At 42.4% G+C, this 72,089-nt stretch overlaps 3 protein-coding genes across 3 annotated transcripts in view; 2 read left to right on the top strand and 1 right to left on the bottom strand.

The window, feature by feature from the left end:
* The window catches only part of LOC122562484 (immunoglobulin lambda-1 light chain-like), a 13,225-nt gene extending 10,911 nt beyond the window's left edge, over positions 1-2,314 (top strand). The window contains exon 4 of the mRNA XM_088000282.1: positions 1,958-2,314. Within this exon, the coding sequence (XP_087856408.1) occupies positions 1,958-2,286 (329 nt within the window). The 3' untranslated portion in view covers positions 2,287-2,314. The remainder of the gene's footprint in view (positions 1-1,957) is intronic.
* Positions 2,315-37,264: 34,950 nt separating this feature from the next.
* Positions 37,265-43,289, top strand: LOC122562483 (immunoglobulin lambda-1 light chain-like). Its single transcript, XM_043715321.2, has 3 exons — positions 37,265-37,364; positions 37,530-37,874; positions 42,722-43,289. Exons 1-3 carry the CDS (start codon positions 37,319-37,321, stop codon positions 43,048-43,050), a joined length of 720 nt encoding a protein of 239 aa, XP_043571256.2. The 5' UTR covers positions 37,265-37,318; the 3' UTR covers positions 43,051-43,289.
* Positions 43,290-71,880: 28,591 nt separating this feature from the next.
* The window catches only part of LOC148145443 (uncharacterized), a 7,974-nt gene continuing 7,765 nt past the window's right edge, over positions 71,881-72,089 (bottom strand). Inside the window, exon 5 of the mRNA XM_088000324.1 lies at positions 71,881-72,089. This exon is cut by the window's right edge and continues 1,103 nt beyond it. The gene's annotated coding sequence lies outside the window, so the exon portion shown is untranslated.

Raw genomic sequence — 72,089 nt, 5'->3', positions numbered from 1 at the left:
AATAATTGGCCGATTGGGCTGGATACAGTGATCCCGGTGACGTGTTTTATTGGTAAGGAAACGATAAATTGGAAAATGTAGCTTGGGATTTGCAGATCAAAGACCTTGCGCTAGGGAATATTAATAATGGAAAACCCATATTCTGTTTAGAGTTAACACAAATAATTTAGAAAATGGTTCTGTTACAGTCACAGGCGTATCTATGTAAATGAGTTCGGTAATTTTCGCGTGAGCCTCTCAGAGAAAGGAATAACCATGCACAACTGATGATCCCCTCCAGATAATTCTGCCTAACTTTGTTTTGGCATTGCTAGTGGTCAGTAGTCTTCATAGGAGTGAATAAAATTCAGCCGAGTGATACTGGGACAATCAATATAAAATATAACTAACGCAATTTAGAAGTCGTCGTGAAGGACGATTCAATATTGATAATATTTGGTGGTATTGGTTCAAAAATCGAATTGGTGTAATCGTTGCAGATACTTTTTGTTTCGAAGTGTGTTTATACACCCCTGAAATAGATAGGAGGTCGGAACACTGCATCACAGAGCTCTAACGCAACTTGCTATACTTCACCTTATTTAATTGCCGACATGTCTGAATATCCATAAGTCTCCTGTAATTGGAAGTTCACTTGTGGTTATATCACGTCCTGAAGCATAATGGTTCAATTTTCTTCAAAAATGATTAATGGTTTCAGATATCAGCGCACATCACCAGGAAGTACATTTTTGAAGTACTTGAATTAAATCATGTAAATTGCAGTTGAAATAAATGTCACAATTTTTTAGTTTCACATCAGTTCAGACGGGCCGGACTAAGGGTGTGTCAAATGTACAATTTGGAGAAAGTTGTCTTTGCTTGATGTTCGTGGAAGTCTGTACACATTGCTACGCAATTTGAAATGGAAGCCAGTCTCTGTCACAAGGCAGAAAGTGAAGACTGCAGATGCTGGAGATCAGAGTCAAAGAGGGTTTTTTTCCTGATGCACAGCTTATGCTCGAAACGTCGATTCTCCTGCTTCTCGTGGTGCCTGGCCGGCTGTGCTTTTCCAGCATCACATTCTTCGATTCTGTCACAAAGCAGTCGGGTTTAAAATAACATGCCTGTAGTTTAGACGTATTTTATGCTTGAAATTGTCCACGCAAATACATTAAGGGTGTTCATCATGAAATGTTTAGCTAGTGAGTACTGGGGACTGCGAACGTGGAGCGTCTTTGGAAAGAATGTTCAAAGTTCCAGTGACCCTTCTTCAGTTTTTCTAGATCTGCTGAGTTTTCCGAGCAAGTTCTGTGTTTGTGAATACAAAAGACTTTGTGCCAGTTTTTATTTCCCTGATTGCCAGCAAGCAGAGTGTCTGTTTATTACACACTACCCGAATGAATGGGACTTAAAACTGGACCCCTAGCCTCAAAAGGTAGGGATGCTGCCACTGCACGACAGCAACCCCAAACAAGAGTAGCATTGATGATTTTGGCCTGATTTTGAACTGGGGTCCTTTCACCTCTTAGTCGAATGTCATGACCACCATCTTACTGAAACACAGCATTTGATGCTGCAGTGCTCTCAAAATGCAGCCCCCCAGTGTCAAATGCTGTACTATTTTACAAAGAACCACTCCTCCTTGCCAATATGTACATCGATTTTTGAGAGCTAGTCGTCAAAATAATCAGATACTTTTTTTAGCCCATTGTAAATATGTCTGCGTAATAACAGCAATTTTCAGACTCTTCGGCAAGACTGAGTGACAGAACGCTTCGTTTGTACATGTTTGTTGAACTTACTAATGAGTATATATGTATCCAAGTAAAATTTCTCAGAAATATAAACCCATGGCAAGTGCAGGTCTCTACAGCTCAGGATCAGATATATTCGGTGTTTAAATACGGGTTTGACACAGTTTATAATTCATATGTGTAAGTGAACTCACAAGGAGTGTTTGGCCTTTTGCTTCTCGGTCGTCAGCCAAGCAAGCCCACAGTGTTGCTCCTCCTCCCGTCAGAACAGCAAATTGCAGGAGCCAACGAGGTGACGCTGGTGTGTATGGTCAGTCATTTCTATCCGGAGTCGGTGACGCTGGTGTGGAGTGTGGACGGCAAAGTCAGGCAGACCGGCGTCCAGACGAGCTCAACCCTACAGGACTCTGACCAGACATACAGTGTAAGCAGTTACCTCACTCTGTCAGCTTCTGAATGGACCTCACACGAGCTTTACTCCTGTGGAGTGCAACACCAGACCCTCAGCTCCACACTTGAGCAAAGCATCAGGAAATCAAGCTGCATTTGATGAAGATGTTAAAATGCTTTATTGTTACAAATGTTGTATTTTCTGTATTACTGTTAAAAATAACTTTCCATTTCATAATTTGTTTCTTAATTTGAATCCCATCCAATTTTACAATGTTGATTACTTCAAGGTTTTGACCTTCCTATCTTTAAGCAAAATAACGCCATTTAATTTCCGTGCACTGTATCAATGTCTTACAATTCGACCTGATTAAATAACAAAATATCTTGAGTACGCAAAATGTTGTATAGCTCACAACATGAGGGGCAAATGCACCAGAAGGATTTCACAGGGAGAGTCAGAAAGGGATCAGACAGGCAGACATCGACTGACTCCAGTGTGTGTACCTCCAATAGTTGATACTTTATTATTAGCTTATGGATTTGCAAGAGCTGCTGGATTTGTGATATTTTCCTGCGCATTCTTCTCCCCTTCCTGCGAGGGGACCCGTATGCTAAACAGTTGCGAAAAATACAGAGAAATATTCAAATATTTAAACATTGGCGTCTAGATTATTTTTTTAAAAGTCGGTCAGGAAGGAGTTCAGGCAAAACAATAAGAAAAGTTAACAGAAGTGGTGAGATGTTATTTTGAGGTGGACCTGAAGAAGGAGACAGAGTGTAAAAATAAGAGGTCATCTACTTAAGCCGAAAATGAGGGCTTGTTTTTCTCTCAGATCCTTTGGAATTTCCCTTCTCCAGAGAGCACTGTTGGGCTGGATCACTGGATGCTTTAAGGCTGAACAAGATAGATCAACGGTAGGTGACAATATGGAGTTGAGACCACAGTTAGAAAGTATTTTATAGGCGGTGAAACCTGGTCACGATCCAAAGCTGTGAACTGCGCTATATAAAGTTGGTCATTTCTTTACACTCTCCAATCCCAAAATGGCAATTCCTTTTTGATTGCCTTGCTAATTAAACAGAATGACAGAGAAGAAAAAAAAATCTTTCAAATGCATCACGGTTTCTAGTTAGAGACCAAGTGAGTTTTCCAAGTGTGTTGAATTTTCCACCAGTGTCAGCAAACCAACATCATGTATGGGCGGCATTGTGGCACAGGGGTTAGCACTGCTGCCTCGTAGCGTCCTGAGACCCGGGTTCAATTCCCACCTCAGGCGACTGACTGCATGGAGTTTGCACGTTCTTCCCGTGTCTGCGTGGGTGTGTTCCGGTTTCCACCCACAGTCCAAAAATGTGCAGGTTAGGTGAATTGTCTATGCTAAATTGCCCGTGCTGTTAGGTAGGTCTGGGTAGGTTGCGCTTCAGCAGGTTGGTGGGGACTTGTTGGGCCGAAAGGCTTATTTCCACACTGTAAGTAATCATCACAGCTGACCCCAAGCAGTTCATTATCAGGCCCACTGGCATGATCTTGCCTCTTTTTGAAACCAGTATTGATTAATACATAAAGTAACATTTTACCCAATGCAGAGCCCGTACACAGGCTTTCTTAAAGGGATGAGATTCAACTGCAAGGAGGTTCTGTTCAACTTGTTTAGAATCATGGTTAGATTGCACTGACAGAAATGTCAACATTTGTGATCTCTGTGTTGATAAATGATATAAAAATATAAAAGAAAGTGCAACAAAAGCTGCCAGTCAAATGGCCCATTTGAAAGAGGCATTTCATGTTATTGTGTCAAAAACAAAACTTTAAACGGAACATATCAAATTGAAATCAAATTTCCAGTGATGAACATGTGTTGTATCCAGAAGGCCACTGGAAGATCAGGAATTTTTTTTAGTCATTGGACGTGTGCATCACTAGCTAGGTCAGGATTTATTGCCCATCCTTAATTAGCTAGTTAAAAGTCAGTCACATTGCTGTGGGTCTGGAGTCACTGGAAAAGCACAGCTGCGTAGGCAGCATGTGAGGAGCAGGAGAATCGACATTTCGAGCATAAGCCTTTCAGCAGAATTCTTGATAAACGGCTTATGCTCGAAACGTTGATTCTCCTGCATCTCGGATGCTGCCTGACTGGCTGTGCTTTTCCAGCACCACACTCTTCGAAACTGCAGTCTGCCTCAATTTTAACGCCTGGATGGGGCAATAAGGAACTTTGGCCTAGCTGATCGGATAAAATATAAATGGAAAGCAAAATAAGAAAAAGTGAAGAAGGAGTCAGAGAGTGAAAATAAGAGGGTGTGGCCAGCAGTTTATACGACAACTCAACAGCCTCGTGCTAACTTTTCCGGACTAGCCTTCCAACATTAATGTTATGGGCAAGTGCAGGCGACAGCTTGAGAAATTCAATTCAATTCAATTACACCATGTAGAATACGGAGCTAGTCTCAGTAATGGTGACCAGAACAACTGCTACCAAATGTTTTCAAATCCCTCTGGTTTACTAATAGCCCTTATAGAAAAAAAAGGATCCTTTCTCTGGTTTGGTCTGCTCGTGACTCCAGAACAACAGCGAAGCGACTGACTCTTACTGACCTCTGAAATGACCCAGAAAGCCTTTCACTTCATGGGCCATTAGAGATGGGCAACAAATATTGACTTTGTCAGCAGCACCGAGGCATAGACATGAAAACATGACAAGAAATAAAAACACTTGAGGCATCAATCTGCGGGGATAATACCTCCATATGACTGTATTTGCTTCTCATGTGCTGCCTTAGAACTTTCCCCTGCTTTTAACATAACCCTGTATAGGTCCAGATAATTGCAGTCGGGTCTCCCTGCTGACAGGAAAATGCTGCTTAATTAACTCCTCGGTGCCTCAATTAGCATCCTACCACTGCCAGGTGGATTGACATTTGTGTACTCAGCGCACCTATGGGGAGAAATACAGCTGGGGGTGACAATATGTCGGGTTGGCTCCACGACATAGCTTTCAGAATTTTTGCAAAGCATCCCCTTCCTTCCTCTCGTCCAAAAAGGCACCTCCACAAGGCTAGGGTCTTGCAGATGATGAATCCCCTCCCAACAAATCATCCACAACCAAGAAGTCAAAAATGCTGTGGTTCTTTTTTCTGCAACTTTGCTATTCAATGGTCACTGGTAGAAGCTTTAGAGGGGAAGGGTGAACTTTGCTCACTACATCAGATGGAGAGACTGTAGCGTTTTATACAAATTCTCCTGATACTCCACCATGGCTTCACAACAGATCTACAGATACTTCAGAGACAGGGCCTCTGCTGTTCTTGAGCTAAGCTTGCACTTGTGTCCACGTGGGAAATTGGAAGAAAACATAGGGAATTTACTTTCGGTACTCAGGCTGATTATGTTTCTTCCCAAATACATGCTGTATATCGTGCTGTCAAGACATTGCCATCAGAATTTCAGATGTAAATCACACAGACTCAAGATCTTCAAACAGATTTCCAAAACGTATCGACAGTGCATTCAGTTACATCCTTACTTCGACATAGTGATTTAGCCTCTACACTAAAGCATGTCTTTTTAGTGCCTGGTGAGAAGTCCAACAGGTTTATTTGGAAGTACTAGCTTTCGGAGCGCTGCTCCTTCATCAGGTGGTTGTGACCTGATGAAGGAGCAGCGCTCAGAAAGCTAGTGCTTCCAAAAAAAACCTGTTGGAGTATAATCTGGTGTTGTGTGATTTTTAACTTTGTACACCCCAGTCCAACATCGGCATCTCCAAATCATTTCTAGTATCTGATCTCCTCAATTTGTAACCCATTCAGTACTCAGTATCTATTGTTATAGGGGCATTTGCTGTAATATATTTGTTACTCAAAATCAATGTTTCTACTGTTTAGATTGGTAAATGTAATTAAGGAATGAACAATCAAAGCATACTGAGGAGTCACCAGAGAGCTGAATAAGTATTATTAATAAATTTCAGCAAATGCAAAAATAATTTTCTGATGTAATGTTAGAACATACTTCTATTCATGAAGTTTGGTTTAGCACCATCAGAGGACGCCAAAGCTCATTGTCAGTCTAAGCCAAAGGTCCAACATACTGAGGCACTGCCAAAAATAAAGCAGCATCACCCATGAACGTTATGGTTTTGTGGCGAAGTTATAGTGTCCGTTTGTCTGGGTTTAAGTCCCATATGTGGTGCAGATGTGTTATGACAAATATACTTGTCTAAACACATCGATGTTGGCTCAACCAGGTATGAACAGCAGATCTCCAAATGGTGGAGATCTGCTGTTCATACCTGGTTGAGCCAACATATGATTCCAGGCCCACAGCAATGTGGTTGACTGTTAAATGCACTTTGGAAAGGCCAAAACAGCCATTGACCGCAAGGGCAATGTTGGGGGCGGGGGGGGGGGGGGGGGTGGGGTGGGGGGGGGGAGCGGTGGATAACAAAGGCTGGTCTTGCCATTGATATCCACATCCTATTAAAGAATTGTAAAATTTCAAAGCGAGAAGAGCAATATGAGCAGTGTTAGCCTGTGATAATCTTTTTTTTCCAGCTGATTGCAATACATTTGAAAATCATTTAAATCTGTTGCAAAAATATGAAGTTTTGTATTCTTGAAAATTGCAATTGCAATCACAGATTGTAAAAATATGATCACTGGTTCTGTGAGTTGATGAGTCGGCAGTTGACTGCTTGTCGAGGAGTTACTGCTGAAGACTGTTTCGACTGCAGTAACTTCGGAAAGCATAAAATTCTAAACTTCCAACAGAGCCTTTCACAGGATCCCACACAGGATCCAGGTGGACTTGGCAAGATGTGATGACCTTAACGCGAAGAAGTGGTGGGTGGTGATAGAAGGCTTTTTTTAAAAAAAAATCATTCACAAGATGTGAGTGTCACTGGCTAGTGTTTTTTTTAACTCTTTTTTTACCCTCACTCTACCGCTTAACTGCGGTAGTGCTTATTTTTTTCCCAGCACCCATGTTGTGCGTGTGCAGGTGTGAGACACAGTCAAAGATTCAAGGTGCACGAATCTTTATTCAAATTTCCACCACCAGGAGGAAAGGAAACACCCGAGTGGCTAGTGACAAGCAGTGCCCTTCACATCAAAGGACAATGCTGTGTGATCAAACAGTGAAGGGGAGGACAGGGATTAAATCGAAATAGAATTGGACGGGGAAATAATACACTCCACTCCCTGCGGCGCCCACCTCTCTCTTAACAACTACAGGGTGTTGTTGGACACCACGTATTTCCCTTGTTTATTTTTCCCCCAGCATCCATGTTGTGTGTGTGCAGGTGTGAGATACAGTGAAAGACACAAGGTGCATGAATCTTTATTCAGTTTCCACGACCAGGAAGAAAGGAAACACCCAAGTGGCCAGTGAACTGGTCAGTGTTTATAGTTAAGAATGAACTACATTGTTCTGAGTCTGCAGTCACATGCAGACCAGACTGGGTATGGACATCAGTGTCCTCCCCTAAAAGGTCTCAGTGAACCCAATGGATAATTACCTTGACAAGAGCTACCATGAGAATCTTAATTCTAGATCTACATTGAAATTCAAATTTACCATGGCAGGATTTGAAATGCAGTCCCCAGAGCACTACTTTGATCTCTGCATTAATAGTCAAGTGAGAACATCACTATCTATTCCCTTCATGATTTGATATGTTTCTATAAGGTTCCCCACTCATTCTTCTGAATTCCAATGAATATAATCCCTGTCTACTCGGTCTGTCCTCATAAACCAACCCCCTCAACTCTGGATTCAACCTAAGTGGACCTCCTCTGCACCCCCTCTCATGTCAGTATATCTTTTCTCAAGTAAGGAGACCAAAACTGCGCACAATACTCCAAGTGTGGCCTCATCATCACTTATACAGCTGCAACATAAACTTTCTGCTTTTGGTCTCAATCCTTGAGCAATGAAGAACAAAATTCCATTTGCCTTCTTAATTACTTGTGTCTGCAGACCAATCCTCTGTGATTTCTGCTCAATGGCATCTAGGTCCCTCTACATAACAGCATGTTGCAACTTTTTACTCTTACTCCTGCCAAAATGGATTACTTCACATTTATTAACATGGGATTCAATTTGTCAGACCCATGGCCACTCACTTACAGTATCTATGTTCCTCTGCAAAGTTTCACTGTCCTCTGCACACTTTACTCTGCCGCTCATCTTAATGTCATCTGCAAACTTTGACACACTGCTCTCCAAATCATCTTTATAAATTGTGAATATTTGCGGTCCCAATACTGACCCCAGGGATGCATTCCATCAGGGCCAGGAGACTTGTCTATCCTTAGCTCCATTAGCTTGCCCAGCACTACACCTTCCATAATAATGATTATTTCAAGATTCTCACCTACCTTCATCTCTTTGTCAATTACTGGCATGTTATTAGTGTATTCCATGATGAAGACTGATACAAAATACCTGTTCAATGCCTTAGCTATTTCATTCAAATCCCAGAACTAAATGCCCCCTTCTCATCCTCTAAGATAGCAATATTGACTTTAGCCATTCTTTTACGTTTTACATATTTATAGAAACTTATCTATCTGCCTTTATATTCTGTGCTAGTTTTTTTTTCTCTCACATTCTATCTTACTTTCTTTGCAGCTCTTTTTGTGGCTTTCCTTTGACATTTAAATTGACCAAATTTTCAAACTTCCTGCTGCTCTTGGCCACTTTGTATGCCTTCTCTTTCAATGTGAGAACCTCCCTTATTTCCTTAGACACCCATGGGAGGTTACCCTTTTTCTGACAGTCCTTCCTGTTCATTGGAATATACGCTTGCTGAGCACATATGGGCAGTAACCCATTTATTCTTTGGGAGACTGCTAAGGCTGATGACGGGGATCATTATTTCTTATTCTGCCAGTCAGAAATGACAGAAGCAGGGGCAGTGACGCCTGCTTGAGGCATGGCTAAGGACAGCCAAGAAGGCATATTTTGATAGGCCATTGCTGGCTAAGCTGCAGTGGGTTACAGCTCGTCGGTCCACCTTGAATACCATGATCACTCAAATAGCAAGGAAGGAACTTTCTTTTGAAAAACAAAGACTGTTTGAGAATGGTGACAAGCCGGGCAAGGAACTAGCATATCTTGGCAGGAAAAAGAATGCTCCCCAATCCATTACCTCAGTTAGGGACAGGACAGGAATTGTCACTTGCAATTTTAAAGATATTAATGCTCCATTTCAGAAATTTTATTTGGAACTATACCAGACTGAACATTGTGAGGATGGATGGGCTAATAGCAAGGAAGGAACTTTCTTTTGAAAAACAAAGACTTTTGAGAATGGTGACAAGCCGGGCAAGGAACTAGCATATCTTGGCAGGAAAAAGAATGCTCCCCAATCCATTACTTCAGTTAGGGACAGGACAGGAATTGTCACTTGCAATTTTAAAGATATTAATGCTCCATTTCAGAAATTTTATTTGGAACTATACCAGACTGAACATTGTGAGGATGGATGGGCTAAGATGGAATCTTTCTTTAAGAACCTGGATCTTCCAGATGCTACCCCTGAACAGGTGTATTTCCTTAATGCCCTTTAACAGTGCAAGAGGTACAGGAGGTTGTGAAGCAGATGCAGAGTGGGAAGGTGCCTGGCCCTGACAGTCTTCTTAGTGAGTTTGACAAAGAATTTATAAATGTATTGTCGGGGCCGATGTTAGACATGTATAATACAGCCACAATCGCTTCCCACCATTGTTAAGAGAGTTTAATATTTCTCTTATCTTTGAGAAAGGGAAGACCATGAAATAATGTGCCTCCTATAGACCCATTTCACTTTTAATTTCTGATTTTAAAATCTTGTCCAAGGTTCTTGCGTTAAGATTGGAAACTGTGCTGCTTTCCATTGTTAAAGACGACCAGACAAGGGATCCAAGATGGCGGTGATCTAGGAAGTTCATGTTGCCCTGCTATGCCCTGCATCGCCAGTAGGACGAAGCCGTCACCCACTGTACCTAGACCACTGTGAGCCCTGGGAAACGATCAGTGAGCAACCTACCTTGGTTTTTGCAGTCGAGGGATTCCAAAGAAAGGAGGAAGTATGTCCAATGCCGGCCCGTGGCCCAGGCTGCAGGACCCTTGGACTCAATTTCTTATGAGGTCCTGATGAAGGAGCTCATGGAATCTCTCGAGATATTGAGCAAGCAGATAGAGGAGAAGCTGGCCCCGATCTCTATCATACTGCAGAAGCATGAACAGCAGCTGGGAAACCTGGAGAATAGGACGGAGGGGGTAGACTACAGAGTCGCAGTGATGGAAGTTGATACCAGTTCCTTCAAGGATGTGATCCAGGCCCTGGAGACGCAGGTCTGTAGGTTGCTTGACCATGTTCATGACCTCGAGAACAGGGGCAGAAGAAAAAATAATCAGATTGTCGGTCTGCCAGCGGACAAGAAAGGTGAGCAGCTGATGGATTTTTGTTGAGGATGGTTGCCGAAATTTCATAACTTGGAGGCTGGAATGTGAGGCTTGAAGATTGAGAGGGTTCACTGGGTCATGGCATGGAAGTCAGGTCTGGACCAATGTCCTCTTGCTATCTTGGTGCAGTTTCATCACTATACAGATAACGAGAGAATTGTGGAAGCTTCCAGATCGAGGGGAAGAATCCAAAAGCCCGAGTTTACGAGGACTGTAAGATTATGTTCTTCCAGGACTTCTCAATGGCAGTGATCCAAAAATCCCATGACAGTGTCAAGAGAAGACAGAGAGATATCTGGCAGTGGTTTGGATCACCTTAAATGAATCTGTACATCTCTTTGACACGTTCGAGAAGGCAAGAGACTTTCTGGACCAATTAACTTAATTTGAAAAATTTCGTATGTACAAATAGTAGTGTTGTTTTTCTTCAAAAAAAAGAGGAGGTCTGGTCAGGGCTTTCTTTGCCTGTTCTTCTTATTGGTAATAATCTGGTCTAAACTATGTTCGGGCGCATTTGGGATGTGTACATGCAATTTCTATGTTAAGTTATACCAAAGGATGGGTGGGTAACTTACCCTTTCTCGTCTAAATGTCTTTGTTCATATTGTTATTTCATAGTGTATTTTCCTTCTTTTCTGCTTGTGTTTGTGGTGCAACTCTAGCTAGGAGGAGTGATAACGGTTGGGATGGCTGGATGCTTATTTATGGGCAGTTTATGCCTGGTTCAGGTATTTAAGTGATCTGGCTGCAGTATTGGCAGCAGGATGGGAAGTTGGCTTCTGGGATGCATAGGTGCTCCCTTTGGGCAGGGGATGAGTTCCCCTATTCAGCGCCACTGACGCTTCATATGTTGGTTTGTTTTTTATTTTTATTGTACATAATCTTTGATAGCTGTGTAGGTTTCTTAACTGTAGTGGGTTTAGTTTATGTAGTTTTTATGTTCAATGAATCTTGCGATACTAAGGCTCGGCAATTTGTAATTCAAGTTCCTCCTCTCTGGACTCTAAATGTTACTGCAGAAGATTATGTCTAATGACTTGATTAACTGGTGTACTTGCCCCTCTCGCCATTGTTATTTACGCTAATAATTGAACCACTAGCAGAAGCTATACGAGCTGATCCTAATATAACGGCCCCGAGGATTGGTACAGGTAAACATAAAATTACCCTTTATGCAGATGATGTTCTTCTATTCCTCAGTAATCCTCTGATGTCCGTACCTCGCCTAATCCAAGTTATTAATATATTTAGCGCATTCTCAGGCTATAAAATTAATTTTTCAAAATCGGAGGCTATGCCAATGGGTGGCCTTGCTATGACACCCCACTTAGTGGACGGATCCCTTTTTCCCTTTCGTTGGTCCCTGGAGGGCTTCTTATATTTCGGCATTTTTATTACTCCAGTATTTGGTCAGTTGAATAAGGCTAATTTTGTGCATTTACTGGAAAGGATAAGACAGGACCTCCTGCGATGGGGAGACCTTCCAATTTCCTGGTTGGGTAGAATAGCACTAATCAAAATGAATGTCCTGGCCTGTCTCCTATGTCCTATGAGAATGTTTCCGGTGATACTGCCGAGGACGGCTCTACGTAAATTATATGGCTGGCTGGGTTCCTTTATCTGGAATCATGGACGGCCCCTCATTAAGCTGAAGAAGCTACAGCTTCCAAAGACAAGGGGAGGATTGGACTTCCCAGACTTTAGGAAATATCAGTTAAGTTCTCTATTAAGTTACATAGCTGATTGGGTCTTGTCTGATCCACAATCAATCTGGTTGGACATCGAGGCCTCTCAAGTAAAATACCCACTTATTAACCTTTTATTTTCAGACAAGAGGAAAATCATTACAGATCACTGTAAAAACCCTATAATACTAAACACAATTAAGGCTTGGAATATAATGCGGCAAAATGAGGGCAATTCACATAAAATATCCCCCTATGCACTGATAGTGGGAGCATGGGGATTCCAACCGGGGTTTACAGATGCCACTTTTAAACTCTGGAGATCCAGGGGTATCTCATGCCTAGGGGACCTATTTAAGGATGGGGTCCTTATGTCTTTTGAACAGCTGCATCAGAAATTCGGATTACCTAATGGAGACCTCTTTCGATACTTCCAAATTCGAGATTATATACGTTATTAGATAGTTTTTATAAATCAGATAGAGAATGTAGTGTCCTACGACCAGTGGGGGTAACTTCCGTCAGTACTATTTATAATTTACTACATGATGAAGTATCGGGAGATATGGATAATCTGCTTAAAACATGGGATCAGGATTTGGGACTAGAAATCTCTATAGAAACGTGGAATGATATTTGGGAAAACGCTAGAAGAATTACTATCTGTAACAGAACCAGGCTATCCAGCTGAAGATACTTCATAGGGCCGATATAGCACCGGTTCGATTGGAAACAATTTAAGGCAGGAGCATCTCCAATGTGTCCCAAATGCAAAATGGAGGTGGGCACTCTTGTACATTGCCTATGGACCTGTCATAAGATCAGTAGATATTGGACTAAAGTAGCAAGTACCCTGACAGAAATTTCAGGAATGGAAATTAAAGTGGACTCTATATCTCTCCTTTTGGGCTTTTCGAACTTTCCCTCCCTGGACATGTACGGGAAGAGACTATTTTCTATTCTTTCTTTCTGTGCAAGGAAAAATATTTTGGTGAACTGGGTGGCTGAGGGCCCCCCTGGACTTTCAAATTGGCACAGATTAATTATGGAATGTATTCCCCTTGACTTCCTTACAAATATGGTGCACCGAAAGACCGAATTATTTTATAAAATATGGCAGCCCTTTTTGAATTATATAAATACAGATATCTCGGCTATCCTAACAAGGGCTTTTATTTAATTGAGATTACAAACCTGGCTGGTCCGGGGCCCCTTAGGAGAGGAATCCCGCACGAATACGGGTTTTATTACATCTGATGTTAACACATTCCGAGCATGTAAGAGACTTAAATATACACTCTGATTAGTTGTAGGTTAGATTAGTAGATAGTTGAGTTTTGTTTTTTTTTCGGTTTTTTTTATTCTTTTGTTAAATTTTGGTTATTGTATATTTGATTTAATTGTATATCAATGTTTATATTTGAGAGTTTTGTTTATTTTGTAAACTTATAAAAATGTTAAATTTCTAATAAAAATATCTATAAAATAAAAACTGGTATACCTGGAACATTAAGCAGAGTCACTCACCAATTAAGTGGAAGAAGGTACTTTCAAGTCTTAGAAAGGAATGGGTGGATGTTGCTTTATTACAAAAGACACACTTGGATGATAGGGATCATTTGAAACTACAGCAGAATGGCTTTGATCGGGTTTACTTTTCATTTTTTAATACCAGAAGTATGGGAATGGCTATATTGGTTCAGAGGATGCTCCCATTTATGTTATGAAAGTGTGTTAAGGACACACACATGACGTTTGCAATCCTCAAAGCCCTAATAAACGGGGAAGAATATGGTGTTTTAAATGTCAATTGCCCTTCGGCCCATCCCCTCAAATTTCTGGTTGATGCGTTCTCTAAATTGATCAGTCTCGAGTCCTGACATATCATTATAGGGGGCGATTTTAATTGTTTTATGGATCCCGATGTAGACAGGTTGCCCAAAGACCTTGATGTTGTCTATACAAACAAAACAATTAGTGGATCTGTGTGTGAAGTTAGGGTTGGTGGACGTCTGGAGTCATCTCCACTCTCCAGGCAGCGATTATATGTTTGTTTTCCAATCTGCACAGATGTCACACCAGGATTGACTTTTTTTCTGACCGCCGTGACAAGGCCAGACTTGGTGGCATCTTGTATGATTAGTAAAATAACCACCTCCAATCACGCTCACTGTACCTATTGGTTAAGATTAAGGATGCTATAGTGGGCCCGAGGCACGAGCGAATGGATCCCTTTAACCTTAATGATAACAAGTTTGTGGAGTAAGGAATTTAGAGCATTCCTAGACATTAACTCAGGCTCAGTTAGTTGCCTGTCGGTCCTTTGGTAAACTGCCAAAGCCTATGCCAGGAGGTTAGTTATCTCCTACTCTGCCAGTAGGAAGCAGCAGGAGGGTGAGCACCAAAGTCTCCTGGAAGCGCAGGTGAAGGCAGCCAAGAAGGCTTACAATGACAGGCCCTCGTTGGCCAAGCTACAGAGGAGTACGGTGCTGCGGACTGCATTGAATTCTGTAGTCATGCAGACAGCAAAGAAGGAGTTTACTTCCTCAAACCCAAGAGTATATGAGCATGGTGACAAGCCGGGCAAGTACCTAGCATATCGCACCAGGAAAAGGAGTGCCCCTCAAGCCATTACGTTGATTAGGGAATGGTCTGGGAACCTAATATGTGATTCCAAAACGATTAATGTGGCATTCCAGAGATTTTAGTCTGAGGGTTGTGAGGAGATGCGGACCAAGATGGAGTATTTTTTCAAGGATCTGGAACTCCTGGGTGTGACCCATGAACAAGAATCTTTTCTCAATGCCCCCTTATCAGAACAAGAGGTGCAGGAGGATGTGAAGCAGTTTCTAAGTGGAAAGGTGCCCGGTCCTGATGGGCTTCTCAGCAAATTCTATAAGGAATTTATAAACATATTGTCAGGCCCCAGTGTTCAGAACGTTCAATGACTTGTACATTCATGATTGTCTCCTGCCATCTCTCAGAAGGGCTAATATTTCGCTTACTCTTAAAAAAGGGAAAGTCCCGGTGGACTGTGCTTCTTACAGGCCCATTTCACTCTTAAATGTGGACTTAAAAATCCTCTCGAAGTCTCTTGCATTAAGGCTGGAGACTGTGTTACCTTCTATTGTTAAAGAGGAACAGACGGGCTTCATAAAGGGCCACAGATGCTCCAATAATGTTTGGGGGCTGCTTAATTTATTTCAAGCAAGTCAACAACAGTCAATACAGGGTTTGGTGATTTCTCTAGATGCAGAGAAGACATTTGACCGAGTTAAGTAGCTGTATCTTTATTATACTCTGGAGCAATTTGGCTTCGGCAAAGCCTTTATAATTTGGGTAAAGGTTCTGTACGTGGCCCTCTCACTGCAGTCATCACCAATGGGGTACAATCAAGCAATCATTGGTGATTGAACCATTGCCAGAGGCTATATGTGGGGAACCTAATATATCAGCTCCAGACGTGGGGTCAAAATTACATAAGATTTTGATGTACGCTGGTGATGTTCTTCTTTTTGTCAAATCCAGCAGTTTCAGTGCCTCACCTGATAGAATGCATCAACTCGTTTGGCACCTTTTTGGGTACTAGATTAATTTTGCAAAATCAGAGGCTATGTCTATGGGCGGTCTTACAAAGGTGCTAGGTCTTAAATGGGATTCGAGATTCACCCTCAAGTGGTCAGAGCGGGGTTTTATGGATTTGGGTATATTCATTTGTCCAATTCTTGATCAGTTGTTCAATTATTCGACAAAATCAAACAAGACCTTCAAAGATGGGAGGCGCTTCTGGTCTCATGGTTAGGTCAGATAGTGCTTATTAAGATAAATGTTATCCCCTGTTTGTTGTACCCTGTGTGGATGCTTCCCTTGATTTTCAATAAGCAAACGCTCAGGAGACTGAACGGCGGGTTCAGCTCTTTTGTTTGGCATCGCAAGCACCCCCTTATTAAATTAGCCAAACAGCAATTGTCTCACAGACTGGGGGGAGTGCATCTCCCAGACATTAAAACCATCAACGAAGCTTGCTATTATCTTACATGAGTAATTGGGCTTTTGGGGACCCTCTTTCAATATGGTTAGATATTGAAACCTCTCAGGCAAGATGCCCCCTGACGAGCTTGCTGTTTTTGGACAAAATGAGGACAATTAAGGAATATTGCCACAATCTGACAGTTAGCAATATTGTTACAGCATGGAGGGCAATTCGGCAGAGGGAAGGTAATATTGGCAAAACATTTTTTTTGCACCTGTAGTGGGATGCCCGGTTTTCAACCAGGGATGATGGAATCAGGATTCAAACATTGGGCAGCAGGAGATGTGTCTTGCATGGGTGATTTATTTGAGGGAGACACAATGATGTCCTTTGATCAGTTAGCACAGAAATGTGAGCTATATAACCGACACCTCTTTTGCTTTTTTCAAGTTTCATATAAAGACTAGACTTTTGACTGATCCCTACAAATCCGACAGAGTGAGGAGGGTGCTCAGTGCAAAGAGTATTGAATTGAATTGAACTGATTCGAATTTATTGTCACGTGTACGGAGGCACAGTGAGAAGCTTTGTCTCAGTATATTTTCTATCGGTACTTTATATCATCAGTTGGGGGAGGGGGGAGGAGGAGGCAGGTCCTCAGATGAGATTGATCAACTCTGCAGGTTGTGGGAGAGAGAGTTAGGTGTTGATGTCTCCTCAGAGGCATGGGAAGCTATTTGGCAAGAAAGGTATCAATTTGCAATAGAACCCATGCTTTACAGTTGAAGATTCTCCACAGGGTTCACTTGGCTCTGGATCGTTTGCCAAAATTTAAACCAGGGGTATCGTCAACATGTCCCAAGTGTAAAGTTAGTCCGGGGACTCTTATCCATTGTCTCTGGTCCTATGATAGGCTTCAAACATACTGGAGCACTGTGGCGGGTGCAATGGAGGGGATTTTAGGTGTAAGGGTGGAGAAGAATCTGATCTCTCTTCTTCGTGGCCTGCTTACCTGTGTTTCTTGTTGATGCGCATAAGTAAAACTTTTCAACATCCCCACTTTCTGTGCAAGAAAGGATATCTTGTTAGGTTGGGCATCCAAAACTTCCCCGGGCTTGTTGGATTGGCGTAAGATTGTTATGCAGCAGATCCCCTTGGATTTTCTCACAAGTGTGCCGCAAAAGGTGACCAAACAGGTGGAAGAGGGTAAAGCCGTTGATGTGGTATATGTAGATTTCAGTAAGGCATTTGAAAAGGTTCCCCATGGTAGGCTACTGCACAAACTACTGAGACATGGGATTGAAGGCGATTAGTGGTTTGGATCAGAAATTGGCTAGTTGAAAGAAAACAGAGGCTGGTGGGTGATGGGAATGTTCACCCTGAAGTTCAGTTACTAGTGGTGAACTGCAAAGATCTCTTTTGGGTCCACTGCTGTTTGTCATTTTTATAAATGACCTGGATGAGGGTGTAGAAGGATAGTTTAGTAAATTTGTGAATGACACCAAGGTCGTTGCAGTTATGGATAGAGCTGAAGGATGTTGTAGGTTACAGATGGACATACATAAGCTGCAGAACTGGGCTGAGAGGAGGCAAATGGAGTTTAATGCAGAAAAGTGTGAGGTGATTCACTTTGGAAAGAGCACCAGGAATGCAGAATACTGGGCAAATGGTAAGATTCTTGTTAGGGTAGATGGACAGAGAGATCTCAGTGTTCCATGTACATAGATCCCTCAAAGTTGCCACCCAGGTTGATAGGGCTGTTAAGAAGGCATACAGTGTGTTAGCTTTTATTAGTAAAGCGATCAAGTTCCAGAACCATGAGGTCATGCTGCAGCTGTACAAAACTCTGGTGCAGCCAGGCTTGGGGTATTGATACAGTTCTGGTCACCACATGATAGGAAGGATTTGGAAGGGTTCAGAGGAGATTTACTAGGATGTTGCCCGGAATGGAGGGAAAGTCTTATGAGGAAAGTTTGAGGGACTTGAGGTTGTCTTCGTTAGAGAGAAGAGGGTTGAGAGGTGACTTTATTGAGAAATATAAGATAATCAGAGGGTTAGAAAGAGTGGACAGTGAGAACCTTTTTCCTTGGATGGTGATGGCTAACATGAAGGGGCATAGCTTCACATTGAGGGGTGATAGATATAGGACAGATGTCAGAGATAGTTTCTTTATTCAGAGAGTAGTAGGGGTGTGGAATGCACTGCCTGCAACAGTTGTAGACTCGCAAATTTTAAGGGCATTTAAATAGTCATTGGATAGGCATATGGATGAGAATGGAATAGTCTAGGTTAGATGGGCTTCAGATTGATTCCACAGGGCAGCACAATATCGAGGGCTGAAGGGCCTGTACTGCGCTATAATGTTATATGTTGTATGAAATAAATCAGTCTGGAAAGAAAATCATATATGCTCAAGTGAAGGCACAAGAAAGCACGGCAAAGGTTCGCATTTTTTTAATGCAAGGAGACGTGTGAGTTACGCTGAGGAGATTAGGGTATTGATTAATATTTGGAGACATGATATAATTAATATAATTGAGACAGTTGATGGTGGGGCAGGACTGACAGCTCAATATCCTGGAGTAAGATTTGAGGCTGACATAGAAAAGAACAAATTGGACTGGAAATAAGGGGTCTGAATTTATTTAGGTGTCCTGTCTGATTCCAGTTGCAAAATGTGTGATCTTGTTCAGTGAAAATATTATGTACATTATGCAAATGCAACATTCCTCTGATCATACCTTGGCGTGCACTTGCATTGTAATTTAAGATCATCCCGTGGAGGGCATCTTTTGGGTTTAAAGAACATTATGTCAAGCTATTTTACCTTTTAGAATAACACATTGTTTTTAATGTGACGGAGGTAGTATAACATACATTCGAAAGATCAGTCCCCTGAATTGATGTAGCATTGTTCTCCATAGAGCAAGCGTGGTTATTTCCATTGCTGTAACCTTTTTTGCACAGGAAGACAAATTGATTGTCGCTGCTCTGACCAACAGTAAGTTCAGGCTTTGACAGGAAATTTGGTATATCGACCATATTATGATTTGTTGATCACTGTTTAAAATCGATCTTTTCACTAGAAATTGGCTTAATTGTTGCTGCTAAACCGTGTATGTTCAAAATCTACTGCCCTTGGAAACCTATGTGAGAAGAATTTCGTCCATCATTATCGCTGAATGTCAACACCTTTGAGCCAAGCTATTCATTATCTCTTCACTGTGAGCTGTTGCAGTTACTGACATCTCTCTTGACCATTATAATGCATACCCAGTTTCTGAAAATATATCATACATTACTTCTGGCTGTTAAGATTTAAATCAACTAATACAGTGTTAGAACATTTTTATCTTAGGGGTGTGATATCAGATATTGACACATCAGCTCAAATTTTCTCAAATATTATTGCATGTAAGTACGTTGCCTTTTTCAAAGAGTGCATATTTTTTCTTCAGTGTTTAGTAAGTGCCATAAAGTCAGGTAAATGATTTGTGTTTCATAGAAAAGCACCATGTAGAATGGAAAATAGTTATAAGGTCTTCACAACTTTTCAAAATTTAGGTGATGTACAACATCATGCAATCCATGCAAAGTGGTGCAGCCATGTAAATGGTGTGAAATTAGATTGAAAGCTGACTTGTTAACGCAAAACAGTAGGTATAACATTCAAAAACACACACGTCCTCATCAACTGAGTTATCTTTAATTGTACTAAAAGTGTTGTATATACCAGGAACTTGTACGTTTTTCATTGACTGCTTTTTCCCTTTTTTTCTAGCACAATTCTTTTTTTTATAACTTCAGTATGGCATCGTTAAGCATCAGCGTTTTTCTGTTCCAGTCATGGGATGAGGCTTAATCTATAGCCTTTTAACTTTGAGGTCTGAGTGCTGCAAACTGAAGCATAGCTGACATTGTAACCATTTTGTTGATCTTTGTGTCATTGAGATCATGTGTTCATATCAATGTTGTCACACTCATGGACCTTCCAGCATCTATGATTGACAGCTATCTTCCCTAATGATTCCATACTACAGCATCTCCCTGATGTCAATTCCTGCTGTCAAAAAGAGCTATCCTTACACATCCCAGAAATTGCCTGATCAATTAATCTTCTCTGTTCCATTCCCAATGCAAATGCAATCCTGGTTCTTTCTTCACAATACTTTCGTTCTCTAGAATAATGTGAGTTGAGCAATTTGCTCCTCACCCAAACATGTAGCTGCATTTTGAAGTAATACATGGGAACTTGTGTGCATTTTGATCTGTCGGCACAGTACTTCGCCAAGACTTCATGCACCGTGTGAACCATATTAATTCAAGATCATATGTTTTTGTTGCCCTTAGTTTTGGTCTGTGGACCAAAACAGGAAGTTGGTACTGTTTAGCAAGGAGACTGCACAACAAGGTCAGTCTATTTTTAAAAATTATGTTTACTGGAGCACATTGTACACAAATTCTAAAGCTGTATTTCCCTGGGATAGAAAGCAAAATCAGACTGCATGGAGCTGCTGGCTTCTTAATAAGGGACAGCTGTTTGGCTGGGCCCTGATCAGATGGCCATGGCTAGTGGGGTTAGTACAGCAGAGAATCATCTAATCGAGAAAGAGAAAATGTCAAATAATCTATCCTGTGTGGAGGTACCTGGAAGTCTCCAGTAGTAACTTATAGTTGCCTTACTCTGCAAATCCACAATTTTGAAGGATGAATAAAATATTTTAAAGACAGTGAAAGGGTGTTTCACCGCAAATAAATGCAGGAGGGCATCAGTATCCAAAAGCCTTCTGTTAACAACAGAGATTGACAAGGATTTTAAAGAAACTGAAATAACATTACTCATCAACTCCTCTGTGGCCCAGTCTCATGCTATTAAATAATTTTCCTTGAATTTTTCTTTCCTTTTCGACCATGAGTATACATGCCTTTGTTTATACGTAAAATAAGGAATTTTAAAGGGGTACAGTTTAACTTATAAAGTCATGCAGTACAGAGAGGCCCTTCAGTCCATCATGTCAGCACTGACTTAGCTTCTGTACGTTTGTAGTTCTAGATTCTAATTGCCTATGGTAAAATACTTTTTTTCATAATGAAATTATTTTTGTTGCCAGGTATAGAAACTTTGTAAGTGTTTTCGTTTAACCTGAGTTGATCAGTCAAGTAAACAGGGGGTTTTGGATTGTTTAATTAAATCATTTCAAAATTGTGATGATTCCTGGAATAGTGGATCTGATTTCAGGAGAACTGCATGTGGGGCAATCTATTTTTCTGGATTTGCCTTTTTCAAGGGTATGTTTATGGGCTGTTACCATACAGGAACAATTACTGCCTAAACTTAAATAATCTGTTATTTTAAGTTTCCCAATAGAGTTAAGTGCTGGAAATGTCATTTCATGTAAATTGTTTTCAGCGATTTCTGTGACCACTCTGGCTGCACTACTGACGCAACTGAATACTCTTGATGTACACCCGACACCCTGCCGGATCAATTCATCCAGACAGAGCTTATGACCTGATGATATACCACTAAAAGTACCTGCTTCAAAACAGGCAAAACTGATCAATTAAAGTCATTGGATAACTTTGAGAGATAATCAAACTGCAGCACCAAAAACTGCACTGCCCGTGGTCCTTGATGCCCAGAGCATTGGTATTAAGGGTTGTGTATTCCTGTGCTAAATCTGGAGAAAAGGTTGACCCCTGATTCCATAAGGATAAGATTTAACCAGGTCTAACTTGGAGATATTTTCTAAACAATCTATTCAGAGATGGTCAGGTGGAAATTAAAGCTGGGCCTTCTAACCCAGAGGTAGGAACGCTGCCACTGCATCACAAAAGATAGAGATAGGTCTGTCTTTGAAAATATGTTGAAAGTAATCAACTATGACGACTGAGAGCAATTACATAATAAAATGCGCAAAATGTTCCAAAAATTAAGCTTCACGAGTCGCCACAATTAGACATTACTGTGAATGGCATCATCTGTCGTACACAGAAAATTCTAACAACCGCTGGGACAACGAATACTCATTTGTATTAAACTGCCAGTATTTGCATGTTGATATGTTGACCCAGTCAGCATGAACACACTGTAAAATGCACACAGCTCGACTCCACTAACAAACTGCAAACTGTCGCGTTTGAAATGGTCTACTTTACAACATGGTCAATTTTAAAGAAAATTTGCAGCTCGCATAAAATAATCAAAACATGAGCTGTTTCAATCAAGCACAGTTCGACTTCATGATATCTATTCGCTTTTTGGGCTCACAGGGAACGTGTTGGCTGTCTCCTGCTGGGCAAAAGTGAGGACTGCAGATGCTGGAAATCAGAGTCTAGAGTGGTGCTGGAAATGTACAGCAGGTGAGGCAGCATCTGAGGAGCAGGAAAATCGACGTCTCGGGCAAAAGCACTTCATCAGGACTGGATTCGACTGGTCTCTACACCATTCCCCCGATACTGCCATCTACAATCTCCACTGCGCCCGAGTTAAAACAGCTCACCAAACACACCGTGTTCTTCTGTGTGATTTGAAACAATAAAGGTGGAAGAATGGAGCCCTGCGGATCTGAAAAATAGAAATCAGTCTCAGAATATCCAATTATTAATTAGTATACAGGTCGGAACCAACGTCTCACATTTTTCAAATACTGAAGCTTTTATGTCACTCGGCAAACGTCTGAGGAACTTAGTTGAGCTGAGCGACGTCTGGGTTAATAATGCGACCATTGCGGCTGACCATGCTAACAAGCCCTAACCTAAGACAGTATTCTCATTTTTAATATGGCAAGACACGCATGGATAATCTGGAGAGAAAATTCAATCAAATTGAAGTACAAGGGCGCTAAATAAACTGCATACTTAAACTAAATATAACACGCAATACATTGGAGTTTGGCATAAACTAATGCTAACAGGAAACATGCTGCAATATTTAACTCAAAAACATTCGATTCATGGAAGTGTTACAAATTGGCCCCATAGTTACATTGCTTTATAACCCATTTTGCTGCTTTGTTCGGCCCCACGAGATTCCCCACAATATTCCCAGCCCACACTTCATTGTAATCTATTCTGTTAACCTTGAGAAGACTGTTCTAGCATATTCAAAATGCACTGCTTGGGAACGGCGTTGCGACCACAGTGTCACACCTTCTAATTGAACAGAAACCCAGTACCTCTAAATAGTGGTTGTTTGAAAACCAATGCATCTCTATTATACAATAATATCACAATAGCACCCTCAAAATTCCTTTGGACAACTTAACTGATCATCTGTGTTTGAAAGGCCTTGCTGAGGGAGAAACAAAAGCTTCCATGTTTCTTCTGTCACCATCCTGGCTTTCCTTCCAAACAGGATGCAATCGGCAAGTGTCCCCGGATGTCCCAAGACCGTGGTCGGCGCTATACGAACGTAAGTTCGTTCCTACTTCCCTATTTTTACAAACAAACGTTCCCATGATAGCAACCACGAAATATCACCCGATGGAATATCATGTGTTGAGACCGAGCTGTCATAGTTTCATGTCTCTGCCTCATGCTTTACAAGCTTCAGTTGACAATACCAATCGCTTGCTCGATTTGATAGTTTCTTGTAAAGCAGTGGTTAAAGTATGAAAAGGTTATAATTCTCTGCAAGTCTACAATTAGGGAATAACCCCGCTGGAAATTGCTTGTGACATTGATGTGCACTGCCAGCTCTTCCGGACCGCCTCAGAATTCCCAGATCTGCCCCCTGGCGGTTTAATATTAGAGTTATGTTAATGTATGTTTTATTACCTTGAGGGATTTAGACCTCGGTGGCACTGCCGGCATTTGCTGCCCATCCCCAGACAAACAGACGGATTATTGGGTTTCATCAAGTTCAGAAACTGGAAAGAGATGCGATTTGTACAAGAAAATGTACAGGATAATGGCAAGTTTAGATAAAGTAGGCAAATGATGATTGTCGCCGTTAATTGATGATAGAAAAAAGTAGAGAACACAACTTTAGAGGTTGTGGTAAGATCTAATACGAAGATGTGAGTAAAGAGGTTTTTCTATGTGTGAGTGAAGAGATTGGAATGAGAACAGTCAATAAAGCTATGTACCAACGAGTCAGACATTTTCAGGGCAAGGGGAAGATGTTGGGGGAAAGTGACCAGGTGGATTCTTCTATAGAGTCCAGAATGGGCTCAATAAACATCTGAATTGACTGTTTTGAACTCTTACTATTTCGATGACCCCATGATAATTTATGACACGAATATAATGTCTACGAACAACTGAAAGAAGTAACATTTACATTGTCCAACTGAAAGGTATGCAGAAAAGGAAGAACGAAAGATTCTATCTACAATGACCATAACAGGCATATCTGCAGCATGTTCAGAGACCAGCAAGTTTGTGCAGCTCGTTCAACCCAAATTAGTTTCTTCGAATGTTTCAATTATAAAATAAGGAATAGCAGCAAAGCTTTAAAACCAAACAAGATGGTGATGGGATTGGAGTGTATTATCTTCCCCTCCAACTCTATTTTGATTTGATCCCTGCCCTCTCCCTCACTATTTGATCACGCAGCATTGCCGTCTGAGAAGGGTACTGCTTGTCACTGGCCATTCCAGGTGGCGGAAACTGAATAAAGATTTGACAGTCCTTCACTGTCTCACATCTGCACACACACAACATGGGTGCTGGGAAAAGAAAAAAAAGAAAAAATGAACCAGGGGAAAAAATTATTTTTTTTTAATTTGAAAAAACAAGACACTGATCACGTTATGAGCAAACGGGTGCTTGAAGTTACTTCGTAAAATGTAATAACTAGTGACAAAATTCTGGTACAATGGTATAAATGTATGTACAGCTCAGAAGATACTTATAGGATAAAAGTAAGGCCAATCTGTTACGTTACAGATATGTTCTTAGTTTGAAGATTGCTCTTTCTGAGGTGAAAGGTTTGGAAAAGTGATCACCAAATGCAATGCCGTTTGTAGTTGAATAGTCGGAAGCTTCTCCCATTGATGCACTGAGCAGACCAATTTTTGGGCCCGAGTGCAGGCTCCTTGATCTTGCTTTCTGGCATTGCACATTGTGACTTTTAGTAGCCTGATTCAGTACAACAATCCTTTCATTGGATTGCCTTCCTTCGATTCCCTGTTGAGACCCAGGTCTCTCCCTGATGTGTCTCCCGGATGGTGTCTCTCACAGTTCTTCTTGGAAGTCTGACTAAAATCTGTATCTGTCTGATACAGATCTAAACTTAAGGTGGATGCTATGCTAACTTCAATGAATCCTTGCTCCAGAGTTCCTGTGTATCCTTTTGGCCGTCCCGGAGATTTTCTCAGAAGATTTGAAAGCCTACACTTTTGGGAAGGCCCATTGTATTGACCAGGTGTTAATGGAATTCCAAATGTCTCCCATTCTGATTAATGCCGAAGTAACACAGCTGTGGGTCTCCGTTTCTGGCGACAGTTAACCAACATGGGTGGCGAGCCTTCTGGGGGTGAAATTCTGCATGAATGTGTCCATTTTAATTTGCCATATTAACCGTCTTTGTAACATGTATTGCATTATCATTGCACAGTCATGGCATGTCATTGTAGAAGGTAATTTCTCAAGGGACATTTGATCATGCAGTGATTCTGGACAGAGGGAGCCCAATTCGCTCATCTTCCGTGTCTCGGCTCTGTGAAAGAGCTATCCAGTTAGAGCCCCAGCTCCTCTGTTTATCCATTTCCTCCCATATCCCCTATGTTCAGGTATTTGGCTATTGTCCACTTTAAGTTATTATTGGATGCTCTTCACCATCTGTTAGCCAGTACATTTGCGATCATAGAAAAATATTCGCTCCCTATTTTTCCTCCTTCTACACGCTCTGCTGTTTTCTTTTCTCACATTACGCTGAATCTGGGCTATCGAACTGTCTGATGCTCGGGGTACTGCGTGCTAAAAGGCAAATATTCAACTACTAATGTCAATGAGATGGCACTGCCTGCTTTTCACTGTTTATGCTTGGCCGGAACACCTGAAGGGAACAGGAATACGAAGGGTACAGAGGGAGAAATATAGGCGGCGGTAGCTAGTCATGGGGAAAACAAAAGTGGAGGCGACGGGCAGCAGGGGATCAGATGCTATGTTCACCGCTGACCTTCCTTCCGAGTAATGTACGGCCACTAGGCTGGAGCAGCGTGGCGGACCGGATGGACGGTCTTTGAGGAAACCCAAGGCGACAGATTATCTCCCTCTCAGGCAAATAAGCAATCGGGACGTGATTTTAAAAATGAGGCGTTTAAGGTCTTATGTGAGTAATGATGCTTAATTTGAATACAATTGTCTTTATTTGTTTATATTTTGATTGAAATAGGCTTTATTTCACCGTCGAATGTTCCGGTTAGAAATTTCTGTTGAGAGAGAGCGTTCGGTTCGCTGTGGAACAAATGTATGTGGCGCAATATTGCCCTCTGGTGCTGGAATGATGTATGACACAGCGTGAAAGATAAATTCTCATCACTGGTTCGGACGTGATGCTACGCACTTCTGGACTAGGTGGAACTTGACACTACCACTGCAGCACAAGAACCCTATGGTCGGTTTAGGATTCAGTCACCTGGTGTTGCTTTGAGACTGTCCTTCAGATGTTGACATATCAGTGAATTTTGGAAAAAATGTGTGCGTTCAAAGTTTCCATGCAAAAAATTCTGGAAAAGGAGATAAGCATGTACCCAAGGTTTCCCTCATCCTAGTGGCTACCTTTGTGAAGGGTCTGTTTCCATGCTGTACATCTCTATGACTCTATGACAAATACCAAGTGTCACTATATACTGAAGTTCTACTTGTCCCTGGTGTTAGGTAGAATGGGTCTGGCCTCTGAACCATGGAACATACTAAATAGTTGGACCGTTGTGTATCACCTCTCCTTCATGGAGAAATTCACAACTAAAAACACCCCAGACCACAAATTCATCAGGAAATGGTCAGCAGATAGCATCCTGGAGACCCTCTAGGAAAATGAGGTGGATCCTGTTGGGTGGTTCCCTGATCAGACTGTCAAAGTCATTGGCAGAATGCTCATTGCCAGAACTTTCCAATAAGCACTAAGACATCAAATGGCTGGTGGTGAGAAGAGCACTATTTGTTAGCTCTTTCATGTGTGCCTGCATTTTGTGTGTCGCTGCCAGCTGCATTTGAGCCAGCTGCAGGAGTAGGGGGCAAGGGGGGAGACTGTCACACCTCTCCTATTGGAATATGCCTTTTCAAAGAAGATCTGAGAGAGCTGCACTGATTTTTGTCGGAGTTTATCCCAAGCCACTGCGTGAGACAGGACTCTGTACTCTATCCCTGGGACATACACCGAGACAAACATCAACTGCACCTGGAAGACCATAAACTCTGTGAAAGACGCTCTTTGCTCTGTTCCAAACTGGTTAGTTTTCCAATAAGGCGACCTTGACTGAGTGTTGTACATTCCAAGGTCCAGGACTACGTGCTGAGGGATGCACTGAAGCTTGGGCAACCGATGCCAAGGCACAGTGGGAGAAAAACACTGAGTGAGGTTTTTCAGCCAATGTACAATGAGAGGGGGTCCACTCAGTTACTGGACTCTCCCAATGCCTCTAATATATATAAATAGTACCTCACATATTTGGGAAATCCCTTGGGCTTGTTTGCTGTAACTACCAGTAAGGTCACACTCCAATATTTATCAATTCTACATATGTAAATAATACAGTGTCAAATAGCTCGAGTGACTACGTAAACGATGTAATGATTCTATTATGAATAAGGAATATTTTTGAAATAAAAAGAAAATTGACCAAAAACTGAACGGGACTATATAATTACAATGGCTCCAACAACAGATTAGAGGCTAAGAGTAACTCACCTCCTGACTCCCCACAGCTTGGCCACAAGGCACAAGAACAAGCATGGTGGAATACTCCCATCTTGCCTGGAAGAGTGCAACTCCAATGACTCACTTGACACTATGCAGGCCAAAGGATGCCTCCATTATTGGCTCTACATCTTCTCCCTCCACCACCTATGCTCAGTTGCAGCAATGTGTAGCATCTTCAAGCTGCCTGCAGAAATTCACCAAGTCTGCTCAGAGATTAACTTCCAAACTCATGACTACTTCCACCAAAATAGAAAGGATGAGGACTGCAGATGTTTGGGAACACCACCACCGGCAAATTGCTTCCCAAGTGGGTGGCACGGTGGCACAGTGGTTAGCACTGCTGCCTCACAGTGCCTGAGACCCGGGTTCAATTCCTGCCTCAGGCGACTGACTGTGTGGAGTTTGCACATTCTCCCCTTGTCTGCGTGGGTTTCCTCCGGGTGCTCCGGTTTCCTCCCACAGCCCAAAGATGTGCAGGTCAGGTCAATTGGCCATGCTAAATTGCCTGTAGTGTTAGGTAAGGGGTAAATGTAGGGGTATGGGTGGGTTGCGCTTCGGCGGGTCGGTGTGGACATGTTGGGCCGAAGGGCCTGTTTCCACACTGTAATGTAATCTAATGTAATCTAATCTAATCTAAAGTCATTCAGCATCCTGAGAGAAAATAAGAAGTGTCATTTCAAGTCCAATAACCGTTCATCAGATGACAGGTTCTTCTGACCTGAAATGTTAACTCAGTTATCTCTCCACACATGCTGCCAGACATTCTGAAGTTCTCCAGCAACACCTACCCTTAATTGTATGTTCAACAATTGCAAAAATCTTCAGTCAGAAGTGCCAAGTGGATGATCCATCTTGGACTCCTCCACTGGTCCCAGTATCACAGATACCAGTCTCCAGTCAATTTTATTCACTCCACGTGATACCAAGGAGGTACTGTATACAGCAAAGGCAATGGGCCCTGATAACATTCCAGCAATAGTACTGAATATATGTGCTCCAGTACTTGCCACTCACCTAGCCAAACGCTTCTAGTAAAATTACAGCACTAGCATCTACCTGACAATGTGGAAAATTGCCCAGGAATGTCCTGTACACAAAAACGCAGGACAAATCCAACCCAGCCAATTACCACCCAAACAGCAAAATGATGGTAGGGGTCATCAACAGTCCTATCAAGAAGCACCTGCTCAGCAACAACCTGTCCAGTGACCCCTATTTTGGGTTTCGCCAGGGTCACTCAGCTCCTGATCTCATTACAGCCTTGGTTCAAGCATGGACAAAAGAGTTGAATACCAGCGGTGAGGTGAGAGTGACAGCCCTTGACATTAAGGCGGTATTTGCCCAGTATGGCATCAAGGAACCCTGGCAAAACTGGAATCAATGGGTATGGGGGGAAAAGACTCTTCTGGTTGGAGTCATACCTGGAGCAAATGAAGATGGTTGTGGTTGTGGAGGCTCACTCATCTCACCTCCATGACATTTCTGCAGGAATCCCTCAGGGCTGCGTCCTAGGCCCAGCAATCTTCAGCTGCTTTGTCGTTGATCTTCCCTCTGTCATAAGGTTAGAAGTGGGGATGTTCATCAATGATTGCATGGTGTTCAGCACCATTCACCACTCCTCAGATACTGAAGCAGTCCATGCTCAAATGCAACAAGATCTAGGCAATATCCAGGCTTGGGCCGACAAGTGGCAAGGAACATTCATGCCACACAAATGCCAGACAATGACCATCACTAATAAGAGACACTCTAACCACTGCCCTTTGACATTCAATGGTATTACCATCACTGAATCCCCCACTGTTAACATCTTTGGGGTTACCATAGACCAGAAACTCATGTGGATTCACCACATAAACACAGTGGCTACAAGAGCAAGTCAGAGACTATGGATACGGCAGCAAGTAACTTACCTCCTGACACCCAAAGTCTATCTACTACTTAAAGGCACAAGTCAGGAGTGTGATGGAATACTCCCCACTTGCCTGGTTGGGTGCAGCTCCATCAACACTCAAGAAGGCTTGACACCATCCAGGACAAAGCAAACCACTTGATTGGCACCGCATCTACAAGCATTCAATCCTTCCAGCACCAGTGCTCAGTAGCAGCAGTGTGTTCTGTCTACAAGATGCACTGCAGAAATTCACCAAAGATTCTTAGACAGCACCTTCCAAATCCATGATCACTTCCATCTAGAAGGACAAAGGGAGAAGGTACTTGGGAACAACACACTAGCAAGCTCCCCTCCAAGCCACTCATCACCCTGACTTGGTAATATACCGCCATTCCTTCACAATCATTGGGTCAAAATCCTGGAACTCCCTCCTTACTGGAATACAGCAAGTGGACTGCAGTGATTCAAAAAGGCATCTCACCACCACCTTCTTATGGGCAAAAAGCTATGGGCTATCAATGCTGGCCAGCCAGCAATGCCCAAGTCCCACAAATGAATAAAAAATATCATCTCATAAAAAGGATAGCATCTCATCAGCCTTCTTGGTTATGTGCTGTCCCATGCACTCTAATCTTTTGTAGCTCATGCATGAGAACAAGGGAAAGGGGATAGGGTGGTATTAATGCTGATGATGGGGTGAGGGTGGAACTTGGAAATTGAGTACATGGGGGTAGAGCACAGAGAGAGAGAGAGAGAGAGAGAGAGAGAGAAAAGGTCCAAGCACTAAAGAGATAGCTGAGGATAAGCCAAGAGAATGCTAAATGCAGTGCATGATGTTGCAAGAAATGTGAATAGTTGAAAATGGGTTTGTGGTGCAGGGAGAAATCCATGCAACACAGGAGATGGTGGTGGGTAATGAATGGCCTGTGTCAGGCTTAGTTTTAAAACCATTTTGAACATTTCTGATTCTTCAGCCATTGAACACTAAGAGAGACTGAAATGATGAGAACTTCAGCAATTTTGATTCTCACTTCCTTCATTATCCTTGGATATATCATTACTGTTCCAGTGCAATAGCAAAGTTCATGATAGTCTGCCTATTCAATTTCCCCTTCTTATTGATTCTGAATCATTTTAAGTGTCTGAATTATCTTCTCTTTCACCATTATCTTCTTCCTTTGTAAACAAATGTGAATGTCTCAGCTATGTCCTGTGCCTCTATGTGAAAATCCCTTTATTTGGCCTTAATGTACCCCATGCCTCCTTTTACTGAACCTTGTGAGATCTTTGGTTGTTTTTAAAGTTGGAACAACAGAAGCAACCTGAAATGGTGAGGTCAAGCTCCCAAAGAACCAGAACATTATTTATAGTTTTAGCCTTCAGTGACAGTTGTTGGGATCTTGAAGCCAGGTTTAGAAGCTGCAGTACATCTCTCCGTGTTGCTCTCTCTCTCTCTCTCAGAGCTTTCTCTTAATGTTTTTCCTCCTACTTGAGAATTGCATGTGAGACAATCTAATGTACTGAACTTGCCTTTGCCAAAGGTGTGTTTTTGGGAAATTGCTATATTGGAACAGTTAATTAGCAATAATTCATATGTATATTGCTTTGTTACTTAAATGGACAACTGCAGAAAGCTGCAACACAAGGGACTTGGGTGCAATCATACACATATCACAGAAGACTTGTACACATGTGCAGCAGGTAATCAGAAAAGCTAATGCATTACTGTCCCTTATTTCAAAGCGGTTGGAATACAAGTGTCAGGGAATCTTACTGAGACTTTACGAGATGATTGTGAGAGCACAGTTGGAGTACAATAAGCAGTTTTGTTCCCCTTATTAAGGAAATATATCAATTCAGATAAAGTTCACTGGGACAAAGAAATGTCACTGGACCAAAAACATTAACTCTATTTTCTCTCCACAGATGCTGCCACACCTGCTGAATTTTTCCATCAATTTCTGTTTATCTTACTAGGAAGATTCTCAGTATGAGGCAATTTTCTTATGAGCAAACCACGAATTGGATTCTTAAGGGCTTTGACGGATTAAATACTGAGCAGATGCTTCCTGTTATGGGGAAGTCTCGGACCAGAGGACATAATCTCAGAATACGAGGGAGACAACCTAAGATGACATGAGTATTGTGAGACTTTGGAACTGCTTGCTACAATGTCCTGTGGGGGGATGGGGGAGCCTTTAATATAAGACTGAGATAGATATATTCTTGATGAGCAGGGGAATCATGGGTTTGGGGGGAATGCAGGAAAGTGGATGTGCTGAATGTCAAATCAGCTGTGACCCTTCTGAATGGCAAAGCTGGCTCAAGGGGTGGAACGGCCTACTCCTGGTGCTATTTCTAATTATAGAAATTGATAGAAATCAACTGTAAATATAGTTTTACTTTCTTCTTTAAAGCCAGTTCATTGATAATGCATTTGGAGCCGCAACACCAAAGCAACAAAGAGCCTTAATAAAGTTTGATTTATATTTTGACATTATAAATTGAGAAACACTTTCTATCATTCAGGTCTCAGTGTCAAGAGACTTCCATTTAAACTGGTCGTGAAGGAAATAAAAAAGTCAGAAGCTAGTATGAAATTATTTGCTCAGATAATTAATGGAGTATGGATTGCTTCATTGCATCATATTTGAAGGAGAGATTATGGCACTACAAGATGAAAATTAAATAAATATTGGATTAAAAAGAGATATCATGAATGTGGAAGAAATTGTCATAGGATCAGCTCAGCAAACTTTCCAGCAAAGAGACAATAGTGCTGCCAACTTCTACAAGAAGGCAAAAACAAAATACCTTCACTTAAAACGCGAATAAGAAATGAGGATGCAAACGGAAAATGATACATGGGAAATCCAGGAATAAAACGAAGGCGATATCCTTCTGAAAAAATAAAGTGCTCAGTATGCCAAAGTGAGATTAAGACACAGTGATGATAATTCTGGAATCATTCAAAGCCAGTTGAATCAGAACAAGAAAGTAATTCTGGAATATTGATCGATGAAACAATTGAAACTGCTCAAAAAGATGAGCCCAGAAGAAACAGAAATAGGTGTAGGCCGTTCAGCCCCTTGCCACTGTTCCACCATTCAATAGGATTATGGCTGATCCAAAATATTTCACATCCACTTTCCTACATTTTCTCCACTACAATTGATTCCCTCAATGATCAAGAATTTATCTATCTCAGCCTTATACAGACATAAGGGCTCTGCCCCCCACCCCAGTTCTCTGTAGCAATGAGTTCCAATTCCTCTTCCGAGGAATTAAATTTCTCTTCTCATCTGTCTTAAAATAACATCTCTTTCTTCTGAAACAATATCGCCAATTCAAAACTGTCGTAAGAGAGGAAATGTCCTCTAAAATTCACCCTGTCAACCCCCTTAAGAATCTACAACAGCAAGTATCTAGTGAAGGAAGCTCAGTGTATAGAGAAGGTTAAATCCCCCATTTTCATTTTGAAACTAAACTGCCCCTAAACCTACATTTGAAAACTCATTCTCTTTGCTGTTAAAATGATGACAAAATTGTAAATCATGTAGTAACACAGAACTTGAGTATTTCTGGAAAAAAATTTGTCGAAATATTTCACCAGATTTCAAGTATATTGCTCAAACATCTCGACGAATGGTGGGTGGTATTAAACAACAGATCCTCTCGGCTGTTTGCAACAAGTAAGGTACAGATTATACCCAATCAGCCCATGCTTCCAAATCCCAAATCACGCGTCTAACATTGGATGTAAAGTTGCAAGTGGACAACATTTGCTGGATATTCCATAGTGTGTGAAGAATTGCAGAGCAACCCATTTTGGGGCAGTTGCTTTGTTTATTGGAATTAACTTAAAAATCACACAACACCAGATTATAGTCCAACAGGTTTAATTGGAAGCAATAGCTTTCGGAGTGCCGCTACTTTATCAGGTCGTTTCGGAGCGGCGCTCCGAAAGCTAGTGCATCCAATTAAATCTGTTGGACTATAACCTGGTGTTGTGTGATTTTTAACTTTGTACATCTCAGCCCAAAACCAGCATCTCCAAATCAGAAATAAACTTAACTGATTACTTGGCCTGTTTCGGCTTTACTTATCTTGGCTTGAAAACCCTGAAATCTTATGGAGGAAAAGTTTGGAAATAAAACATGAAGATGGATTTGAGATCGAAGAGAAACTAATTATGGTTAACTTGGAGGAATGAGTAGACGTAGAAAATATTGAGACTGCGTGCATACCTTTGCAGGAAATCGAAGACAGATGTAAGCAGTGAAAGGAAAGATAGTAGACAATAGACAATAGGTGCAGGAGTAGGCCATTCTGCCCCTCGAGCCTGCACCGCCATTCAATATGATTATAGCTGATCATTCCTAATCAGTATCCTCTTCCTGCCTTATCTCCATAACCCTTGATTCCACTATCTTTGAGAGCTCTATCCAACTCTTTCTTAAATGAATCCAGATGAAGAAATTAGAAAATGAAAGAAAATACAAGTGCGTCAGAATAAAATAGGAATAGAGGTTAGTATAATGGCAATATACTTATTTTTGTTTGGTGGAGACGGTGACTAAAGGTAACATCACTTGCTGAATAATTCTGAGGTTCAGAATAATGCTGTGGGGTATAAATAAAAAGTGCTGGAGAAACTCAGAAGGTCTGGCAGCATTGGTGGAGCGATGAAGATTTTGATAGGAAAGTGAGGCGGGAAAGTAATGAAAAAGCGTATAAAAATATATGTCTATAGGATCAGGGGCCCTTGAGCAGATGTGCGCAAATCATTGTAGGTGGTAGGGCAGACTGAGAAACCAGTTAAAAATTGACACAGCTCCTGCGCTTTATAAAGAATCTCAAAGTATAAAACCAAAGAGTTTATGGTGTAACTTCATAAAGGGTTGCCTGGACTCAGCTGCCGTATCGTGTTCAATTCTGAGCCACACATTGCCGGGCGGTTGTGGAACTACTCAACCTGATTCAGAAAAGAGTTTTGAGAAATGGTCTAGTGATTAGAGACTTCAACTTCTGGATAGATTTGACAAACCGGGTTTGTTCACCTCAGAGAGGGGAAGACCAAGAGCGCATTTGCTGAAGGAGTTTGTCCAGAGGCGCCGCTGCTCCTGGATTTGACATTGACAATTTGGCGTTCCGATTCGGATTCCTTTGGCAATGAATAAGCAGTTCTACAAGAGTCCCTTTTCAACCGTTTTGTCCAACAAAATCCTAACAGGACAATCTAGTACATCGGCATCAAGATAATGTGATTGCTGCGTTCGTGAATTACCGCATTTTGTCATATTGTTAAAACAGTGTTGCCTATTGCAAGGTGCAGCTTAAGTTGAGAATTAGCCAGTTGCTCATGTGCGAGGTTGAAGTGTCTGCATTGTAAACAGCTCCTCTGGCAGAAAGAAAAACAGAAAATGCTGGAGAAGCTCCGCAGCTCAGGGAGCACCATATAGTGAAACAAGGATAATGTTCCCAGTCCAATTGGATTCTTCAGAACTCAGAAATATAATCTTTTGAAGGAGAGACATGTTGAAATCGAAGCGTTACCGGTCGTTTCCTCTATAGATGCCGCCAGAGCTGCTCAGTTTCTCCAGCAGATTTCGAATCTCCAACACAAGATTGGGCTGGGTGGCTGGGAGGGGAAGGAATGAAGCCAAAACAGTGATACATCCCACTGAAATGTAGCCTGTTATTTTGTAGGTTAGTACACTATAATGGAACACACGTGTAAAGGAGGGCAATTTTGACTTCAACAATAAATAGCACAAAAATCTCACGATTGAGGGTAATTTTATTACACGATAAAAGTTGCAAGAAGGTACTGTTAGATGAGTAGGTTATCGTGCATTATACACGTGGAATATCCGACTTCAGTGTAACAACGTGTACATATAGAAACACTAAATATATCGTTGACATTTGCTTATTTTGTGCTTTACCAAAGGCTGACTGCATTGCTTATCTCTGAGCAGCTCCTGTCCGGGGATTTCCCGTTCTAAAAATGGTGACAAAGACAGCATCTAAGTCAGAGGACTGCAAGCAAAACATGAACCCCTCACAACTCTCAGTGATTTATAATAATATTACACTTACACCCTTTAAATTCCAAATTGTCAACTTTATTCAATGCTAATGTAAATACACAGGAAAAGTCTGAAGCCCCGAGAACTACGACTTAAAGACGTTACGTCACTCGAACAACAATTTGTTCAGTTCAAAAGACCGATCTTTTGCAACTATTCGATTTACAACATTTGGAAATTCGCCATAAACGGGATTTGTTGTGGCCCTATTTCCGCGATGGCGTCCTACAGACAGCATCAAACCTATTCCCCTTTCATTCCTTCGCGAAACATCTGTATTGTTTAGCAATACCTCATGAATGTTGCCCCATGACACATATAAGGGAGGTCAGTTCGTGAAAGAACTACCCTTTGTATTAATATCAATGCCTGAAAGCCCAGAAATTTTACAATTAATTTTTGCTGGAAATGTGTGAATTAAAGGAGCATTCCAGCAATGTGACAGCAAGGGTAAAAATAGAGTTAACAAATTAGATTAGATTAGATTACTTACAGTGTGGAAACAGGCCCTTCGGCCCAACAAGTCCACACCGACCCTCCGAAGAGCAACCCACCCAGACCCATTCCCCTACATTTACCGCTTCACCTAACACTACGGACAATTTAGCATGGCCAATTCACCTAATCTGCACATTTTTGGACAGTGGTTAATTATTTTTAATCTTGTATATTTCAGATGAGTGAATTCAATTCATCTACCATTATGCACTAACTGTTTTTTAAAACTTGGAAGGTTAGAATTTTATAAATTTATCAGTAAATGACAATTGCGGTACTTTTTCCACACGATTAAAACACCTCGGTGCTTCACTACATTTTTTAAGTGCAAAATAAACGGTACTAATGTTGATAAGGGACAATCGATTCAAAGTATAAAATATGATCAAATTTTAGGTTTTACAAAATATGAGCTTGGAACTATTTCAGCCTTTGGACTTTTGTTAAAGTCACAGCGATAATGTAAAGGGGAACGTCTCAGTGAGGAGGAGGGAGAGTGGACAAGCTGAATTCTATCGTGTGACTTTGCTGTTTGGAATCATTGTGACTGATGCAATTGGTTACAAGAACCCGGATGCTGCTCGGGTGGCCAATCGACGCTTTCGGGACGACAATATATTTGCATATTTAATAAGACGGTGATATTTAAGTTGGTCCAACCTTTGATATAAAAGTTTACATTCACTGATCAGAAGCATTGGATATTCATACTTCAACAGCACCGTCACAATGGCTGCTATTCTTGTTCTGCTTTTGCTCACAATTGGTCTGACCTGTAAGTGTCATCGAAATATTTGTAATTTCTTTAGCATTAGGATTTTTATTTAAGTAAAACCTAGGCTTAATCCACAGTCTGATATGATCTGAATGTAACGTCGTCGTTGGATGTTCATTTTTACCGGGGCAATTTTAACCATGAAATTGTTTATCTGTTTTACAGACACGAGCGCGGAGGTCCGCTTGGTCCAACCAGCTTCCGAGTCCACAACACCTGGAGAAACTGTTCGCCTGACCTGTACAGTCCACGGAATCAGCCTTTCAAAGAAGTATGTTTATTGGTATTACCAGAAACGGGACAGCGCCCCAAGGTTTATTCTGAAAGGGACTGATAAAAGAGGTGAGGGTATCTCGGACAGATTTACCGGTTTAGAAGATGAATCAACCAACGTGGGATATTTGACCATCACTAACGTGCAGTCGGAGGACGCTGGCGATTATTACTGTTGCTCATATGACGAAAGCGACATCGGGTACTTCGGGAGCGGAACAAGGCTAAATATTCCGAGTAAGTGACTTATTCTTTACGCCTCTAAATCAAATTGCTTTTCAGCACATAAACGCAAAGTTTGTTTTGTCAATTTCCGACAGAAGTATTCCTCTGAGACTGAATCTGTTTGGCCCGCTGTTACAACAAGCAAATTATAGAATCAGTTTTTTTTTAATTTAAAATTACAATGCGATGTCAAAAGAGTAATGTTCCCAGAGGACAGTTCACACATTAGCCAGAGAGAGAGAAGTGGAACTGGTTTCACCTGAGAGGCATCAGGTGAGGGGAGAGGTTGAAAAGCTGGACCTTTCATGGTAACCTCAACTGGTCCAAAAATTGAACCCCCCCTTAACAGCCATCCAGGCAACTGAACTAACTGATACCCTATATAGAAGTAACTCGATGTTGAATGCATTCTCTGTATACCTGGTTCCCTTTGGTAGCTCTAGCCTATCACGCAAGCAGCGAGGAAGCTTATAGCTGCTTGTAACTGGAGGACACAATGATAAGCATTTGTTCTTCGAAGTTGCCCTCTTTCCATTACTGCTCCTTCTCCATATTCGGTGATTATGGGTTGACCTGCACTGGTACGAGCCAAACATATTGTTTGTACTGGATGAGGTAAGCCTAAACTATATTCAAATCGTCACTTTAGGTAAACAGTCCCATGCTGTTGCTCAGGTTAAAACTGCTATTTTAAGAGCTACTGGTAGTCCAGGAGGAAAAGACGATTTGTAGCTAAAATTGCAATACCAGGTTGAATTGTATGTGAGCAGCAACTAGGAGATAGTGAGGACTGCAGATGCTGAAGAGTCAGAGTCCATAAAATGTGGCGCTGCAAAAAGCACAGCAGGTCAGGCAGCACACGGGGAGTCCTAATGAAGGACTTATGCCCGAAAAGTTGACTGCCCTGCTCCTCAGATGTTTCCTGACCTGCTGTGCTTTTTCCAGCGCACACTTTATGGACTCTCGATTGTATATGGCAATATTTAATATGTCAGATACTATTATAATATTATAACGAAGTCCCAGCATGTATTCTCCAATAACCAATGACATGGACCGGTTTCAATCCAAGTATTTTGAAATGAGGTGAAGGTTGGAAATGGAAACGTATTTTCGCATTGGAACTCGGAGTTTCTCTCAATTAAGTGTAAACTAAACGTTCAGTCGTGTTCCAAGCCTCTTCCAATCCTCAATAATTCTCTACAGTCAGTCACTCAACTAAAGACCACAGATTATTTTAACTTTCCAGGCGAAGGTCGGGAACAGCGCCGGGTCCCGAGCCCGCCTGTTAGAGCCGCACACTCGCTAGTGTATCGTTACGCCAAGCGGCCGCTGAGTGACCCCCTCTCTCCAGCTCCCGGAGTTACCTTCTATTTGAAGTTATTGGAGTTGGAGTTGGGGGGGGAAAGTGGTTTGCGGGCAGCCTCCATGGGGGGAGGTGAGAGCTGTGAGGCGGGTGGAGAGCTGTATTATGAAGCGATCGCCACAAAGCTTCAAATGGACTGCCTAAAGTTGCCTCGGTCACACAGACGGAGGGGTTTGCTCGCCTCCTGCGTAGAAAAGCACCACAGTGCCGACTAAGAGCTAATTCTCCGCTCCGCTCCCTAGCACTGCCTGAGCGGACAGCCATTAACGCTGGTGAGCCGTCTGGGAAAAGCCCATGTTGACGGGAACCAGTCAGGGGACCATCCGACACGTTATATTCCGAATGTCCCGGCGTCACTCCCCTCTCCTGCCAAAACCACATCCAAGGGTTAGTAAAATACCAGAGTTAGGCCGACCTCCCCTCAAAACTTCTGGAATATGAAGGGAAACCATGTAGAAATGGGCTAAACAGTGTTTCGTTTTGCATACCACCGGTGTAAATTGTAACATGAGAATTCATGGCAGGTAGAATTGGAGTGACTAGAAGCCTCCAGATGAATCCCGGAAGGAAACGGGTCCCAGAAACGGCCTGGCCTTGCTCCAAATTCAACAAAATAGTATCCCACGTATTTTGAAACAGGACTAAACTGTTTCTGTTATCAGACAACATATGCTGGCCTTTTGAAAAATCAGGCACCGATATGATGGGCTTGCCAAAGTGAAACCCATGGTCTAAAAGGAACAGCGCGGTCAGGGAGTGAATTGGACATCAGACTACTGAGTTCCGGTGAAGGGTTACTTTCTGGGCTTCAGGAGTGTATACAGTGCAGTCCCCCTGAGATTGTTGCTTACTGTATCTGTAGGAATAAAGTGGTGTACTCTTGGTGTACACTTAGAGTACACTTTGGTGTACTCGACACATTTTCAACGTTTGGCTGATGAAAAGGCTTGCGACTGTTGTGAGTTGTGAGGAAGGTAATGATAAATTTCAAGTCTGACAAGGCTGATGGCCGTGAATGGAGGGAGGTGTGAAGTTTTACATGTAAGGAGGAGTAGGATGAAGTAATACGAAACAGTGGATGTAATGTACAGTGGGGCATAGAAACAGAGAGAGACACAAGATGGATATTTAAAGACAGGGCAGGCTGAGCATTTTTTTTTAATATAAAGAAGTTTTTCGGAATTCTGGGCTTGAAAATCGACAAAAGCAAGGAAATTATTATCAACTTTCATAAAACACTGAACTGGCTATATCAGGTGCTTTTGGATCAAGTTGGCAGGAATGGTGGGGGTTTTAGAGGGTGATAAGCAAAGAAACCTTACGTGAAAATGGCTCCACTATTAAGGAGATTTAGTAAGGCAGTTTCATTGAAGCAGCAGAGAGTGTTCTCCTGAAAGAAAATGAGGAGTTGACAAGGTTTGATGGGGACGTCGAGAACCATACAATGTCTAGGCTGGATCCATTGGGAGAAATCGTTGCTATTGCTCGAATGATGACAAACCAAGCAACACAGATTAACGGTGAAACGCGAAAGAACCATGGGTGACGTGAGGAGGAACATTTTAGACACGGTGTGTTCAGGGGATATGTGCTGCCTGAGGCAGTAGTGGAGGCATATTCAATTCTGACTTTCTGAGGAAGTTGGGGGTGCGTGGGAATGAGGGGGGGGGGGCGGCTCTCTCGCAGGGGCATCCCCTCTCTCCCGCTGTAATTTGGGACTAATCTCCGGAAAATCGGGGCCCTCCGCAGAATTTGGCAACATCTAGCCGATTGAAATGGGTATGGTGATCCCGGTAACGTATTTTACTGGTAAAAGTAAGATAAATTGCACAATGTAGTTTGGGATTTACTGAGTCAAAGTCGTCACGCTAGGGAAAACTGATAATTGAAAGCATGTACTCTTAGTCAACGCAAATAATTTTAAAACGTTTCTGCTACAGTTACAGGTGTATGTATGAAAAGGTGTTCAGTAATTTTCTCGTGGACCTCTTAGATAAAGGAATAGCCATACACAACTGATGATTCCCTCTAGATAACTCTGCCCAACTTTGTTCAGTCATTGCTAGTAGTCAAGTAGTCAGAAGTTTTCATAGATGTAAACGCAATTCAATCGAGTGATGTCTGGGTTAATCAATCTAAAATATAACTAAAGCAATTTAAAAGTCCTCGTGAAGGACTATTCATATTGATAATATTCGGTTGTATTGGGTCAAAAGTCGAATTGATGCAATCCGTTGCAGATCATTTTTGTTTGGAAGTGTGATTATACACCCCCGGAGTTGGACACAGGCTCAGAGGTCGGGGCACTGCATCACAGAACTCTAGTTGCTACCCTTTACCGCATTTAATTGCCGACATGTGTGAATATCCAGAAGCCAAGTCTCCTGTAATTCGAAGATAATTTGTGATTACATCACCATCCTGAAGCATTATTATCCAATTATCCTAAAAATTGATTAATGATCTCAGATATCAGCACACATCACAATAAAGTAGAGTTGAAATAAATATTACAAATGTTTAGTTTCACATCAATTCAGGCTGACCGGACTAAGGGTATGTCAAAAGTACAATATTGGGGAAAACTGTCTTTGCTTGATATCAGTGGAAGTCTGTGCACATTACTAGCGCAATGCAAGTCAGTCTCTGTCGGCGCGGGCAGTCAAGTTTAAAATAGCATTCTCGTGGTATAGACGTATTTCCTGCTTGAAATTGTCTACACAAATACATAAGGGATGTTTATTAGGAAAGCTGGTGAGTACGAGGGACTCCGAGTGTGTGAAGTATCTTTGGAAAGAATGCAGAGTTAACGTCCCAATAGCCCTTCGTTGGTTCTGCCAGACCTGCTGAGTTTTCCCAGCAATTTCCGTTTTTGAATTAAAAAAAGGACTTTGCGCTAGCTTTTGTTCCCTGATTGCCAGCAAGCAGAGTGTCAGTTTATTACACACTACCCGAGTGATTCGGACTTGAAACTGAGTCCCCTAGCCTCAAGAGAGAGGGACACGGCCACTGCGCCACAACCAAACGGAGCCTTGATGATTTTGGCTTGATTTTGAATTGGCCTCCTTTCACCTCATGGTGGAAAGTCATGACCACCACTTTACTGGGACACAGCGTTTGATACTGAAGTGATCTCAACACGCAGCCTCCCAGAATCTGACGCTTTACCAGTGCACATATGTACTTGGATTTTTGAGAGCTAGTTCCCCAAAATGAACTCTTTTTTTAACCGAAGTATATTTCCAGACCCTCCCGGCCTTCTCCAGCAAGACATTAAGTGACAGAAGGCTTCTTTTTCTATATGCAGTTTAAGGAAATTCGGTTTTCTACATGTTCCTTGAATGTGCTAACAGAAACATAAACCTCTGGCGGGTACACGTCTCTGCAGCTCAGAATTAAATACACTTTGGTGTTTCAATGTGAGTGTTTGACACAGTTCATAATTCAGATGTGTATGTGAACGCATAAGCAGTCTTTCATCTTTCGCTTCTAGGTCGTCAGCCAAAGAAGCCCACAGTGTTGCTCCTCCCCCCGTCAGAACAGCAGATTGCAAAAGCCAACGAGGCGACGCTGGTGTGCATGATCAGTCATTTCTACCCGGAGTCGGTGACGTTGGTGTGGAGTGTGGACGGCAAAGTCAGGCAGACCGGCGTCCAGACGAGCTCAACCCTACAGGACTCTGACCAGACGTACAGTGTAAGCAGTTACCTCACCCTGTCAGCTTCTGAATGGACCTCACACGAGCTTTACTCCTGCGGAGTGCAACACCAGACCCTCAGCTCCACACTTGAGCAAAGCATCAGGAAATCAAGCTGCATGTGATGAAGATGTTAAAATGCTTTATTGTTAAAAACATATTTTCTGTATTATTGTTAAAAAAATAACTTTCCACTGTTCCTTGATATGAATTTCATGCAATTTTTACAATGTTGATAACTTTTCGAAAAGGGTGCTTGACCCTCATACCCTTAAGCAAAATAACGTCATTGTATTTCCGTGTACTGTATTAATGTCTTATTTTTGGCCCTGATTAAATAATAAAATACTGTGTGTACGCAAAATGTTGTATAGCTCGCAACACGAAGGATTTCAAAGGGAGAGTGTCAGAAAGGGACGGCAGACAGGCAGATACCGACTGACTTCTGTGTGTACCTCCAACAGTTGCTGCTTTCTTGTTAGCTTATGGATTTGCAAGAGTTTGTTGGATTTGTGATATTATCCTGGGCATCCTTCTCCACTCCCTGCAAGGGAACCCGTCCGCTGGACAGTTGTGAAAAATACAGAGAAATAAAATCACATATTTAAATATTGACTTCTCGACATTCTAAAAATAAATTGGGTCTCAAGGGAGTTCAAGCACCACAATGAGAGAAGTGAGCAGATGTTATTTTGAGAGGGACATTAAGTGGAGAGAGTGTAAAAATAAGGGGTCATCCACTTGAGACGAAAATGAGGACTTGTCATCTCAGATTTTTTGGAATTCTCTTCCCCAGACAGCACTGACAGGCTGGATCACTGAATATTTTTAAGCATGAGGTAGATAAAGGGGAATGAATAGTTGTCGGGAATAGATGGCAAAGTGGAGTTGAGGCCGCAGTTAGACAGTATTTTATTGGCGATGAAACCTGGCCACGTTCCAAAGCTGTGAACAGCGCAAGATAAACATGGGTCATTTCTTTACACTCCCCAATCCCAAAATGGCAATCCTTTTTGATTGCCTTGCTATTTAATCAGAATGACTGAATGGAAAAAGAATATTTTTTTAAATATGCTGTAGTTTCTAGTTCAAGACCAAGTGAGTTTTCCAAAAGTGTTGAATTTTCCACCAGTGTCAGGCAACTTGCCTTTCAGGGTGTTGACTCCATACAGTTCTTTATCAGGCCCATTGACACAAACTTGCCTCTTACTGAAACCCAGCATCAGTTAATACATACCGCACATTTTAAAGCAGAGGAGGGCCATATAAAAGTTTTCTTAGAGGAATGACAGAAGGTTCTCTTCAACTTGTTTAGAATCATGGTTAGATTACACTGACGGAACTATCAACATTTGTGATCTCCAAGTTGATAAAAGAAGTAAAAGGACAAGAGAAGGTGCATGAAAGTTGTCAGTTAAATAGCCCATTAAAAGATGCATGTTGTGTTATTGTATCACACATAAAAGTTTTAAACGGAACACATCAAATTGAAATCACATTTCCAAGGGTAAGCATGCACTGTAGTATCCATCAACCTTGGAAGATCTCTAGCATATCAGGAACTATTTTTTAGTCATTGGATGTGGGTGTCACTAGTTAGGCCAGCATTTAGTGCCTATCCCTAATTACTCAGAGGCTAATTAAGAGTCAGCCACATTGCTGTAGGCTATTCCAGGTAAGGAAGGCAGTTTCCTTCCCTAAGTGATATTTGTGGACTGGATCGGGTTTTCCAGCAATTGACAGTGATTCCATGTTTATCATTAGACCCTTAATTTCAGATTAATATTGAGTTCAAATTCCACCATTTGCCAAGTTGAGATTTGAGCTGAGGACCAGACTTGGAGGTATAGTGGACAGCAAAGAGGGTTACCTCAGTCTACAACAGGATCTTGACCAGATGGGCCAATGGGCTGAGAAGTGGCAGATGGAGTTTAATTCAGATAAATGTGAGATGTTATATTTTGGGAAAGCAAACCTCAGCAGGACTTATACACGTAATGGTAAAGTTCCAGGGAGTGTTGCTGAACAAAGAGACCTTGGAGTGCAGGTTCATAGCTCCTTGAAAGTGGAATCGCAGATAGATAGGATAGTAAAGAAGGCATTTGGTATGCTTTCCTTTATTGGTCAGAGTATTGAGTACACGAGTTGGGAGGTCATGTTGCAGCTGTACATGACATTGGTTAGGCCACTGTTGGAATATTGCATGCAATTCTGGTCTCCTTCCTATCTGAAAGATGTTGTGAAACTTGATTGGGTTCAGAAACGATTTACAAGGATGTTGCCAGGGTTGGAAGATTTGAGCTATAGGGAGAGGCTGAACAGGCTAGGGCTGTTTTCCCTGGAGTGTAGGAGGCTGAGGGGTGAATTTATAGAGATTTACAAAATTACAAGGGGCATGGATAGGGTAAATAGGCAAAGTTTTTTCCCTGGAGTCGGGGAGTCCAGAACTAGAGGGCATAGGTTTAGGGTGAGAGAGAAAAGATATAAAAGTGACCTATGGAGCACCTTTTTTACATAGAGGGTGGTAAGTGTATGGAATGAGCTGCCAGAGGAAGTGGCGGATGCCGGTACAATTGCAACATTGAAGAGGCATTTGGATGGCTATATGAATAGGAAGAGTTTGGAGGGATATGGGCCGGGTGCTGGCAGGTGGGATTAGATTGGGTTGGGATATTGGGTCAACATGGACTGGTTGGACCGAAGGGTCTGTTTCCATGCTGCGCATCTCTATGACTCCAGAACATTATTTGGGTCTCTAGATTAATAACACCATTAGGCCAACAGCTTCCCAATTTTCCCCGTGTTGGTCAATAGTTGGCAGCCTTTGTGTTTGCCAGAGGATAGCAGTCAGCCACAAGAGAGCAAAGAAGGTATGGGCCAAACACAGGCAAGTGAGACTAGTTTGTTTGGGAAATAGTTGGCATTAATGAGTTTAAACATAGAGTTTGTTTACATGCTATTCTGATTCTATGACTCTATAATTCTAAGTCAGAGGCATTGAAAGGAGGGCTGGCCATCACTGACCAAGTGGTGGAAATAAAAAACTGATAGCTTTTGGAGATGGCAACATAATGATAAGGTCATTGAATTAATAACTTTAAGGCCTTGGCAAAGATGCTGGGGACATGGAATCAAATTTCATCAAATCAAATCAAATAGCAGCTGATGGAATTTGAACTCAATGAATACATTTGAATGTGTGTCTCAACATTGCTGATGATGGATTCTGTCATTCTTTCTCATTAAATCCCATGTGGCTCACTAATGGTCTTAAGGGAAGGAAATCTGCCATCCTTACTCCGTCCTGCCTGACATATGACTGCAAATCCATAGGAAGTGTTTAACTTTCAATTATCTCTGAAACGGTCTCAGAAACCATTCTATTTATGAGGATGACTAATAAACATTGGGCTCACCAGTGCTCGCCAGATATAATGGCTGATGGAAACCCTCAATGAACAGTCAGGGCAGGACACTGCAGTCTGTCTCAATTTGAACACCTGGACAGGGCAACAAGCAACTTTGGCCCAGCTGACTGGATAAAATAGAAATGGAAAGCAAGCTAAGGGAAAGTAAAGGATCAGTAAGTGAGAGAAAGTGAGAAGATGAAGCCAAAAGTCTATGCCACAAGACAGCAATCTCATGGTAATATTGCTGGACAAGTCTTCCAAAGGCCCAGAGTAATGCATTGGGGTGTGTGCACATTCAAATGAGATGGCAGCTTGAGGAATTAAGTGCAGTTTAATTTAAACATCTAGATTATGGAGCTGGCCTCAGTAACGGTGACCACAACAACTACTATCAAATGTTTTCAAATCCCTGTGGTTTAGTAATATCCCTTAAAGAAGAAAATCTGTGAACCTTTCCTGGTTTGGCCAACACGTGACACCAGACCAATGTGATTGAGTCTTGCTGTCCTCTGAAATGGCCCAGTAAGTCATTCAGTTCATGGGCAGTTGGAGATGGGCAGTCATTGCTGGTCTTTTCAGCGAAACCCAGGCATAGACATGAAAGCATAACAAGAAATAAAACCACTTGAGGCATCAATCAGCAAGGCCAATACCTCAAAATGAATGTATTTGCTTGCCGTGTGCTACTTTAGACCATTACCCTTTTTTTTAAGCCTTTATATGATCAGATAATGGCACTCGGATCCACATGCTGCTAGGAAAATGCTGGTTTTTAGTTCCTCAATGACTCACAATTAGCATCCTACCACTGCCAGGAGGATTGCCATTTTGTAGCCAGCCCACTCGTGGGGAGAATTACAGTTGGAGGTGACAACATGCACCATCCCTTGCCACTGCAAGAGGTGAGAAACCTACACCCACACCTCCCCCTCACCTCCATCCAAGCCTCCAAAGGATCCTTCCATATTTGGCAGGGATTTTCCTGCACATCCAAACAATTCTGGGTCATCCAAGATGGAGGACAGCAAAAATTTCTGGCTATAACAACGGCTCCTTTTTTGAGGTATTTTAGGTGCTGGAGGTGATTTCCTCGAATTGCAGGAGCAGCATTGTTTTGGAACTTTGGGGAAAAAAATGTCAAAACAACAGGAGTTTTAAAAGGGAGAAGAACAGACAAAGGAAGCATATGGTGAGGTCAGTGCATGAGCGAGAGACAGAGAAAAAAGAAAGAAACTGACACCAGAGTGAACCTGGCACAGTACTGCCTTTGCTGTTTAAATTCATGTATCACTGGACATCAGAGAGCATCTGGGAAAATTAACAAACAGTGAAATTCACAACTGATCTTGGAGGAATTGTTTGGGTGAAGTTCACAGCACAGATTGGATAAGTTAATTGGTTTAAGTGGCTGACAGAAAGTCTGCAGTAGTGAGTAGAGTGCGTTCTTTCTTGATTATATGTTTTTTGAGACATGTCTCTTGATTAAACTTAAAATATAAGCTGTAACTATTAATCTAACCTGGGGCAGTGTTTTGTAGAGGAATAAGACAAGGTTATTTTCTGGGTCTGTAGATTGTGAAGGAGAAAAAATGGTCTTTAGTATGTACTTCTTGTCAGATGTGGGAGTTTAAAGAGAGTTTAAGGGTTACTGCAGATTATATCTGCAATAAATGCTGTTGGTTGTGAATCTTATCAGATCGAATGGATCGGTTGGAGAGACAGTTAGAAGCAATGAGAACTTTGCAACAGCAACAGTATGTGATGGATGGCAGTTATAGGAAGGGGGACAGTCTCAGATCTAGTCACATGGATGGTTTAACTCCAGGAAAGGTACGAGAGGGAGGCACTTAGTGCAGGTGTGGTCTGTGGCTATACCCATTTCAAACAAGTATGCAGTTTTGGAAAATGTAGGGGGTGATGGATTCTTAGGGGAACATAGCACGAACAGACAAGTTTCTGGTATTGGGACTGGCTCTAATGCAACGAGGGGTACGTTGGGTTCCAAGAGACCAATTGTGTTAGGGGATTCTCTAGTCTGAGGTACAGGCAGACGTTTCTGCGGCCAGCAGCGAAAAATCAGAATGGTGTGCTGCTTCCCTGGTGCCAGGATCAAGGATGTCTCAGAGAGGATGGAGAATGTTCTCAAGAGGGAGAGGGGCCAGCAAGAGGTTATTTCCACATTGGAACCAACGACATAGGAAGGGAAAAGGTTGAGATTCTGAAGGGTGATTACAAAGAGTTAGGCAGGAATTTAAAAAGGAGATCCTCAAGAGTAGTAATATCTGGAATACTCCCAGTGCTATGAACTAGTGAGGACAGGAATAGGAGGATAGAGCAGATGAATGCATGTCTGAGAAGCTGGTGTATGGGAGAAGGATTTATATTTTTGGATCATTGGAATTACTTTTGGGGTAGAAGTGACCTGTACAAGAAGGACGGATTGCACCTTAATTGGAAGGGGACTAATACATTGGTAGGGAAATTTGCTAGAGTTGCTCAGGAGGATTTAAATCAGCAAGGTGGGGGGGTAGGTGGGGCTCAGGGAGATAGTAAGGAAAGAGATCAATCTGAAACTGGTACAGTTGAGTACAGAAGAGAGTCAAACAGTCAGAGCAGGCAGGGACAAGATAGTACTAATAAATTAAACTGCATTTATTTCAATACAAGGGGCCTAACGGGGAAGGCAGATGAAGTCAGGGCATGGTTAGGAACATGGGACTGGAATCTCATAGCAATTACAGAAACATGGCTCAGAGATGGGCAGGACTCGCAGCTTAATGTTCCAGGATACAAAAGCTACAGGAAGGACAGAAAGGGAGGCAAGAGAGGAGAGGGAGTGGCATTTTTGATAAGGGATAGCACTACAGCTGTGCTGAGAGAGGATATTCCCAGAAATACATCCAGGGAAGTTATTTGGGTGGAACTGAGAAATAAGAAAGGGATTGATCACCTTATTGGGATTGTATTATAGACCCCCTAATAGTCAGAGAAAAATTGAGAAACAAACTTGTAAGGAGATCTCAGCTATCTGTAAGAATAATGGGGTGGTTATGGTCAGGGATTTTAACTTTCCAAACATAGACTGGGACTGCCATAGTGTTAAGGGTTTAGATGGAGAGGAATTTGTTTAGTGTGTACAAGAAAATTTCCTGATTCAGTACATGGATGTACCTATTAGAGAAGGTGCAAAACTTGACCTACCCTTGGGAAATAAGGCAGGGCAGGTGACTGAGGTGTCAGTGGGAGAGCACTTTGGGGCCTGGGGTGTGCAGTGAGAGAGGGACTCACTGAAATCTTTGTAGAGAGAGGCAGAGAGCTTCTTCAAGGAAGGCATCCTTGTAAGAGGATTCGCAGTAGGTTGAAATCCTCGAGGAGAAAGTGAGGTCTGCAGATGCTGGAGATCAAAGTTGAAACTTTATTGCTGGAACAGCACAGCAGGTCAGGCAGCATCCAGGGAACAGGAGATTCGACGTTTCGGGCACAGGCCCTTCTTCAGGAATGAGCAGAGAGTGTTCAGCAGGAGAAAATAAAAGGTAGGGAGGAGGGACTTGGAGGAGGGGCGTTGGAAATGTGATAGGTGGAAAGAGGTCAAGGTGAGGGTGATAGGTCGGAGTAGGATGGAGGCAGAGAGGTCAAGAAGAAGACTGCAGGTCTGGAAGGCGGTGCCGGGCTGGAGGGATTCGGCTGAGACAAGGTGGGGGGAGGGGGGATGAAGAAACTGGTGAAGTCCAAGTTCATCCCCTGTGGTTGGAGTGTTCCCAGTCGGAAGATAAGACGCTCCTCCTCCGACCGTCGCGTTGTTGTGGTTTGGCGGTGGATGAGTCCAATGACCTGCATATCCTCGGTGGAGTGGGAGGGGGAGTTGAAATGCTGTGCTACAGGGTGGTTGGGTTGGTTCGTCCGGGTGGCCCAGAGGTGCTCTCTGAATCGCTCCGCAAGTAGGCGGCCTGTCTACCCAATATAGAGGAGGCCACACCGGCTGCAGCGGATGCAGTAGATGATGTGGGTGGAGGTGCAGGTGAATCTGTGGCGGATATGGAAGTTTCCTTTGGGGCCTTGGAGAGAAGTGAGGGGGGAGGTGTGGGCGCAAGTGTTGCACCTCCTGCGGTTGCAAGGGAAGGTGCCGGGAGTGGTGGTTGGGTCGGTGGGGTGTGTGGATCTGACAAGGGAGTCGCGGAGGGAGTGGTCTCTACGGAAAGCTGATAGGGGAGGGGAGGGAAATATATCCTTGGTGCTGGGGTCTGTTTGGAGGTGGCGGAAGTGACGGCGGATGATGCGCTGTACATGGAGATTGGTGGGGTGGTAGGTGAGGACCAGTGGGGTTCTGTCCTGGTGGCGGTTGGAGGGGCGGGGCTCAAGGGCGGAGGAGCGGGAAGTGGAGGAGATGCGGTGGAGGGCACCGTCGACCACGTCGGGGGGGGGAAATTGCGGTCCTTGAAGAAGGAGGCCATCTGTGTTGTACGTATTTTGAACTGGTCCTCCTGGGAGCAGATGGGGCGGAGACGAAGGAATTGGGAGAATGGGATGGCGTTTTTACAGGGGGCAGGATGGGAGGAGGTGTAGTACAGGTAGCTGTGGGAGTCGGTTGGTTTGTAGTAGATGTCCGTGTTGATTCGGTCGCCTGAGATAGAAACAGAAAGGTCTAGGAAGGGGAGGGAGGAGTCCGAGACTGTCCAGGTGAATTTGAGGTCGGGGTGGAAGGTGTTAGTGTAGTGGATGAACTGTTCAACTTCCTCGTGGGAGCATGAGGTAGCGCCGATACAGTCATCAATGTAGCGAAGGAAAAGATGGGGGGTGGGGCCAGTGTAGTTGCGGAAGATGGATTGTTCCACATACCCTAAGAAGAGGCAGGCATAGCTGGGGCCCATGCGGGTGCCCATGGCTACTCCTTTTGTTTGGAGAAAGTGGGAGGATTGGAAAGAAAAGTTGTTCAGGGTGAGGACCAGTTCGGTCAGTCGAAGGAGGGTGTCGGTGGAAGGGTACTGGGTGGTACGGCGGGAAAGGAAGAAGCGGAGTGCTTTGAGTCCTTCGTGATGGGGGATGGAGGTGTACAGGGACTGGATGTCCATGGTGAAGATGAGGCGTTGGGGACCGGGGAGACGGAAATCCTAGAGGAGGTGGAGGGCGTGGGTGGTGTCACGAACGTAGGTGGGGAGTTCTTGGACTAATGGGGACAGCACTTTGGGGCCAACAATTATAATTCCATTAGATTTAAAATAGTGATGAAAAAGGATAGACCAGATCTAAACGTTGTAGTACTAAATGGGAGAAAGGCTAATTTTGATAGTATTAAGCTGACTGGGGCAGATGTTCGCAGGTAAAGGGACAGCTGGAAAATGTGAAGCCTTCAGGAATGAAGTCATGAGAATCCAGAGAAAGTATATTACTGTTAGGGTGAAAGGAAAGGTTGGGAGGGATAGGGAATGGTGGATGACTAAAGAAATTGAGTGTTTGGTTAAGAAAAAGAAGGAAGCATATGTAAGGTATAGACAGGATAGATTGAGGGAATCCTTAGAAGAGTATAAAGGCAGTAGGAGTATACTTAAAAGGGAAATCAGGAGGGCAAAAAGGGGGGATGAGATAGCATTGGCAAATAGAGTTAAGGAGAAACCAAAGAGTTTTTACAATTACATTAAGGACAAAAGGGTAACTAGGGAGAGAATAGGGCCTTCAAAGATCAACAAGGCGGATCTTTGTGTGGAGCAGCAGAAAATGGGGGAGATACTAAATGAGTATTTTGCATCAGTATTTACTGTGGAAAAGGATATGGAAGATATAGAATGTAGGGAAATAGATGGTGACACCTTGCAAAATGTCCATATTACAAAAGAGGAAGTGCTGGATGTCTTGAAACTCATAAAGGTGAATAAATCACCAGGACCTGATCAGGTGTACCCTAGAACTCTGTGGGTAGATAGAGAAGTGATTGCTGGACCTCCTGCTGAGATACCTGTATCATCGATAGTCACAAGTGAGGCGACGGAAGACTGGAGGTTGACTAACATAGTGCCACTGTTTAAGAAGGGCAAGCCAGGGAACTATAGACCAGTGAGCCTGATGTCAGTGGTGGGCAAGTTGTTGGAGGGAATCCTGAGGGACAGGATGTACATGTATTTGGAAAGGCAATGTCTGATTAGAGATAGTCAACATGGTTTTGGCATGGGAAATCATGTCTCACAAACTTGATTGAGCTTTTTGAAGAAGTAACAAAGAGGATTGATGAGGGCAGAGCAGTAGATGTGATCTATATGGACTTCAGTCAGGCATTTGACAAGGTTCCCCATGGGAGATTGGTTAGCAAGGTTAGATCTCATGGAATAAAGGGAGAACTAGTCATTTGGATACAGAACTGGCTCAAAGGTAGAAGACGGAGGGTGGTGGTGGAGGGTTGTTTTTCAGACTGGAGGCCTGTGACCAGTGGAGTGCCACAAGGATTGTGTTGGGTCCACTACCTTTTGTCATTTACATAAATGATTTGAATGTGAGCATAAGAGGTGTAGTTAATAAGTTTGCAGATGACGCCAACATTGGAGTGTAGTGGACAGTGAAGAAGATTACCTCAATTACAACAGGATCTTGATCAGATGGGCCAAATGGGCCGAGAAGTGGCAGATGGTGTTTAATTCAGCTAAATTTGAGGTCCTGCATTTTGGGAAAGCAAATCTTAGCAGGACCTATATGCTTAATGGTAAGGTCCTAGGGAATGTTGCTGAACAAAGAGACCTTAGGGTGCAGGTTCATAGCTCCTTTAAAGTGGAGTCATAGGTAGATAGGATTGTGAAGAAGGCGTTTGGGATGCTTTCTTTTATTGGTCAGAATATTGAGTACAGGAGTTGGGAGGTCATGTTGCGGTTGTACAGGATATTGGTTGGGCCACTGTTGGAATATTGTGTGCAATTCTGGTCTCCTTCCTATCAGAAGGATGTTGTGAAACTTGAAAGGGTTCAGAAAAGATTTACAAGGATGTTGCCAGGGTTGGAGGATTTGAGCTATAGGGAGAGGCTGAACAGGCTGGGGCTGTTAGAACTCATGGAATACAGGGAGAACTAGCCATTTGGATACAGAATTGGCTCAAAGGTAGAAGACGGAGAGTGGTGGTGGAGGGTTGTTTTTCAGACTGGAGGCTTGTGACCTGGAGCATCGAAGGTTGAGGGGTGACCTTATAGAGGTTTACAAAATCATGAGGGACATGGATAGGATAAGTAGACAAAGTGTTTTTCCTGGGGTGGGCGAGTCCAGAACTAGAGGGCATAGGTTTAGGATGAGAGGGGAAAGATATAAAAGATACCTAAGGGGCAACTTTTTCACACAGAGGGTGTTACATGTATGGAATGAGCTGCCAGGGGAAATGATGGAGGCTGATACAATTGCAACATTTAAAAGTCATTTGGATGAGTATATGAATAGGAAGGGTTTGGAGGGATATGGGCCATATCCTGGCAGGTGGGACTAGATTGGGTTGAAATATCTGGTCGGCATGGACAGGTTGGACTGAAGGGTTTGTTTCCATACTGAACATCTCTATGACTCTATGACCTCATGTATTGTGCCCGTTGTTCTAGATGTGGGTTCCTCTACATTGGGGAGACAGGACGTCAACTTGCAGAACGGTTCAGGGAACATCTCTGGGATACATGCACCATATATCCCCATCACCCAGTGGCTGACCACTTTAAATCCCCCTCCCACTCCACCAAGGATATGCAAGTCCTGTGCCTCCTCCACCACCAAATCCTAGCCACCCAATCACTGGAGGAGGAAGTCCTCATCTTCTGCCTTAGGACTGTCCAACCACATGGCATCAATGTAAATTTCACCAGTTTCTCATCTCCCCTTATCCCAGATCCAATCCTCCAACTTGGCATTGCCCTCATGAACTATCCATTTTCCTTCCCACTTATCCGGTCTGACCTATCACTATCACGCCTAGCATTCATCTACCTATTGCTACTCACCCCCAGCCCCAACTCTCTCCCATTTATCTCTCAGCCCCCTTGGGGTTACACCTCCACATTCCTGATGAAGGGCTTATGCCCCAAACGTCGATCTTCTGCTCCTCGGGTGCTGCCTGACCTGATGTGCTTTCCTGGCACCACAATTTTTGACAAAATGTCAGGGGTTAGCTCTAATGCGTCTCTTTCAGACTCTTTGCATCACATTCTCTTCCTTCACTGCCTTCTTCTCTTCCCAAAACAGCACCTCCATAGGGCTGGAGAAAATCAGGCTATGATACCTTTATTGCAGAAAATTCAAGCTTGTACTGTTTATATTTATAAATCTAAGTAAGGGATAAATAATATTAATATAAATAGATATCACGAATAAACATTTTATATACATTTCAGCTGATTCAAAATGTTTTCTTATGTGTGATGTGATGATGGAATATGCATCTACTCATTGTAAATTTGTTCACCACCACCAGAGGACACCAAAGTTTTTTGTAAGTCTTTGCCACTGGTCCAGCAAACTAAGGCATTGTCAAAAAAAGCATCAACTGTGAGAGCTGTGTTCTTATGACGAAGTGATAATGTCCCAATGTGTAGGTTCAATCCCATGTGCCATGCAGATAGCCTGTCCAAATAGACTGATTTCTGAAAAAAGCTGTGAAAACTTAAAATGTTAAAGGTGGCACAATGTCCCTACAGATTTTGAAGGTCTGCCCACCTTACCTGGTCTGGCCAAAATGTGACTCCAGACCCACAGCAACGTGGTTGACTGTTCGGTCCTCGGAAAAGGCCTAAACAGCCTCTCAGCTCAAGGGCAATAAGGACATATAGCAAAGGCTGGCCTGGCCCTTAACATCCACATTCTACAAAAGTATTTTAAAATATTCAAAGCTGAGAAGAGCAATAGGAGCACTGATAGCATGTGACATTTTCAGGTGATTGTAATGCATTTGAAAATGTTTTAAATCTGCAGCAAAAATATTAAGTTTTGTATTTCAGTTGTAATCACACTTGAGAAAATTATAATCACTGGCTCTGTCAGTTGACGAGTCAGGAGTTGACTGTGTTTTGAGCAATTACTGCTTGATTCAACTCCAGTAATTTTGATAAATATAAATTTCGAAGCTAGTGCATGGCTGACGCCATCAATTAAAGAGTTTATAGGCATGGATAGTCATGGATAGGTGTGCAGATGAGTTTATCCTCATATATGAGTTGATGTAGCTTAGACTACCAGCATCCATCACATACTATTGCTGTTGCAAATTCCTCATCGCTTCTATCTGTCTCTCCAACCGATCCACTTGATCTGATAAGATTTGCATCCAACAGCATTTATGGCAGATATAATCCACAGTAACCCTTAAACTCTCTTTAAACTCCCACATCTGACAAGATATACCATTTATTTCAATGCAAGGGGCCTAACAGGGAAGGCTTTGAACTCAACGCATGGTTAGGAACATGGGACTGGGATATCATAGCAATTACGGAAACATGGCTCAGGGATGGGCAGGACTCGCAGCTTAATGTTCCAGGACACAAATGCTGCAGGAAGGATAGAAAGGGAGGCAAGAGAGGAGGGGGAGTAGCATTTTTGATAAGGGATAGCACTACAACTGTGCTGAGGGAAGATATTCCCAGAAATATATCCAGGAAAGTTATTTGGGTGGAACTGAGAAATAAGAAAGGGATTGATCACCTTATTGGGATTGCATTATAGACCCCCCAATAGTTAGAGGGAAATTGAGAAACAAACTTGTAAGGAGATCTCAGCTATCTGTAAGAATAATAGGGTGGTTATAGTCAGGGATTTTAACTTTCCAAACATTGACTGGGACTGCCATAGTGTTAAGGGTTTAGATGGAAACGAATTTTTTAAGTGTGTACAAGACAATTTTCTGATTCAAGTGTGGATGTACCTACTAGAGAAGGTGCAAAACTTGACCTACCCTTGGGAAATAAGGCAGGGCAGGTGACTGGGGTGTCAGTGGGAGAGCACTTTGGGGCCAGCGACCATAATTCTATTCGTTTTAAAATAGTGATGGAAAAAGATAGACCAGATCTAAAAGTTGAAGTTATTAGGTATTAGGCAAGAACTTTCGAAAGCTAATTGGAGGCAGATGTAAAGGGACGGCTGGAAAATGGGAAGCCTTCAGAAATGAGATAACAAGAATCCAGAGAAAGTATATTCCTGTCAGGGTGAAAGGGAAGGCTGGTAGGTATAGGGAATGCTTGATGACTAAAGAAATTGAGGTTTTGGTTAAGGAAAGGAAGGAAGCATATGTCAGGTATAAACAGGATAGATCAAGTGAATCCTTAGAAGAGTATAAAGGAAATAGGAGTATACTTAAGAGGGAAATCAGGAGGGCAAAAAGGGAACATTAGATAGCTTTGGCAAGTAGAATTAAGGAGAATCCAAAGGGTTTTTGCAATTACATTAAGGACAAAAGGGTAACTAGGGAGAGAATAGGGCCCCTCAAAGATCAGCAAGGCAGCCTTTGTGTGGAGCCACAGAAAATGGGGGAGATAATAAATGAATATTTTGCATCAGTATTTAGTGTGGAAAAGGATATGGAAGATATAGACTTTAGGGAAATAGATGGTGACATCTTGCAAAATGTCCAGATTACAGAGGAGAAAGTGCTGGATGTCTTGAAACTGTTAAAAGTGGATAAATCCCCAGGACCTGATCAGGTGTACCCAAGAACTCTGTGGGAAGCTAGAGAAGTGGGCCTCTTGCTGAGATATTTGTATCATCGATAGTCACAGGTGAGGTGCCGGAAGACTGGAGGCTGGCAAACATGATGTCACTGTTTAAAAAGGGCGGTAAAAATAAGTCAGAGCACTATAGACCAGTGAGCCTGACCTTGTTGGCGGGAATCCTGAGGGACAGAATGCACATGTATTTGGAAAGGCAAGGACTGATTCGGGATAGTCCACATGGCTTTGTGCGTGGGAAATCATGTCTCACAAACTTGATTGAGTTTTTTGAAAAAGCAACAAAGAGGATTGATGAGGGCAAAGCAGTAGATGTGATCTATATGGACTTCAGTAAGGCATGCAACAAGGTTCCCCATGGGAGACTGATTAGCAAGGTTAGATCTCATTTTATAAAGGCAGAACTAGCCATTTGGATACAGAACTGGCTCAAAGGTAGAAGACAGAGGGTGGTGGTGGAGGGTTGTTTTTTCTGGAGGCCTGTGACCAGTGGAGTGCCACTAGGATTGGTGCTGGGTCCTCTACTTTTTGTCATTTACATAAATAATTTGAATGTGAGCATAAGAGGTGTAGTTAGTAAGTTTGCAGATGACACCAAAATTGGAGGTGTAGTGGACAGCAAAGAGGGTTACCTCAGATTAGAACAGGATCTGGACCAGATGGGCCAATGGGCTGAGAAGAGGCAGATGGAGTTTGATTCAGATAAATGCAAGGTGCTGCATTTTGGGAAAGCAAATCTTAGCAGTACTTATACGCTTAATGGTAAGGTCCTAGGGAGTGTTGCTGAACAAAGAGACCTTGGAGTGCAGGTTCATAGCTCCTTGAAAGTGGAGTCGCAGGTAGATATAATAGTGAAGAAGGCGTTTGGTATGCTTTCCTTTATTGGTCATAATATTGAGTACAGGAGTTGGGAGGTCATGTTGCGCCTGTACAGGACATTGGTTATGCCACTGTTGGAATATTGCATGCAATTCTGGTCTTCTTCCTATTGGAGAGATGTTGTGAAACTTGAAAGGGTTCAGAAACGATTTACAAGGATGTTGCCAGGGTTGGAGGATCTGAGCTAAAGGGAGAGGCCAGACAGGCTGGGGCTGTTTTCCCTGGAGCATCGGAGGCTGAGGGGTGACCTTATAGAGGTTTACAAAATTATGAGGGGCATGGATAGGATAAATAGACAAAGTCTTTTCCCTGGGGTCGGGGAGTCCAGAGCTAGAAGGCATAGGTTGAAGGTGAGAGGGGAAAGATATAAAAGAGACTTAAGGGGCAACATTTTCACGCAGAGGGTGGTATGTGTATGGAATGAGCTGCAGAGGATGTGGTGGAGTCTGGTAAATTGCAACATTTAAGAGGCATTTGGATGGGTATATGAATAGGAAGGGATATGGGCAGGGTGCTGGCAGGTGGGACTAGATTGGGTTGGGATATCTGGTCGGCATGGACGGGTTAGACCAAAGGGTCTGTTTCAATGCTGTACATCTCTATGACTCTATGACTCAAAGCCTTTGGCAAGATCTTACACAGGATTGGGCTAACTTTGCAAGATGGATAGACCTTTCTGGAAAGAAACCAAGATGCTTATAGAGGCTGCCTTTTTAATTCATTCACAGGATATGGGTGTCACTGGCCAGTGTTTATTGTTTAGAATCAACCACATTGCTGTGGGCCTGTAGCCACATGTCGGCCAGACTGGGTAAGGACAGCAGTTTCCTTCCATACACGGCCTAGATAAACCCGATGGATAATTACGCTGGCAAAAGTGACCATTAAACTCTTAATTCCAGACTTTCATTGAACTCAAATGCCATCATCTACTATGGCAGAATTTGAACCCAGGCTCCAGAACCCTGCTAGGATTGCTGCATTAATCGTCTAGAGGTAATACTACTAGGCCATTCCCAGTCCTACTTTGACTGGATGCCTGTGTCCAGTGGTATACCACAAGAATTAGTACTGGGTCCCTCTTTGTCCAGGATATACAAACAATACAGAACGCAAAGTAGAGGGAGCAGGATAATACCTAAGTTTGTGGAAGGCATGAAAATTGGCCAGATCTCTGTCCGTCAAGAAAACCGTCTTAGAGTGCAGGAAGATATAGACAGGTTGGCCAGATGTACGGATAAAAGTAGGTGCAGTTTAACCCTAGAAAGTGACAGAGGATGCAACTTTGAAGAAATAGAAGACAAAGGAGCACTCAGTGAATGACAGGGCAGTAGGAAGCTCAGAAAAACAAAGAGATCTTGGGGTGCATCTCCACACATCCCTGAAGGCAGCAAGGCAGCTTCATGGGTGGTTAAGAATGCAGAAAGGCACTTGCCTTTATAAATCAAGGCATAGATTATAAGACCAGGGAGGTTATGTTGGAGCTGTACAAAACTTTGGTTAGGCCACTTATACAGTACTGTATGCAGTTCTGGTCACCACACAAAGATGTGATTGCACTGGAGCAAGTGCAAAGGAGATTCACCAGGACATTACAGAACATTCTGATTGTTGGGGGTGTAACAGTCAGTGGAGGTAGTTCACACTGTTACCAACCACATGAGTATAAAGAGAGCTGTAATCCTACCAAAGATGTTATTTATTGAGGTAGCATATTGAAAAGCAAGACTTCCAAAAGTTGAAATTTCTGGATTACTGCTGGCCGGCGTCAGGATAGGAATGGGCAGAGAAAGCAGATAAAAGTGTGGTTGAAGAGTTGGTCCAAGAAGGTAGTGCTTTAGATTCTTAGATACTTTTTTAACAAAGATGTGACCTGTACAATCTGTTTGGCCTCCATCAAATAGGATTAACATTTGTACAACAGACATTTCTAGTGCCCTTGGTGGTGAATTAAAATTATTTGCTGGGGCAGGTTTGGGGGGTGATGCTGGGAGGGAGTGGGAGGATACTGAGTAATTGTACAATGAGGGATGAAGCACAGACAAATATTGAAGAGAAAGATAAATCATTCTGGAAGGCAAATCATATATAGTCAAGGGAAGTCACAAGATAGCATGGTAAAGGATGGCATTTATTTTAATTCAAGGAGTCTCGTGAATAATGCAGGGGAGTTGAGGGTGTTGATTAATACCGGGAGATATAATATAATTGTGTTATGAAGACGTGGGGTTTCTGTACTTTTAAGAGAGTTAAAAGCTAGCAGAACTACCTGACAGCACCAAGTGTTCTGAATAAGGTAACAATGTAACAGTTGATCAAAAGCTAGATTAGCTGAGTTGCCTGGAGAAAAAAAGAAATTCAAATTTGGCCAATCAGTTTAAATTATACCCCAAAAAATACCAAACTCCAACCAAGTTTGAATTTAGTATCTTGACAATCTTAAACGCCAATGACACAATCCAATGCTATGGAAGTATACGACCAGAGAAAATTGAACCGTTGGAAGGAGAACTGCCAAGCCAACAACATCTGCAGACTGCCCAGAGAATAGCTCTCATAAAGGTACCTTTATCAATCCGTGACCTGTGAAGCAGAAATCCCTAAGAAGGAGAAAAGAAGATTCAACATCTGGCTGTTCTGAAAACTTGAATTTTTGGTAAATTTTAATTGGGGGATTTTATCGGATGAATATTATAGAAGGGAAGCTAAAAGATAGGTTAGAGGAAGGAGTTGTAAATAGTTGTTCGTTAATTATTCTCTGTTATACTTGAAGAAATAAAGTTGTTAATTTTTACTTTAAATGGTTCTTATCCTCTCAAATTTTATCTGTTATGACACAGGTTATGCCCTCATGCTGAATTTAAACCAGCAACACAGAAAAGATTTATCCCGAGCTGTAATCTGTGAAAATTTGAGACTCAATTGGCATTTGGTATTTTTTGGGGTACAATTTAAACTGATTGGCCTAATTTAAATTTTTCTCTCCAGGCAATCAGCTGATCTAACTTTCGACCAAGTGTTACATTGTTACCTTATTCAGAACACTTGGTAGAGTCAGGTAGTTCTGCTAGCTTTTAACTCACTTAAAGATACAGTACACCCACATCTTCATAACAATTGCTAACACGGAGATGTGATTGAGGGAGGGGCAGGACTGGCAGCGCAGTGCTCTGTGCATAGAAGTAAGATTTAAGGTAGGCATGGAAAAGGACAAGGTGGGCTGGCAGTAAGGGTGTTGAATTAACGACAGCCAAATTTTGATAAGTATCTTGATCTGGACTGGGAGCACGTACTGGAAGGAAACTCTACACTAGTGTAGTGGGAGTCTTTCAGAAGGAGAGTAGTGGGATACAGGGCCAAACATATTTTTGTAAAGACTGCTTCAACAAGTCCAGGGAACCCTGAATATCAAGGAATGTACAGGTTTGGCTAAAGGAAAATGGGAAGCTTATAATCGACATCAAGGGCTCAAAACACTGAATGTTCCAAATATGTATTGAAAGTGCAGGAGGTTACTTTCCTAAAACAAAACTTAGGAAAATAAAGAGAGAACATGAAAGGACATTAATGAGTAAAATAAAAGTAAATACAAAGGCATTTATAAGTATATTTCAGGCAAGGGAATAACCATGAAAAGAGGAAATGTTCAATGAGGGACTGAAGTGGCAAACTGTGTGTGGATCTCGAAAATATTGTCAATGTTTTAAATGAGTGTTTTCCATCTGCAAGCAGCATCATGGATGCTGATGTAGGTATACTTGAACAAGTCACAATTGAGATGGGCGAGATATTCATGGTTTTAGCAAGCTTAAAATTCAATAAATCCCTCGGCCCAAATGAGACATATCCCAGTCTGCTGTGGACGGCAAAGGAGGAGATTGTAGGGATCCTAAAATTAATGTTCAAGACAAAATATGTGGTGCCTGAATTTTAATCTGACAATTTACAGCTTTCAAACTTTCAGCAATTATTCAAGGAGGGTAGTAGGGCTAAACTAGGGAACTATAGAACAGTCTGTCTAACATCATTAGTAGGGAAACGTGGAAAAATGTCTGAAAGACAGAAGTAAACTCAACTTGGAAAGGCAAGAATTAATCAAGCATATTCAGCATGGCTTGACTTTACCGAAGCTTATCAGGACATGGGGGATTTATCAACTTTAATCCTATTAGTATCCCCAACATAATTTCCCTACCAACACATTTTTTTCCAATTTCTCCTTCCCATTAATCTTTTCATCCCCCATGATATTGGGAAGTACATGTGTCTTCCTTTGTGAAGACAGAACTGAAGTAGGTATTTAATTACCATCTTCTTGTTCTCCATTATAAATTCTACTGTTTCTGGCTGTAGGGGACTGATATTCATCTTCACCAATCACTTTCTGTTCATGTACCAATGGAGGCTTTTTACTATTGGTCTATATATTACCTGCAAATGCCCACTCTCACATTCTATTTTCCCCTTCTTAATTAGTCTATTTGTTTCCCTTTGCGAGAATTCAAAATCTTCCCAATGTTTAAGTCTGTTGTTCATTTGGTCACTTTTTATGCCTGTTCTTTGGGGTTAATATTATCCCAATTTTCTCTTGCTAGCCATAGTTTGAGGATATTTCCCATTTCATTTGTATGCCAGACTTGAATGAATAACTCTCATAGTTCATCCACGGATTATTTAATTGTTTGCCATTGCCAATCTAGTGACATCCTAACAGTCCCCAATTTATCATGGCCAGCTCACATCACTTACAATCATGGTTTGGTTGCCTTTATTTAAATTTAGGACCCTGGTCTGAGAAACAACCATGTGACTTTTCATGTTAATGAAGCATTTTATCCTTTGTGATCACACTTCCCTAAGGGCCCACACACAACTAGATTGCCAACTATTCCTTCCTCATTGCCTAGTACACAGTTAAGAATAGCCTTTTCTTGAGTTGGTTCGTAAACATATTGACTCATCAAATATACACTCCAACAATTCCTTCCCTACTGTATTGTTACTGATTTGATTTGCCGAATCTAAATACAGATTGAAGTCACCTGTAATTGCAGCTGTACATGTATTACTTACATTCTTGTTTAATAATTTATTCACTATTACTACTCCAGTTTGAGAGTTTATATTCAACTCCTACTATCCTTTTCCTTAGAACAAGGAAAGGGGAGGGAAGAGCTGATTGAGGTGTACAAAAATATGAGAGGCATGGTTATCACAGATAGGGAAAAGTGTTTTCCATGGTCACCAGGTCATTAATTGAGGGCAGGAGAATGTGGAAAATAATTTCTTTTTTCCAGATGGTGATGAATATCTAGAGCACAGTGCCAAAAAAGGTGGTAGAAGTGGGAACCATCACAACTTTTAGGGAATATTTAGACAATCATTTGAAATGCCAAAGCATAGAAGGCTGCGAGCCAAGTGCTGGAAAATGTGAATGTACGTGTAGGCCAGATTAGGAAAGAATGGCAATTTTGCATTGTTATATTTTCTTTATAGATAAGATCACCACTGAATAGTAATGACCATGATTGCAATGTTAAGGGTGAAGCAGGTTTGCTTACATCTCTCCACAAGGCTCTGAGTAGAAATTTATTTTCATCTTCCTATGGAAGGGGAAGGAACAGGCCTGTTCCTTGTGAACTCCCACAAAGAAACTCCATTGCTTTGACCAGTCTGTGGAGAAATTAAAGTTCAACGTTTTAGTGGATTCAGAGCCACTGTAAGTAGAAAGCAAAGGGTAATTGGGACTTGGTACCAATTGGGTAATCTACAGTAGAGTTTGGGATTGAAGTTGAAGTTTGTGGAAAACGGAATATGCTAGACTTTGCCAGAGGAATATTGTGCAGCCAATACTGGAGGTAACAACAGCAGGACTGAAAGTTTGGGCAGGAGGGTGCAGGGAGATGAAAGATCTAAGTACTGAACTTTGTGATGGAGACGACTTGGATTCAAGGTGCAGCATAATGATGAGAATACAACTCAAGTGCAAATATAACACCTCCCTGATGTCAGACCTTGATGTCCTCCACTTGTTTTTGTAAAATTCACATTTTAATCATGTATAGGCTTTTTAGAAATTGTTCTGGTCAGAAAACAGTCTGCATATCACGTTGTGGTTTCTGTTTTGCAATCAGAAGATGCGGCATACAAATGCAGATCAGCAGCTGTGACCTTTAAGATGTGTCTTGCTATTACTAAGCTACCATTGATGGCACAAACGCATTTAAGTCCCATGCTATAATGGGAACTGTGTTGCGGTGAGATGTTGTTATCTTTTCGCCATCGTTATTAAATTCTTAGCTTCGGACGCATATGTATTCCCACCTTAAGCAAAAAATGAAAGTCTTGCCCTGTATTGCAGAGTTAATTTGCAGTCCTGCTTCACCCGAAGAAACCACATGTCACCTTTATTCAGCTTTTTAAAATATATATAAATGTAGTGTTTCTAATTCTCTACAGCGCCCATATGGTTGCTTTTGCTCCCGATTATCGACATTTACAATGCAAAATATCAATATCATTAACGTGATAACCGTCTTGATTTGATGGAACAAGGCTTTTGGAGAACATTAATAAAATACATTTAGATGTGTTTTAGGTTTAAGTTAGTGAGTTGGATGTGGATGTAACAGCAAATTAATGAGTTTTTTGTTTATAAACATAAACTGTTTCCACTGGCAAACTCGGCCTTCAAACGAATTAGTTCGAATGCAAACTATACCATAACTGAGAGTGTGACAGCGGTATGAGATTGGATTAGATTAGATTCCCTACAGTGTGGAAACAACCCTTCAGCCCAACTAGTCCATACCGACCCTCCGAAGAGTAACTCATCCAGACCCATCCCCCCTAACTAATGCACCTAACTCTCCGGGCAATTTAGCATGACCAATTCACCTAACCTGCACATCTGTTGGAGAATGTGCAAACTCCACACAAACAGTCGCCCGAGGCTGGAATCGAATCTGGGACCCTGGCGCTGCGAGGCAGTGCTAACCACCGAGCCATGTCCCTACGTTATTTGACGCCCTTCGGTTGTTTCTTTCTTTCTCGCATCGATGTTTCCAATGCATATTTTCCCCGGTGTTCTCCCGCAGCACCGGGATTAAACAACCTTTTACACAGCTTGCCCTGGAGTTCCGCCGAAGTTTTGTAAGGGGGGGGGGAGGGGGGTGATCGGGAAGACCTGTCGAATTTCCGGGGCTGACCGGGTCAAACTTCCCCTTGACCACCGCCAAAGGGTGAGAGCTTGTCCATACCCATGAATGGGGGGGGGGGGGGGGGGGGGGTGGAATTCAGGTGCCAACCAGCTGATCTCAATGGGCAAAAGAAACAGGAACAGAACATGGGAAAACCAGGACCTTCGTATTCCCCCACAAGCTTCACCCCGCCCATCCAGCCACTTCACTTCTCTGTGACTGGATTAAAATCCGGCATTCCCTTCCAAACAGCACTGTGGGTTTCCCTGTGCCCCACGGACTTACACGGTTCAAGAGTAGAGTTCACCCTCTGGGGCATTGAAGACAGCTCACTGCCACCTTATGTAGGGGCAACTAGGGACGGGCAATGCATCTTCAGTATGAATATAAATTAATCAAAATTTTTACCCAGTGATATTATTTTTATAATATAAGAACTTTCCTCCATTAATTATGGAGTAAGGGCGTTTACACAGTCGGTTCCTTGTGTGTTTGAATAATCGGTGAATGGATCTATTTTGAATGCGTACAGAAATGGTCCCAGTTCAAAAGGATGTAAAAAGCAATTGAATCCTCTCTTTCTACACGAACATTTAGTAATGAGCATTGATCACTGTTGCTGTTACTATGTAGACAGATAAACTACCTGTAGGTGGTATGTGACAGACAGCGTGGGCAATTTAATTGGTTTCGTTTTTCATGCGAGCGTATATGTGGGTGACCTAACCCAGAGTCAAGCCGCTGTTTGCACGCAACATTACCGTGTTGTTAGTGAGAACCTGAACTATTGCTTCCTTTCTAATACAATTAAGTTCGAATACAAACTGATCTTCTTCCAATGGAAGTGGGCCAAAGAGCCATATTACTTCGGAAACTAAATGGGGGGAGAAAATGAAAGCTTTCAAAGCTTTCAAAGCAGTGACTATTTTAAATACTGAAGGCGTTTGGAGTTACAGCAAAGTAACACGGAGTTGGCCCCTCGTCGTTAATTGATTCAGCTTCACTTTTTTTTCGCTTAGTAAGCACCTGCGGCTCACCGACTCTGCGTTTTGGTTTGAATGTTTTACGGTAACTCAAAGTCAGGAGTCTGCATTCTGTCTAAGCGTGAGAAAACTGGGGTGCGGCGGATGGGTGCTGCACAAATTGCAACTTGCTTGCAAATCTGAATTAAACGCGCAGTTCAGGTCCTAAGTTCCGATGATCATAACTTGCCTGGAGGTGTTGAGCAGACATCTGTAGGTTGAGCATTCAAACACTGAGTGGACCCGAATGCTGCAGAGCTCCTCACACACGCTCGCGCTGAACGTATGGGCTGTTTAGACAAGCGCTATGTTCCAGGACGACAGAGGGACAACCTGCACAAGTCTCGATTAGAGATATAGTCCTGTACAAATAAGAAATGCCTTTGGGTTTTTTTTAACTGGACAGAGTCAAACTCCAATGTGTGCTTGTTCCTTCAGATTCTACTGTACAGAACGGCTTTAGGGACTAGAATAAAATACATTTTGAAATAAAACAAACGCACTCCAGATCCTAAGGGGCAGATCAATATGGATGCCTCTATCCGCAGGGAGCAGGGGTTCCCCCTAACCCTCCTGCAGGGGCTGGTGCTGTTCTGCCTCGTCACCTGTCCTCCTTCAGGTGAAAGTGTTGCAGCGAGCACAGCTTCCGCTGGTGACTCCACAGGGTGAAGTTACACGGCTCTTGCACTTTTCAATTTCGTGTCCTCCGGGGTTTTCCAGAGCAAGGTGAGTGTGACTGCAATCTTTGTCAAACTGTCTCGGGAAGTTGGCCGAGGTGTTTTAGAGATTTTCTGCACAGCTCCAGCAGCCACGATCTCCAGTGAGATCACTATTCTCCAATGCATTTTCATCCTCATGTTTACTCCTAAACAACGCGCAGCTCTCAGCAAAGGGAATATTGAAGGGTTGGGCACAAGATGCCAAACAACCCTCTTCAGTAAGCTCCAGCAGGTATGTACAGTAACAATTTATTGGTTCAGGGGTCTCGCGCCAAATATAGTTTAAACTTCCTTAACCGAGATAGCATGCTATGTTAAACCAGCGTTTCAGTTCAAGAGCCCATACTGATCATCTCATTTCTGCTTTAAGACCTAAAGTATTCAGTGAAGGGTTATCCCCACAATAGGGACAAATTCCACTCTCAGACGCCGAGTTGTTTTTTTCAATTTGAAGCCGCCTGTTGGCAGTCTCGTTTCCTGCAGGATAAAATGGGATAAAGCGCTGCTGTCTCACAGCGCTGGGGATCTGGGTTCGGGCGATTGACTATGTGAGGTGGGCAAAAGTGAGGAATGCAGATGCTGGAAACCAGAGTTTTGGTCAGAGTGGTGCTGGAAAAGCATAGCAGGTCAGGCAGTATCCGAGGAGCAGGAAAATCGACGTTTTGGGCAAAAGCCCTTCATCAGGAATCTATGTGAGGTGATTATCTCACAACCTAAAGATATGCAGGTTAGGTGAATTGGCCAAGCCGCACGTGCACTAGGTGCATTATTCAGGAGAAATGTCGAGTAACAGGGTAGGGGAATGGGATTGGTTGGGTTATTCTTCAGGTATTAGTGCGGACTTGTTGGGCCAAATGGCCTGTTTCCACACTGTAGGGATTGTGGTGGTTAATTTACACTTTAATAAGGTTGAACTGTATTTAAAAAGCCATCAAACTTTTTGGGAAAGTTATTATCCTGCATTGATCTGCTTTGTGCTGCTGTCAACGATGAAGAATGGGTATGTTTCACTGATCTGGAAACAAAGAGCCTTTCTTGGGGTTGAGGGATGAACAAATAGTGCAGCTTGGTTTTTCCAATTCCTGGCATTGGTTTCAATCTAGCGCCAAGTGAAGAGCTTCTCAGGTTTCCAGCAGTGGTGTCAACAAACAGGCTAAACAGCTATTCAGCTTGAAGTGTCCCACCAGACAGGAAAACCGAAATTAAAAACTTTAGAAATGCCTTCACTTTTATTTATTTTTTGCAGGTTTTGTACATCAACATAAATAATTCGGGCAGATACATGGGACTTGTTAAAATCTAATTATTATACAAAATTTTTAAAGGATTGTTTTGTTAAGTAATATAAAGTCATGGAGTCAGAGAGATGTATAGCATGGAAACAGACCCTTCGGTGTAACTCGTCCATGTAGACCAGATATCCTAACCTAATCTAGTCACATTTGCCAGCAATTGGCCCACATCCCTCTAAACCCTTCCTATTCATATACACATCCAGATACCTTTTAAATGTTGTAATTGTCCCAGCCTCCACCACTTCCTCTGGCAGCTCATTCCATAAATGCACCACCCTCTGTGTGAAAAGGTTGCCCCTTAGGTCCCTTTTGAATCTTTCCCCTCTCAACTTAAGCCTATGCCCTCCAGTTCTGGACTTCCCCACCTGAGGAAAAGACCTTGTCTATTGACCCCATCCATGTCCCCCATGATTTAATGAACTTCTATATGATCATCCCTCAGCCTCCGATGCTCTAGGGAAAACTGCTCCAGCCTATTCAACCTCTCCCCATAGCTCAAACGCTCCAACCCTGGCAAAATTCTTGTAAATCTTTTCTGAACTCTTTCAGGTTTCACAACATCTTTCATCTAGGAGGGAGACCAGAATTGTACACAATATTCCAAAAGTGGCCCAGCCAATGTCCTGCAAGCTGCAACATGTCCTCCCAACTCCTGTACTCAGTACTCTGACCAAGGAAAGCACACCAAACACCTTCTTCACTAGCCAATCTACCTGTGACTCCACTTTCAAGAAATGATGAACCTGCACTCCAAGGTCTCTTTGTTCAGCAACACTCCCCAGGACCTTACCATTAATTGCAAAAGTCCTGCCCTGATTTGCCTTTTCAAAATTCAGCACCTCACATTTATCTAAATTAAACTCCATCTGCCACTCCTCAGCCCATTGGCCCATCTGATTAAGATCCCATTGTACACTGAGGTAATCATCTTTGCTCTCCACTCCACCTCCAATTTTGGTGTAATTTGCAAACTTAGTAACTATTCCTCCTATGTTCACATCCAAATCATTTATGTAAATGATAAAAAGTAGTGGACCCAGCACTAATCCTTGTGGCACAGGCTGGTCACAGGCCTCCAGTCTGAAAGTCAACCCCCATCACCACCCTCTGTCTTCTACCTGTGAGCCAGTTCTGTATCCAAATAGTTAGTTCTTCCTGTATTCCATGTGATCAAACCTTGTTCATCGGCCTATCATGAGAAATCTTGTCTAAGGCCTTACTGAACTCCGTATGGATCCCATCCACCACTCTGCCCTCAGAGACATAGATATGTACAGCACAGAAATAGACCCTTCAGAACAACGCATACATGCTGACCAGATATCCTAACATAATCTAGACACATTTGCCAGCACTTGGCCCACATCCCTTTAAACTGTCTTATTCATATACTCATCCAGATGCCTTTTAAATATTGTAATTGTACCAGCCTCCACCAATTCCTTTGGCAGTTCATTCCATACATGCACCATCCTCTGTAGGAAAATATTGCCCTTTAAGTCCCTTTTATATCTTTCCCGTCTCACCCTAAACCTATGCCCACTAGTTCTGGACTCCCTCACCCCAGGGAAATCTATTTATGCCATCCATGCCCCTCATGATTTTATAAACCACTATATGTCACTCCTCACCCTCCAATGCTCCAGAGAAAACAGACCCAACCTATTCAGCCTCTCCTGACAGCTCAAATATTCCAACACTGGTGACATCCTTGTAAATCTTTTCTGAACCCATTCAAGTTTCACAACATTCTTTTAATAGAAAGCAGACTCAGTCAAGTTTGTGAGACATGATTTCCCACATAGGAGAAAGTGATGTCGAGCTTATGCTTGAAACATTGACTCTCCTGCTCCTCCTGACCAGCTGTGCTTTACCAGCAACACACGTTTTGACTATGATTTCCCATGTACAAAGCCATGTTGACTCTCCCTAATCAGGCCTTGTCTTTCCAAATATATGTACATCCTATCCATTCAGATTCCCTCCACTTGCCCACCACTAGTGTCAGGATCACCCGTCTATAGTTCCTGCTTTTCCTTACCATCTTTCTTAAAGAGTGGCACCATGCTAGCCAACCTCCAGTCTTCTGGCACCTGTGACTATCGATGAAACAAATACCTCAGCAAGGGGCCCAACAATCACTTCCCTAGCTTTGCACAGAATTCTCGGGTACACCTGATTGGGGCCAGGGAATTTATCCACCTTTATGCATTTTAAAACATCCAGCACCTCCTTCTGTGTAATATGGACACTTTACAAGATGCCATCATTTATTTCATTTATTTCCCCTTATTCTATATCGTCCATGTCCTTCTCCACAGTAAACATTGATGCAAAATATTTGTTAAATATCTCCCCCATCTCCAGTAGTTCCACACATAGGCTGCTTTACTGATATTTGTGGGGCCCTAATCTCTCCCTAGTTACTCTTTTATCCTTAATATTTTTTATAAAATCCCTTTAGATTATTCCTAATTCTATTTGCCAAAGCTATCTCATGTTCCCTTTTTGCCCTCCTGATTTCCCGCTTAAATATACACCTACTGCCTTGATACTCTTCTAAGGATTCATTCAATTTCTGCTGTCTATACCTGACATATGCTCCTCCTTTTTCAATATCAGAAGCTCAGTTTCTCCAGTCATCCAGCATTCCCTACACCTACCAGCCTTGCCTTTCCCCCAACAGAATCATAATATATCTGGATTTCTATTATCCCATTTTGAAGGTTTCCTATTTTTGAAGGCTTCCCTTTATCCGTGAACATCTGCCCCCAATCAATGTTTGAATGTTCCTTCCTTCAATTTACAACTTTAACTTTTAGATCTGGTCTATCTTTTTCCATCACTATTTTAAAACTAATAGAATTATGGTCGCTGGCCCCAAAATGTTCCCCCACTGACACCTCATTACCCTGCTTTTTAAGTCAAGTTTTGCACCTTCTCTAGTAGGTACACCCATATTTTGAATCAGAATTTTTTCTGATACATGCTTAACAAATTCCTATTCATCTAAACCCGAAAACTTTGGCAGTCCCAATCTCTGTTTAGAAAGTTAAAATCCCCTATCCTAACTACCTTATTATTCTTACAGACAACTGTAATCTCCTTGCAAATTTGTTTCTCAATTTCCCACTGAATATTGGGGGTGGTGGGGGTGCGGAGGGGGGGGGGGGGGGGGGGGGAGGTGGTGTCTATAGTACAATCCCAATGAGGTTATCATCCCTTTCTTATTTCTCAGTTCTACCCAAATAACGTCCGTGCACGTATTCCCAGGAATATACTCCCTAAGGACAGCTGTCCTGTTATCTTTTATCAAAAACACCACCACTCTCCATCCCTTGCCCTCCCTTCCTATCCTTCCTATAGCAGTTGTATTGAGCTGCCAGTCCTGTCCATCCTTGAGCTATGTCTCTGTAATTGCTATGATATCTCAGTCCCATGCTTCTAACCATGCTCTGAGTTCACCTGTCTTACCTGTTGGGCTTCTTGCATTGAAGTAAATGCAGTTTAATTTATCAATCCTATCTCGTTCTCTGCTTTGCTCCTGACTTGCTCTTTTTCATAACTGCACCAGTCTCAGACTGATCTTTTTCCTCACTATATCCCCGGGTCCCATTTCCCCCACCCTACCATTATAAATTCTCCCCAGCAGCTCTAGCAAACCTCCCTGCCAGTATATTAACTCCCTTCCAATGCAGGTGCAATCTGTCCTTCTTATACAGGTCACTTCTACCCCAGAAGTGATTCCGCTGATCCTTTTCCCCTGCACAAGCTCCTCAGCCAGGCATTCATCTGCTCTATCCTTCAAAATTACCCTCACTAGCTCGTAGCACTGGGAGTAATCCAGATTTTACTATCATCGTGGACCTACCTTTTAAATTCCTACCTAATTTCCTATATTCTCCCTTCAAAATTTCATCCCTTTTCCTTTCTGTATGATTAGTTCTAATGTGTACAATGTGGAGTTCCA

The sequence above is a fragment of the Chiloscyllium plagiosum genome, unplaced genomic scaffold (assembly GCF_037043375.1).
Source record: "Chiloscyllium plagiosum isolate Xiang-an unplaced genomic scaffold, Cpla_swu_hap1 HiC_scaffold_24, whole genome shotgun sequence".
Lineage (NCBI taxonomy): Eukaryota > Metazoa > Chordata > Chondrichthyes > Orectolobiformes > Hemiscylliidae > Chiloscyllium > Chiloscyllium plagiosum.
This window is presented reverse-complemented; position numbering and strand designations above follow the sequence as displayed.

What these genes read in the sequence shown, in the direction of transcription:
- LOC122562483 (XM_043715321.2), top strand. Translation starts at nt 37,319, where the DNA reads ATGGCTGCTATTCTTGTTCTGCTTTTGCTCACAATTGGTCTGACCT. An exon ending in GCTCACAATTGGTCTGACCT is followed by an intron (nt 37,365 to 37,529) that starts GTAAGTGTCATC and finishes TCTGTTTTACAG; the next exon opens with ACACGAGCGCGGAGGTCCGC. An exon ending in AACAAGGCTAAATATTCCGA is followed by an intron (nt 37,875 to 42,721) that starts GTAAGTGACTTA and finishes TTTCGCTTCTAG; the next exon opens with GTCGTCAGCCAAAGAAGCCC.